Source organism: Oxyura jamaicensis, chromosome 13 (genome assembly GCF_011077185.1).
Source record: "Oxyura jamaicensis isolate SHBP4307 breed ruddy duck chromosome 13, BPBGC_Ojam_1.0, whole genome shotgun sequence".
Taxonomy (NCBI): Eukaryota; Metazoa; Chordata; class Aves; order Anseriformes; family Anatidae; genus Oxyura; species Oxyura jamaicensis.
The window spans coordinates 11,627,574-11,693,997 of record NC_048905.1 but is presented as its reverse complement, the minus strand read 5'-3'; the positions used below and the strand labels follow the sequence as shown (position 1 = coordinate 11,693,997).

Below are 66,424 nucleotides of genomic sequence, written 5' to 3'. Positions count from 1 at the left end.
AATGTAACCGCAGCAGCTGAAGTTCTGCCTACCTGTCTGCCCAGTCCATCTGCCAAAGCCTGCCTTTCCTGCAGCAGGGCTTGGGGGCTGTACCAGTGCCCACGCCCCAGCTGCACACACTGCACCTGGGAACACGAACCTGAAAGCAGCAGAGCTGGCACACAGAGATCTGCCGTATAAATGGGACAAACCTGTTCCATTTAGCCGTGCCTCCTGGAAGAGAGCAGGGAGGAGTATTTTGGGTACCTGAGCACTGCCAAACGTGACTGCAGTATCAGTTTGTAGACTGATGTGAAGGAAAGCAAGTGACATGAATTTAATGTGGAAATAGCATTCTTCCATCCAATAGCCAGACATGAAGCAAACACAAAGAATAGCATAGAGGAATAATGTCTGGTTGTGCTGTCACTAACCCTGAGCCTGGTCTGTGAGTTCACCTAGATCTAGCCCAAGAATTTAGAGGTATTTGAGTTACATCCAAGGTGGAATTAACACAACATATAGCTAACAGGACAAATGAATTGAGTATCTCAATTCAAGTCCTTAAAGCTTCTTGCTTGGCTATACTAATGCCTCCTCATCTGTTTATCAGAGCATCCATTAGCTAGCATAAACTTGGAGGAGCTTCCTTGCTTGGGAAGATATTAGTATTCAGCAATGTGCTCTTACTTCTGGCTTCTAGCTGCAAAGCAGAACTCGGGCCAAATTTGTGAATTTTCGGTCCTATGATAAAATTATACAGCACAAACAATTTGAGGAAGATTGACTTTGAGGGTAATGTACAAGGCCAGAGTGCGTAGACCAATTCCACATAAGCCATTTAGTACCTCTCTCTGTCTACAGCTCTAGTCTGGGACTTCTTAGGAGATACTCCCTAACACACACTAGAACAATACAAGGAAGTTTCAAATAACGTGAATAGCGAACCCCTTCCTAGTTCTACTAAAGTATCTATGATATTAGGAGGGGGAACATTTACAGCATTTCATAAGGTTGAACACAAACCCCTTCAGTTTGCAACACACTTGAGCATTATGTACTGCCGAAGCTGTTTGTTTAAAAGGTTCAGTCAAAATCATAGAAAAATAGAATCTGAGGAGGAGAAGAAATAAAAGAAAGCTTATGTGGCATCACTAGAAGATGCCTGTAGCAGTTATCGTTTGCTGAAGCCTTGCATTGAATGAGCTTTGAGACGTATATAAAGAGACAATCTGCTTCCCACCATGTCTAATTTAAAAGGCTTTTATATTGGTGTCCTGAATGAAATGTCCAGCTGGAACTTGTTCTACAATGTGCTAACTGACCAGGCTAAAGAAACCTACACTTACCAAGATTATAAAAGGCATAATTCCCGATAACATGGAAGTTGACCTTCCACTGTAAGCAGGAGGTCTGTCAGACCATATAATTTTAGTTGTCAGTTGCAAACCATCAAGGAGAGACTTTAAGCCTATACACCACACACACACAAAAGAAAAGGCAAGCACTCTTATAAACCTGAGCTGTTATTTATAAAAATTCATGTGTGCTTTTATGTGTAGGTCTACACTTCCATTTTCTGTATGAACATTGGTACTTCTGCACTGAATGAAGCTTTGATATACTATTCAGCTATATGAAACAACAGCATTTCATTATTTCCTGTGGAGGTTTCTAAGTGAAACTGGTTGATGATCATCACAATTCAACACACTGCTGTTCTTCAGTGTTAGGTTAGCACTGTGTTATGTTAATGGCTGAACAACTCAGTCGGGACTTACAAGCGGTTGTAAGCAAATGCTCTTGCCAGCATCAGTTTTGTAGGCTCTGCTCTGTAAAGTAATCTGCTAGTGAAAGATGCAAAACTTCATTAAATCAGAGGATACACCAGCCAGTGTACACCTTGCTGAGTAAACACTGGATGGAAGATCCCAAGTCTAAGGGCAGGGAGGAGAGGAAGAGGTGAGACACTGATGTCCTAGATAGCTGAGATGCCTTTTTTTTCAGAGGACACCAGAGAAGAAATCTCAATGTTTGAGGTCCAAATGAGCTGCCTTTAAGCTGCCTAGAGATATTCACGCTGATACTTTGTGTATACTGTGGAAGGCCACCTCTGAATGGATTATCTAGATTTTGGCAAGCTTACAGCAGTTGCCTTGACTGCATATAAAACAGTTAGATTTTTGCTCTGGACAAATCAGCCCAGTTCCCTCCAAGACATTATAACTTAACTCTCCAGAGATCTGAAATAAAGTTTGGAGAATAAAGTTCATATCAGCTTGGCCTATCAGAGAATAATCACAAAGTTAGTCATTTAAACTTGGTAATAGATGCTTCCAGATGTTTTGAGAAAAGAAAAATCAAAGCCAAGAACAGTTTTGTTATTCTTATTTGAATTTTAGCTGGGAAAATATAAAGGGAATTTTTAAAATCAATTTCCATCCTCTGTAGTTAGTGCCTAGGGAACAGATTTTCAGCAAATATTCATAGTAATGAAACATTTAGAGGCATGCTGGTTAGGTTTACCTGCAGATTTTCTAGCCATGTTCCAGAACTAGCATCCAGGTGTCATTAGTCAAATCTGAAAAGCTATGGCCTACACATCTTTAGTATTCCATAGAAAACTATATCTAATGATATAGCAGACGTGGTAGAAATGTATATTGACTAAATTTCCTGCAATAAATGAACATTTATAACCAAGATCACAATTTATATTTGTAAAATTCCTTTTGGCTTCAGAGAAGACTGAATTTGGATCCTTGAAGCATTAGAACAGAAAAGAGTATTCACGCAAATGAGCATCTCTGTGGGCAGAAGACTTATAAAGCTAACCTTTTCAGTGTCTGGTTCAGAAGAAAAACACAGGTGAACATCCTTCTGACTTTTAAAATGTATGTATCAGAACCAATCTGTCATCTATGCGTCTTGCTTTATCTAACCAGTCTCTCTATTAGCACTCATCACCATGGTATCTGAACTTCTTCTGCTGGAGGTGTTATTCCAATTACTTTGGTGTAGTTGCTGACATGTAACTGAGAGCAAAATGTGAGTTTCTGTTAAGAAAATAATGCTTCAATTAGTTGTTCCTTCTTTGTCTAACGATTTACAAAGTCACACTGTGAAGGATTATTTCCAGAGCTTGCTCTCCGTGGTAGTTTCTCCTCCCTTCTTTTTTATTGTTGCCACTGAGATGTTGACACAGAAGTTTGGCAGTCTCCCATCTGAATCACACATTGGAGCTCAAGCTACTCATAATAGTCAATACAAATCAAATACCTCCCATGTACATTAGCTGTCTTCACTGCTTCTCCTGTGCTGACCCAAATCTTTGTAGGAGGCAGATAAAGCATTTTTCATATGTTTCCTGACTCTTAATTGAAAGAGGCAAATTCCTGATGGGGAAAGCTGTAAATATAGAGTCTGAATAAGCTGCTGCTCTGTGATATCTGCAAATTTCTCCTTTCTCAGAAATTCTCTGGGATATAGAATAGAATCAGAATCATTAAGGTTAGAAAAACCTCCAAGATCATCTCGTCCATCCTTCCACCAACAAATCAATATTGCCCAATAAATCATGTCCCTAAGAACCCCATCTACCCTTTCCTTAAACACTTCCAGGGACAGTGGCTCCACCACATCCCTGGGTAACATATTTCAACGTCAAACCACTCTTCTGAGAAGAAATTTCTGAGAAAAAAAAAAAAAAAAAGTAAATAATTTTAAGAAACATGCTATATAGAGGTTCTTAGAACATGGACTTCAATCTCAGTTCAGCCAACAAGAGCACCTTGCCTGGACATTGGTATTGACTGGTATTGACTTCCAGAACCATGTTAATACTGAGGAAATTTCATTGAATTCTCAGGCCTAATAAACAGCATCTTTCCCAGGACTGTAGGGTTTTTCTGTTCAGACTGTCATGGCTCTATGCATACATCAGCCACCATTTGGCTTACTGAAGGAAGGTGTTTGTTCTATCAATGGAGTTGATACCTTAACAATTTCTAACACACAAAGGTCACAGATCTATCTGAGCATAGGCATGAAGCTTCTCAGGTTAACAACGAGCAGGAAAAAGTGGCAAAGTCTACTACTATGAAATCAAAGTAAAGGAGCGATGGTTTTGCTGATCAGAGTCTTTTTCAACAGCCTCCTTTTTGGTTAAAAGTAAGTGTGACTGACCTTGAATCCCTTCCTAAGAAATTATTCTTTGAGAAGTCACCTTCAAATTGGCAAGTGCTGAAGCTTTAGTGTTCTCTAGTAACACCCCCACCCCCACTCCCCCAACGTAATTAAATTCAGATTAAGGCTTTAAACGGCTGAAAATGAAAGCATATACTTTGGCTTGTTTCTACAATTCCTTTGGCAGCTCTGAACATGTGGGATGATTTAGTATTTAAACTATTAAGATTTAAGTTTTTCCCCAAATAGGGAGAATTATGATTCTAACAGCACTGCAAGCTTGCAATGAGTCCAGTGTCACCACAGGTATGTGGCTACAAGTGGAACAGGTACACTAATGCTTCTAAACATACTTATTCTTTCAATTAGTTAAAAAATAAAAATAATTTTTAAAAAAATCATTAACATGAGATCTGAATGAAGGAACTGAGGGACTGTTAGTTGTGCCCGACATCTCCTTATATCTTTTATCAGTCATATTTCATTTTTCCATCTCCTTGTGCAGACTTTGTGGTTACCTTCATGTCTTATTTCCCAGGGAGGCAGTGAGCTCCCACTTCCCCTCGGCTGCACAGTTCACACTGCAACCAAAGGAGCACTGCTCCCAGCACAGAGAGCCAGCTCTTCTCGTTAATAAGCAGAAAACCCCAGACCCTGCTCTATTTTATGTCTGATTATATGCTATGGAAAGTCGATTTACTCTTGCAGAGCGCAGAGCCTGCCACTGCACCTTTCTTTTAAGCTGAGAACCGAGGAAATAAGAAACTTTTCTTTGGGGTAAGTTGTGGGTGTTTTTCTGACAGCCTCTCTGTCTTGTACACTTGTACCATAGTTAATGTAGATAAAAGTACAAATATTTTGCATAATTACATGGATGCTAACATTCATAGTGCCTGTGGCATCAGTTCTAATTTAGCAAAGTGAATCAGTTCCCCTTCCTAACAATTCATCAGCGCAGTACCAGAGAGGCTGTGTCGTGCGTGGCTGTTACCACACTTGAGCATTAGCAATGCTAATTGAAAAACTCTTTTAAGTGTTACTCTACTGGAAACATCAACTTTTAAAAATATATAACTAGGAAAATTTTCTTAGTCCCCAGATGCAACCCAGGTATTCGCATACAACTTTCCACCAAGGATGGGGAGAGAAAGGCCCATTCTCTACAAACTGTTGTGGTAATACTTTAAAGAGAGCGTTCAGGGAGGGCATTGCAGGGAGAGGAAATGGGATTAAGTCTCTTGAAAAAAATATAGCCAATTCGTTGTTTGCACTATTACTGCTATTTTGTCACCTTAGCAAGCAGCATGCATGCTGTGGAAGAATCAAGTAATAATCATTGCTCTGTTAAGGGGTAAGAGTTGCCTTATTTTCCTCTCACATCATTGCCCTGTCTCATTGGGCTGTTTTAGCTGGTCATGTATAGTCTGTACTGTTAAACTGGACACCATTACCACAGCAAGGAGATGTTAGCAGAGCAGAAAGTTGCTCACAGAATTTTTTTTCACAGAAAGTGAATTGAGGCACTGGAGCAAATTCCTAGAAAGTAGTAGAAGAATGTCTGGAAAGTAGTGGGTGACATCCTCAAAAGCAGTCAGTGAAATTCTAGAAAGCACAGGGCAAATTCCCTCAAAGCACTACCTGAGTTCCTGGAGAGCAACTGATAAAGTTCTTGAATGCAGCAGAATTCATAGAAAGCAATGGGGAGTTCCTGGAAGGTTTGCTGTAAATTCCTACAAATCCAACAGTAAATGCCTGGAAAGCATCAGGTGAATTCTTAGAAAGCAGTGAGCAAATTCCCAGACTGCAGTGAGCAAATTTCTAAAATGCACCAGTACAATTTCTAGAAAATAACAGATAAATTATTTCCTATGGAAAATAAATAAATAGATAAATGAAAAACAGCAAGTAAATTCCTAGAAGAAATTGTTCCTAGAAAGAAACAGAAAAATTCCTAGAAAAGAGCAGGGCAATTCCTAGAAAGCACAGAAAGCAGTCACAAAAAGCAACAGAAATACTCCTAGAAAGCACAAGCTGAAAGGCTGAGATAAAATTGCCTAAAAAGACAAAAAAAAAAAAAAATGCCTAGAAAGCACCAGGAAAATTCCCAGACAGATCCTAGCCCAAGGAATTGTTGGACAGCACTAGGTCTGTAGCTTGAGGATTTGCTGAAAAACTAAAGAAGTTCCCCCAAACCTTTTTGCTCAAGGATTCCTTGAAATATACTGCTACATTCCTAGGGAGCCACGGGGAGTTCCTAGGTAGGTTATGGATGGAAGGATTCCTGGAGAGCTGTGCAAAATTCCTAGAAACTATGTAGATGGAAGCATGCTGAAAACATGCTGGAGCCTGAGAAAGGTTCAAGATTGGGCTGTTCCTCAAAAGCCTAGGTAATCCCTACTCTGCTTTCCTTGGACATAATTTCTTTAGGCATAGCACACACAGCCTTGTTCCCTGAGCACTAAGAGCCAGCCACCTTCTCCAGCAGGGAAGCAGCCGGCAGAGTGTGCCGGCTCCCTGGGGAACAGCAACAACTGCCTGCTGCACGGTAACAGTCCTAGGGGAGGAGCAAAGAGCTGCTGCAGGCCTTGGTGTCATCTATAAAATATATGCAGCTTTTGTGTTGAAAAACACAGGGTAGGGCAGTGGAATCCTTATAAACAGCCATTTGGGGAAGGAGAGCTCAGAGGTGTCTGAGAGGCTTTTGTTGCTGCCTATATTAAATTAATTCAAGAAGCCCTTACGGTAGCTCAAGCAGAAGAGAAAAGACCCACTCATCAGAACTTATCCTTTATGGAGAGCTGGTCTTATCCCTAATGAGGTTTCACTGTGTGGTGCAGCTAAACAAATTCCAAAGAAGCCTTGGCTGAGGAGCAACCCAGCATGAGCATGAGCTCCCCCGCCAGGGTGCCTGCTAGCTGCACGACCTGATTATGCCAATAATTAAAAAAACAACACTGGGCACAGCTGGGCATCCTGGGAGTCAGACAGGTTGCTGCTGTGGGTGCAGAAAATTTTAATCTCTTCCCTCTTTCCTCTACTCCTCTCTGTGCTGTGCTGTTCTTCTTCCCTCCCTCTCTCCCTTTCCTTTCTCGCCTTTATTTTTTTAAGCATGCTGAAGCCTTTGGGTGAAATGCATGCATGACAGGGTGGTAATGGAGGCTTTACGGCACCAGTGTGCCTGAAGTCACACAGGATCTGATTTGAGCCTGGTGCAATTTAGAACAATCTTGAAATAGCCTCCAAGGGTCATCCGAGCAGCTGGGAGCTGTTAGGAAGCAGCCACGCTCTGGTCGCACCAGCTTTGCCTCCGAATTGCCTTCTGTCACGGGGGTGGCATCTGGCCATTGCAATCAACTCCTTAACCTTGATGATTTCTCTGCTTCTAGCAGAACATCCAAGATGCTGATGAAGAAAGTGCTAGAGACTGCACAAAAAGACCAAAGACTTGTGCCTGCCAGCTCCTGAGCAAGCCTGATGCCCACTGCTGAAGGAGGGGAAGGAGGGAGGTGCTGATCCCATCACGCCACCAGGCAGTCCCGGCCCTCTGCCACCTCTCTACCTCTATTTCTCCAGCTCAAGTGCTGCACATCACTTTGATTTTATGTTTCCCATGGTATAACCCATGGCTAGGTGTTTGGTTTATGCAAGGGGGAATTGTGTCTATATTCACATATAAATTGAGAATGTATTAAAGCTGTCAGTTATCCCATTTTATGTACATATTTTATTTCTGCTTCATATTCAGCTCTTTCACAGCCACAATATTTTGTGTTCTTTATATGAAAATTAATAAAAAATTGGATCATCATGAAAGACTTCATTTCCTTAAGCTAGCAGTGGTGAGAAAAAATTCCATCTGCTTTATGTCACCTCAGTTTCAATCAGTCGAAAGTAAATTTCTGCCAACTCAGTCCATATACTTTTCCTCTCTGTTTACTCTTCCTGTACTGCATGGAATCAAACTAAACTGCAGGAAGATTTTTATTTTTTTTTTTGTTTGTTTGTTTGTTTGTTTTTTAGATTAGTGCACACGGTGTTGCACACAGGCAAGCGTACATCTCACTCATACCCTCCTGTTACCTGCCCTGGGTCCAGTTTGGATTTATCTAGCTTCAATTTACAGCCTTTGAGATTTACTTATACTCTGTTCCTCAGATTAAAAACCTATCCTGCCTGCTGTTGTTACAGGCTGCGACCAGGTCATCTCTTAACCTTCTCTTGGATAAATAATAATAATAATAATAATAAGCTTCTTATCTTGTTCAACGCCTCACATGTAAGTTTTCTGGTTATCTTCTGGACCCTTTGTGACCTGATGGACAATTGTGGGCAGGTAGACCTGGCCCAAACACAGTATTCTGTTGCTGATTTCTTTGGGATGAGCTCCCATCACCTCCCTCCTCCTGCCTGAACACCACCTGGCAATTGCATTTATTCCAGGAACTGTTAGCCATGTCCTCCCCACCACCACCCCAACACAGTTCACAAGGGAAAGCAAAGCTTTATCTGGATTTTAAGAAATGGAATGAAACACTTTGCAGACTGACTGCCCTGATTCTGCTAGGAAAATCTGACCTTGCCCATTCTATAGACATCACCCACATGACGGGTCCTAAAGATCTGCATCGTGCCTCCAGCACATCCGCCTGGAGAAGAGGGAACATTGCCATGGTGCATGGAGGGCTAATTTTCATTACGTCCTCAGGGAACTTAGGACAAACCTGCTGGCACTTATTATGGGGAACCGGTGCTGCAGAGAGCTGCTACTCCAAGTCAGGGAGAAAAGGGTGAGCATTAAATGCAGAAGGGTGCCCAGCACAGAGCTGCAAGCACCAGGCTGCTGCTGCTCAGTGTCAGCAGCAAGGCCAGTTGGGAAGTCTCAAGCCAGCTGAGTACACACTGTGCTTGTTCAAACATTGTGGAATTCATCTCCTTCTTCCACCGGCAGATCACAGTTTTTGCCAAAGAGACTTTTCTGATTCCTCTCCATGCCTCTACCCCCATAGCCATTACATGAAAGTTATTTGCTCTCTGTAATTGAGAAGGGATGGGCAGGGCAAGCAAGTCACTCACATTTAGTTCAAAATCCTTTTTGTGCCCTTCTGGTTTAGTTAAATTTGGTCAGGCTTTTCTGCTGCCCTTTGGACCATGGCAAATAACTCATCACTTCAGATTTGGGATGGTTAAAAGAAAAGGAACCGTAGTGCCACCTGCAGCAGAAAGACTGAAATGTAGCTCTTACAGCCGGGGGGATCTGGGGCTGCAGGCTGAGCATCAAGCAGGCATTTTTGTTTGGTCCAGATACAGAACTGACTTTCAGGGAAACCACCCTATGCAAAGATAGCAAGCTCAGTGTATTTAAACATGAAAATCTGCATTTCTATTTTATATTTTCAGCACTAGCTGAATCAAGGCAGAATAGGATGCTTGCAGCAAATTCAAAGCACGCTCCAGCCAGAAGTGGGCATGCAGATTTTGATTGCACCTTCTTTTCACAGTGTCCCCTTAGGTTTCAGTTGGCTTTTCCCACCAAGCTCTTCTCTTCTCTTTGCCCAACCAGAGAACAGCCAAGATCAAGACCCCATGCTGCTCCTCCCATACTGGCCTGTAGGACTGTAATTCTGCCCAGTATTTTCAGAAGAATAAGCAGAGATGGTACTTGGAGCTGTCACTGCCTTAAAACACTGCTTAATATCAATTTGCTAATGTTAATCTCTCCCATTTAGAGGAAATAGACTTACAGAGTTAGTTACCTTAGTTATGTTTTCAGTCAATCAGCAGGCAATTAATGGACAATCTCCATCACGCTCTGTAGACATAGGCAGGACAGCAAAGAACAGGCACAAGACAGCCACACTGAAAAAAGATGCCAGACAGACCACAGATACACAACTACAGCAGGGAGGATTTTTGTTTTGTTTTGTTTGTTTGTTTTAGTTTTTATGATGTATAACAGTGCAGAGCAGTTCCCATCTGCACAACATGTCCCAGCCAGTCCACTTCCAAAACGCCCAGGCTTTGTAACAAGACATGAGCGCAGAGAGTAAAGCCAGAATGCACAGATGTTAATACACAAGATTTCCACAAGAAGGCACTAGGAAATAGTCTGTGGGGTTCACCCCAGCTCCAGCATCTGATCACAGACCTCCTGCACTGGTTCTCAGGGATGGTTCAACCAGCCCTGAGGCTGCAGCCAGCAGATCTCTGAAGACACAGCTCACGTATTTATAGACACAACTCATGTACTTATAGACACAACTCACGCACATACAGGCTAGCCCAAATCCCACTGCACCTTTGGGGAAAGATCAGAGCTCTCTCAGAGCATCTCCATAGAGCAATAAGCTCCTGGGGATATGGCATAGAGCAGTAGGCAGAGCAATGTTGTCTGGGAGGAAGATGCTGTGATCAAATCACACAGGTAGGATGAAGGGCATAGCATGTACTGCACAAAAAGGGTACTCTGATTATCTGCAAAGAAAAAAGTAATGGGAAGATTCTATAAAACATCTTCTATCAGAAAAATCACATTTTATTAAAGTTCAAACCTTCTGTGGACATTTACTTGCTAATGATTTTTCATTAAAGAAAAAACACAAACCATCTCAGAAACATCTAGGTAACATCTGTTTTCTATTCTGAAAATGTCAAGATAGAGCACTTCAACCGCTTCAGCCGCAGTGTGGTACAACTTTTCACTCCAGTATTTATTTTACATTATGAAAAAGATCAAATATTCCAATGGCCAGACCAAATAATAATTAATTATAATAGTAATAATTAATAATGACTGTAGCTTTGTGAGACATGAGCCTTGCTTTATAAAGTTCATTTTGCAACAGGAACAAGTATTCCAAAAACATAATTTCCCAGGTTTGACAAGCCCACCTAAGCCCATGCTATTGAAGGGGAGTAAAGCCCCTACTGACAGGCAATTAACCAGGATCACCATGTGAGGGAGGACACAGATCTTGTCTAACCACCAGTCCACTTCCGTTTCGTAGAAGCATTGCCCAATAGACACAAGTCCTACAAACTCACTAAGGTCAGTAAGAAAGGCTTACTTCCTCGTATCTGGGAGATCAGGTCAGAAACAGAGCAGGAAGGGAATCCAAAAGTTTTTGTTTGTTTTATTGCAGGATCTAACACACCAGCTTTTCATGGTAATGGTCTAATCTGCTGTCAAAAGCTTCCTTCAGCTCTTTTCAATTAACTTTTAGTTAGAAAGTTTTCTATAACAACCAAACAAACAAACAAAAAAAAACTGCTTCAAATTAAGGTTTTTTTTCTTTCTTTCTCTTTTTTTTTTTTTTCCTTTTCTGCAAGGATCGAAAAAACCCATACAGATTATGGCCCTTTTTTACATACTGAAGGACTCAGGGAATACAGCTGGGTCCCTAGGATGACCTCTTAAATCTTTAACATGCCTTTCATGCCGGCATATGGCTTTAAATGTACCTTCCCCAGAAGCAATTCAAACAGAAAATTGCCTTGCCTGCTTCACGCAGATGCAGAAAGGAAGACAGCAAGAAAATACCTAAAGTGTTGCAAAAAAAGTAAATACAAGTATGCCAATGGAATGAAAAACCAACACCAAAGTCATTGCAGATTAGTGGAGCATATCTGCAAAGCTGATTTTTCTCTAAAAACTTGTAAGCAAGCTCATGAATACTAGCTAGGCTGAAGCGGGTGTGTGAATCCTGTTCCACGCTGGTTCCTCCCAGAGAGGAGGCACTCGGCAGCGGGAGGCTGAAGGCTGGATGAAGGCCACTGCAGTGAGGGCGCTCGCTGCTCTTTTCATATTTCTTGTTCTGGAGTCACAGCACACAGATAGTGTGATGGGAATCTGTGTGAGACCCAATTCCCTCTGCCATGCAAACTTAAACCTGGCATAGAAGAAAGCACAAGACTGTTTTGATCATGTGTTTATGAACAGCACGGAGAGTGGGAAGCTCTTAGCAGATGAGCAAGTGGACATATTCCCAGTGCTGTGAAGAGAACACAATCATCTGCATTGGCTACTCAGTCCCAGTCTGTCACCCTGACTTCCCACATAGCAGGACTTTACTGACTCTGTTGAACCGTTGAACCCTCAAAGCAAGCAGGATCCAGCCCCAGACAGAGAAAACAAGCCAAAAAAAAAAAAAAGGGGGGGGGGGGGGGGACGACAGAAGCATCAGAGTACCCTCCCAGCAGAAATGAAACCTCTGTTCTTCAACTCCTGTCAAGTTTAATTATCTTGAAGGGATGAAGAAAAAGAAACATTGGGAAGGGTTTGGCAGTCCCATGTTGGATTCTGTTCCCTATCCTGTCCTCACTGAGTGTAAATCGCTGCAAGACCAATATTGTTCAGGTGCACGTGGGTGCCCCAGGCTTGCAAACAGTGTCCCAAGCCCTGCATTTCAGCACTCTGAAGCTGATTGCAGCACTGAGCCCTGACTGCCTCCTGAACTCTTTAAAGAGGGTTCCTGGGCCCAAGCATGCTCATGAATTATTCAGAAATATAGGTGGGCTCCAGAGCAAACAAATAGAGGCAGAAATAAGTGACTGCAATCAGGGGCACACCTGGGAAGAGGTCACTGCAGGCTCTGTGGCCCTTATATATGGATATTGAAAAGACCAAAAAAGGAATATATAATGCCTTCTCCACCAGTCTCCTTCACTTATGTTGGCAGTTCTCCTCCCAGTAAAGTACAGTGCAGAACAGGGGCTTTCTATTTGCTGACTGCAGCAACAACAACCAAAATCTTAATCACGAGCAAAAGCCAGGGAATTTTATGTCTACACAACCCATAAGTACCTTTTTTTTAAAAAAAAAAAAAAAAATCTAAAATATAGATTTTGCTTAGTACTAATCTGGTTACTAGCCTGGAACTAAGAGGTAAGCTTGCTACAAATCTTTAAAATGCTCCTGAAAAAAATTAATGTTACTGCTTTTTCCATGTAAGCCATCATTCTCAAGTGAGTCATTATGATGTGGATGTAATCTGAGAAGTCACTGCTGCTCTTTCGAGGGATGGCCAAGCATGAATTTATCTTTTGTTATACTTGTAGAAGAGAGTGAGAAAGTAGGTGGAACAGATTCGCTTATTCAGAAAAGAGCAAACTAGTTTCTCTGACTTTGTGGTTATTCTGTACTGCTTTCAGAGGCTTTGTTTTGACCACAGTCATTAGACAGGTCAGTGGTGCGGCCAGAAATATTAGCAAAATAACTCCCTAATTGTCCCTCTCCTTTTTATTCCTGCATCGTTCTCAGACTCCCTTCCTTTCCGTGGTACTGAAATGTCACCCTCCACACAAATTACATAGTTTCTTCCAGGAGCTGATGGTTGACTTATCTCGCAATACCAACCTAAAGAGATTTAAACCAATCAAAATATATTGGTAGCTATTATTCTGAATGCAAGGGGTTGGGTTCCTGAATTGTCAATCACATTGAAGTGGAGAATCAAATTAATCAGGAATTGGGTGAAGTGGAAGGCTCTTAATCAGATTTTTTTTATTTTTTTATTTTTTATTTTGTTAAGTCCCAATGTGAATTAAACCTGAAGACAGAGGAAACAGTTATACTTGGCCTACACAAAATAAAAGAGTGTCTGACCAGAGTACCTCACAAAAACTTTATCAAATGCCTTTCTTTCCATCACTGGTGACCGAAGGTATGAATTCACACATGCACCTCTTCGCATCTGCAGCCTGCAGACCTGCACCACTGCAATTCCCTCTGCACGCCCTGGGCCAGGAAAGGGGAGCAGGAGATAACAACCACCTGCAGCCTCGGCTGCTGGAAACATAGCGAACGAGTGTCACCTAATGGCCAAACACACACTGCATTTTCAATGCACCACTCTATCCTGCCTTTTCTCTTTTTCATCACTCAAATCATTTGCATGTTGCTGCTCTGGCCCCCTGTTATGTTCTGCACCACAAAAAAACAAAAGACACTGGTTTTGCTTTCACAGACATTTTTTTCTTCCCTGGCAAAGACGGCACCTATACATTTCAAACAAAAACAACCATTATCATATTCTCCTCTGTGTGTGACATGGTCTAAATGTGTACATAACACAAAGCTCAGCTTTCCCTGACACAACCTGCATGGGAGACCTGAGCCAAAACTAAATCCTCAGAGGAGGACGGCCACCAGCCCTTTCCTGGCTGCTATGGGTTAGTGCTCATGGCACAAGTGGTACTCTTGCTGTCATGCAGTGGATCTTCCTCCCCTCTTCACAAGCCCTCTCTAACACATCTGTGGATGGCTGTTGCTGCATGAAAGCCTCCAGACCTGTATGAGCCGATACAGCCACCTCGTCCTCACAGCTGCCAAACGAGGGTGTGACAACAGCCAGGCACTGCCAGGAAAGGCACAAAACCTCAGTTGGCAACCGCTGGACAGCCCTTTTCCAGAGAGGGTTCCTCCTAAACTCCCATAACTAGAAGTGATTTATGCCCACAAAGCAAGACATTGTCCCCTCAGCGTGGAAGAAAAGGCAGACACAAACCCACCTTCCTCATCCCAACAACGTGCTGAATTGCCAGCTCTGCTACTGAGATCTGAAGGGGTTCAGTCACCTGGCATTCCTTGAGCTGATCTGAAAGGGCAATGAAGGTAAACTCTGTGACAAAACCCATATAATGATTTTTCCATTTTCTTGGTGCAGATTTTCCTGCAGGTAGTTTTTGCAGCAATCTAAATATTAAATGTTTCAGCAGCCCATTCCCACATGAAGGTCAGTCCCAGAGGGGAATGGAGACACTGTGAATTCATCCTATCATTATTTTATAACAAATGAAAATCTTGTAAATGTAAGTTCCTTATACAGCTTATGAAACTACAATGCTTTCATTCTTCTGTGTCCAGAAACTATATCTTATTTTTGCAGAAAACAGCTTTAGACAGAAAGGAGCATTTCTTGTCCTTGCTTGGAGGTCACTAAAACCATGAAATTCACTCAGCCATGCTAGCATAATTCAAGAATCTCCCAAACCTCATACGATTTAAGGGATAAACCATGCTACCATCCTAACAGTACTCCGCTCCTATAATCAACTTCTTATTAATCTAGCCTCTGGTACTGACATTTTGGACAAGGAAATTCACTTAGGTTGGAAAACTCACTGGGCAATGGTTGTCTTTTCATTTATATTCATTTGCAGGCCTACAGAATAACAGCATCATCAGGGCTCACTAGCAACACTGTCAGCAATATGGGGAAGAGCATGAAGAAAGAGGGAAGGACAGGAAGTCAAAGAGGCTAAAAAGGGACGATGTGACACCTCTGTATGCACACCAGCCTGTCTGCTGGCTCCCAGCATAGCCCTTCCTATCAGATGCTCCTGTTGTTCCTCTTTCTACCCTTTCCACGTGCTACACCTGAAGAATTTCCCATTTTAATAATTTAGTCCCATTTTCCAGCACATTTATCATTTAATTAACAGTAAATGCCTTTATTAAGTTAAATATGAAATGCAGCACTAATCTGTTCAAATAGGTTTTTAGTGGTACAGGCAGGTTTCCTTTTTCCCTCCTCCAATCTTGTAGCATCCATATTTAAATCAGCCTTCTTGTATATATTCATATAATTGGATGGCCTGTATCTTTAATTAACTGTATTTGTATGGAATCTCAATTTGCTCATAAGTAAGTAATATTTAATGAAGTTTAATGTTCACCTGCCTTTCCATGAAGGAGATGTATGAAATAGCACCTGATTAATTTTTCCATTAGTTCTCTGTTAATTTGAATCATGAAGAGGGGAGAGAGGATATGTATTTAAGTGCCCGATCTGAATGGAAAATCAGTTCCTGAAAGCTCCCTATCCCCCATCACAATTCATCTATTTTGGGTTTCCAGAAAGTGGGCCAAGAACATAAATATTTTCTTCTTCGTGATCTCTGACCTGGACCCTGCTGGACTGCCCTGACCCTCGTTAGGAAAGCTTGCCTTGCAGTGAGAGACCAAAGAGTTCCCTTCATTTCATTTCACCAGGAGAAGGCTCAGAAGTCACTACAATACTCACATGGCTCTCTGTTAAGAAAGAGCTCTTTAATCTAGGAGACAGGGGCAGGATGAGAACCAATGGCTGGAAGCTGAAACTGGATCAATCCAAAATAAGTATGGGGAGTTATTTTTTATTTTATTTTATTTTTTTTAAACAAGGAAATTAATTAACCACGGGAACATCTTCCATTAGCCTGATAGATTTTCTATCACAGGCAGTATTTGAATTAAAGACTGGGGATGTATCCAGCTCAACCACACAGGAGAAAGCAGGAGGAAGGTAAATTTTGCCCCTTGACCATGCCACTGGCGAGACAAACCCAGGATGTTCACTCAACTCTGGTGCCGACGGTATATTTTAAAAGCATATTAAAAAGATTGGATTGAACCGTCTGAAAAAAAAAAAAAAAAAAAAAAAAAAGGCACAAAACAATTTAAGATTTAGAAAAACAACAGGCCACGGGACATTTTAAAGGTCAACTTTGTTTATAAAACAAAAAAAAAAAAAAATGAAGCCAGCCAGTATTGCAAATGACTGTTTCATAGGGAAGAAAGATTGGTGCTAGATGGAAAAAGGCACAGTAAGAAACTACAGCAGTGACCTGGATGCAGTCAAACCAATGAAAAAAACAAAACAGTGAGAGGCCTTGAGCTAACCCTGGTGGAGTTCCCTCATCCCAGATGAGTATCTCCAGCACAGGACCTATTGCATCCCCTGAAGGCAGGTTAGTTGAGATCCCACTCTTCTCTCAGGAGAACTGAGTCAAAGCTCATCTCACCACAGCGGGGACAGGCATTCACCAGTCACCAACAGCACGGGAAACAAGGATGGCATTTGCTGGGAGGCTAGGCCTGGTGTATGAACAGGGGAGGCAGAAATTGTCATTCTGGATAATGTAACCTCACTTCTGTTCTGGTTAGGGATCCCATAAAGCTGAGGCCCAAATGCTTGATTAGCTGGAAAATAAAAGAGGAATTAAAATTCTGAGGATTCTTCGTGCTCCTTGAAAGACCAGCGTGGATTATCTGCAAGACCTCTGCATACATACGTTATCAGTTGTGGGGGAGCCCAGAGAGGTGTTTCTGAGCAAGTTATTTCCAGCAGCCAAACCTCTCCTAAGCCCTGCTCTGATGTCTCTCCAACAGCTGATTCTCTTCTATCTGGCCATGGGATGGGACAGCTGTTGGCACTGTCAGGATCCTGAAGTCCTGCAGTTAAGATATTGCCCTGCCCTCAAAACACGAGAAATGACATTCTGGCTGAGAAGGAAGGTGTTACATGGCACAGCCCAGTTGTCTCTTATTATTGCCATTGTGACTCCAGAGAAAATGAGAGGAACAGCTTCAATTAAGCGAATTCATAGGAATTTCTGTTGATGGAGAGCCATGCCAGAGGTATTGCTGCTGTTGTCCAGGCAGTCCAGCAAAGGAAAACAAAGAGAAATCCCAAGAGAAGACAGTTTCTTTGCATCTGCCATGTGTTTCAGCAGTGCCTGTTCAGATGAGAGGCACCCTGAAGGGATGCAGATGAGAATAAGAAAGAAGCCTGCTGCGGGGGTGGTGGTGCTGCACTGCTTTCCCGGGGGGGAAAATCCAGCCCAGCTGTTACGAGCCCATTTGAAACTAAGCAGAAGTGCTCTGCAGTCCCTTGCAACACTGCTTTTACCAGCCTAGGAACATTGAGGTAAGGTTTTATCGCTGTTGTGGCTGATACATGTTCTCTGGCATTTTAAAATATTAAAAAACCATCACAACTAATAAGAGGCAGCAAGTGGGTCATACCCAGAGAGATGCGGATCGGTTCCTTTTCAGAGGGACCAGTCATTGAGGAAGGCTGGAGATGTGCAAGGAGGACACATCACTCTGCTGCTTCAGTGCCTGTGCTAGCAATGGCAGCTTGTCTCTGCGCTCAGCCTGGGCAGGAGCACAGCACCTGACTTGCTGGGTGCTGCAGCAACTCACTCATGACTAGAAAGCAAGAACCACTTGCTGGTTTGCTCCTGTATTCTTAAAGACAAGTATCTGTGATTTGGTGGGCTTTGGGAAGAGAAAAAAGATTTCCATTTGTATTAAAATAATGCCTAGGAGTTCCAAGAAGAAAATCTGAACCAACCTGCAGGGCACTCCTTAGGGGCAGGGGAATCCCTGATTTGAAATGTTTATTGGAAAATACATAGCCTAACAGAGCAAACAGACAGGAGTCTGGCCCTAGTACATTGTGTCTGTGTGGGACTCAGTCTATCTAGATATTCTCTTGTTAAGCTCCCTACATATACTTCACACCAGAGACAAAATGGCAGCATAGGAAAACGTGAGAGCAGAGCAGAGCTCCCTGCTCACCACTTTTCTGTGTGAATCCACATGGGACACCACCACAAATGGGGTTTGTATCAGATGGAAAGTCCAAGGAGACAATAGCAGTTCCTGATGACATTTTGCAGACAGTCAGATTGAAAGAAAAGAGAAGGCACAAAAGAGTTAGCTTTGGGTCTAGGCAGAATATGACCAGCTAATGGGCCAGTAGGATGGTTATTAACCAAAATAAATAAATAAATAAATAAACCATTAAATGGGGTCAGACAGAGAAGGGTCAGCTATGCTAACAGATGCCACCAAACACCAAAGAGAGTCAGGAGACAGGTAGATAATGTATTGTAATATCAGACACACACTGGTGACCAGCATGAAATGGAAATGAATCAATACAAAGTAATGAGAGAGAATAATACATGGATTGGTGAGGACAGAGATGGATTTCTGATCCAGGATTCCCCCCAGAAGACTGCTCTGTGCTCTAAGAACTATAAATCTTTAATCAGTTCATCAAGGAGCTCACTTATTCCAGTGCGCAAAAACTCAGGGTTGGATGAAAGTGCCTTCTGCATCTGAAATTTAGGCAGGGCAATTTCTGGGACTGAGTAAAGGTGCTCGGCTATGGGCATGGGTCCAGGTCCCAGAGTGAAGAGCCTGGACAAGGGGCACTGCACAGGGATTAGCGGCTGCCTTGGAAATGAGCCAGCCAGAGCTGAAGCAGCCAGAGGGATGATCCACCTGCAATCTTCTTAACAAGCAAAATGGGCAGGGGGTTTACGTGGGTATAAGCTACTTGCTAAGTCATTCACAGAGAGGGAAGAGGACTTTGTTCATGGTCCAAAGGCTTATGTATCTGGCCAAAGATACATAAATTTGGTTTTGGAGGAGTTCAAAGATGGTGCAGCAGGAGAAAAGCAGCTGAGTCTGTTAAGACTGGGGATTTATTAACCCACAAGGAGAACTGCTGAGAAGTACAAATTTCTAGCAGTTGGAGGAATTTAATGTGGAAAAACAGCACTGGTGGAGTTTGGTGTCAGGTGGTAGCTTGTGTGAGGATGAGGCACAGAAAACTTTGGATTTCAGTTTCTAGCTTGCCTTGGCTACATTTGTGCCTCAGATGAGGGCTTTTTAGAAAAGCTCTGTGAAGTCAGGAGATTTATATCTTATTTCCAGATAGAACAGACTTTGCTGAAAATGGCATGGATTTTACCAGGTCAATACAATTTATGAGTAAATAGGGGATGTTTAAATTTAGTTCTACAAAAACAGCGCTAGCAGTAAAGTAGTGGAGCCTGCTAAAAAATAAAAAAATAAAATAAATAAAATAAAAATAAAAAAGTAATCAATTTTTAATGAATCTCCATCAGAAAATGTAGCATCAGCCAAAGAGATCTTAAATCCTTCCTGCAGAGGCTAGACAAAGGAACCCACTGCACACACCAGCATACATATGGGCAGACTCCCTAGCTATGCTCTTTTCTAAAACAATTCATATCAACCTATCCAAAACCGAGGTTCACATTTGGGTTTACTAATCACTGGTTTCAGTGCCAATATTATAGACAGTTAAGAGATCACAGTTTGAAATGTGACCTTCCAAATTACAAAACAGCTGAGCACATCTGACAACTGCGAATGCCGCAGCCACTGCTTGAGAGGTGGCAGAAGGCAACAGGCCGGGGCAGCAGCTGGCTCCCTGCCACATGTGGCACCTCTAATCCAGACTGAGGAGGGAGATCTGCTGTGACAGCAGTCTGGGTAACAGTTCAGTACACATACATTTGTAGGTATAGAGGACACTCTGACAAGCAATGGGGCAAAGCCCCACTGGGCTTTCACCATGAGCGCCTTGCACTCTCGCTCTGTGCTATAGCAGGAGCTGTATCACTCATTACCAAGTGGTTTATGAGCATTCAACAGTCCTCAGATCTCTATCCTTCAACCTTGTACCTCTTTCAGGGGAAATGGAAGAAACTAGCTTAAACCTGGGCTTTATTACCTTGAGCCAAGATTCACATGATATGCTCACCTTTTAACAACCTTTTCTTCCCTGGTTTTCAGTTAACTGCTCTACCCCAATGATTGCAATGAGTGCCAATTAATGCAAAGAGCAAATCTGTTCCTAGACCTTTCAAAACCAGGCTCTCAGGCTTCCTGACTGCAGAAGTATTTGAACAAACTGTTTGCAGAGAGAGGAAAAAGAAAACCAAGTGAATCGGCAGTTGCAATCGGCAGTATTTCTCCCAGTCTACCTGCTTTGCTGTTGCTACAAGAAAGAGGAGCTGTCACATCACAGTGGACAGTTTCCAAAGCACATCATCAGTTTTCTGATTTCATCATATTTCTTTCTGGGTAGATGAAGATTTCTCTAGAGCAAAAGCATCTCTGTAATTAGGTAGGTATCTTTCCATCATATGCAAACTGAAAGAGATGAGGCTTTACAAGGAGATACTACAAAATTTCTCTGAATTGTTTCAGGGCAATAAGATTCTGAAAGTGAGGAGAAGGGAATTTGAAATGCTTTTGTAAAATCTGATACTGATCATCTCTCAAGTGATAACCAAATGGAAGTGAGATGCTTGATTTTCCAGGAAAGTCTTTGAAAACTAGAGGTTGCCATATTCCAGTAACTGAGACTTCCAAACAGTTGCAGAGAAACATGGGTTTTAAAGAGAATCCACAATTCTGGGTACATGAGATGAGCTAAGGTAAATCAGAAACCCTTTCAAAATTGGATAAATTGTTCAAGTGTCCTCCTGTAGACTGATTATGTTAGCAATTTGCTAGAACCTGAAAGACAGTAGCTGAACATTGGGATTTCTTTTTTTACCCCCGCCCCCCGCACGCTATGGGGGGGGGGTTGTTGTCATTGTTTTGTTGTTGTTTACTTTTTTATATTTTAAAAATTATGTACATGCATATATACACTCACATATATATATAGCACATGGCCTTCCAAACATGACATTCTAGATTAATTTTTAATTCCCTCAGAAAGCAGCAAATTAGAATAAATAATGGCTGGGGAAGCAAAGGAAAGTACATCTGCCATCACCATTGCCTCTGGAAAAAATTAATAAATATATATATATATATATATATATATATAAATATATATATATTTAAATATATATATATATATAAATAATCTATAGAACAATCTTCCAAGCTCAAAACAAAAAGTCACGTTTACCATGGATCATAAAGCCCTGTGTTCTACTCCAGCTTTCCATGCTGAATGTCCCTTTAAGAACTCAAACTCAAAGCGTTCTCCACTTGAATTTTGCATTAATATCATGCTCAGAGCTCCAGAGGTTAGAAATACTGTCTCAGGGGCAAAATGCCATGAAACAAGATCACACTGCCAGACACAGCTTATAAACAAAAGATCTGGGTTCTCAGTAAAGCCTTGGATTTTTAAGGCACCTATGGACATTGTGGAAGCCTACACAAATTTGATGCTCTGCTCCTAGAAACATTTCTGCTAATTAAATGAAATAAAATTAGAAATTTCTCTGAAAAAGACAGAACAGAATAAGGAAAAGAAAGTCATTGTCCCATCAGCACCAGCAGAGGCCAAGGAAGTGGGACAGACATAGGTGTACATATACATGTATAAATACATATACATCAATCACTGTTTCACCACAGTTTGTCCCCTCCTCAGGACGTTTCCCTTCCCAGCAGGAGGGGAAGGAGCCCTGCCATTTCCTCCCTCACTCCTCTGGCACCATGGCTGTAACCTGCCAAAAACTGTTGGCTGCATCTTACATAACTTTATTGGTCTGACTTTCCAACCGGTTAACAGCCCTTATCAGCAAATAAAAGCCTCCAGAAGCAGATGAGTGAGGTGATTGAGAAAGCCATAAAAACTGTAAGGAGAAAGCTGTCTGTAGTTAAAAAAAGCCTCATCTCTTTCTCCCCAGCAAACTCCCCCAGCATACACAGAGAACTAGCAGGTTTATTATCCTCCCCTTGATTGTATGTCATTATTATAGCATTGTTTTCCCACATACCAATTCCTTCTTAGCTCCCACTTGCAATAAAACACACGGATTTGGGTTCTTTTAAAGATTAATAGACACAGCTACCCTCGTACTCCAAACTCATGAAGTGGCTGAATATCACTCTTGAAATTCCAAATTCAAGACCCTGACAGTTATCTGCTGGGGCTGGATGTCTGCTAAACTGTGGATTACAGTAGGGTTTTGTAGAGGGAAAGGGCTGGCAATGGACCAGTAGCAATGTGGCTGCACAGAAATGAGCCCTTTTGGAGGAAAATTTTTCAGAAAGAAAACACAGAGCTAGCTACAATTTTTGATGAAGAATTGGAAGAAAACATTATTTTAAAAGTTAAAATAATTTCATTAGAAGATTTCAAAAAGAGAAATGAGCTGAATGCCTTGAGAGGGTGGGGAGCCACATGCCCTACACTTCACATGGGTCAGCACAGGAGGTGCAGGGATGGGCCAGTTTCCAGCTAGAGGAGCCAATGAGGGAGAAAAAAAAGTTAATTTGGCTGGGAAAAAATAAGCAGTAAAAAGAAGAAACTTGTTTGCTTTCTTTTGTTGGCGTGAGACAGTTTGTAAACAAATCTTTGCAAGCAAGGGTTGACTTCTGGTCAGAGGTTGCTGGGGGCTCTCCCAAGTGTGGGGATGTTGGTGAGTGCCCTGGTCCCTCAAGGAACCTGTTGTCTCTGCACAACATCCATGCAGAGACCTGCTGCAGAGCTGCAAGGAGCCCAGACCTGCTCCCTGGTCCAGAAGGATGTCCCTCAACTGGCAGGCTGGACACAGGCTAGCAACTGATGAAGAAAGACAACTTGCTGCAGCAAGCCCTGCTGTCTGCAAGGCTCAATGGGGACAAGTAGGTAACCATGCCAGGGAGGCCCCTCTCAGTCCCAGGGGAATGCTGACAGGCTGGTGGGAAGGTGCAGCAGGGCAGCCCAGGGCACCCTCCTGTTCCCAGAGCTGGTGGCTGGTACCAGTGCTGGCCTTGAGCCTGGCCTAGTCACGGGGCAGCGCAAGCTGGGGTCTTCTTAAAAGGGGGCTCCTCGCTGGCACCATTTGGGGCAGGAGGGACAAGTGGCAGTAAGTCTAATGTGAACTTCGCTGCAAGCCAGAGTGGGCTTTCAGGAAGCAAAAGAAACACACACAGAGCAACAGCAAGTCCACAGGCTCTCGGAACTCCTTTGCCAATGTAGAAATGCTTCACTTTAGCTCTAGTTATGATGTGCATTTAGTATTCATTACTAATGTCACTGATCCTCATGAATTCCTCCCATGTGCATGTGCATCTCTCATCCGTTTCTATCAGTATTCTACTGTAATTTATTATTAGTTAAGAATTAATAGACACTTGGAAATATAATGTTACATTTTTCTCTTATCTTCTGGTGCTCAGAAGCATTTCATGGAGCAGATCAAGCATTAAATCTGTCATGTAAACACATTATTTTGTCATGTAATGCATTATGATTGCACACTACCAGGAAAATGAAAAGCACTTAATGGTTTGTGTTTGATGTGTACTGTCAACAAAACTCAGGAAGAATTTATAAGGCGTTGTAGTTTAATGAGTACCTATTTAATAGGGTTTGCCGTATCATTCAAAAACGTGGCTATACAGGAGACATGTGATACAATGATTTTTGATGTGAATTATAAAGCCCAATCTAGATCTCCAGGCTTCTACACAGCAAAGATAATAAGATCCAGAGAGCTGTTTATAAGCAATAAATCATGACCTTTCCTCATTTTCTCCCAGAATATTCCTCTCTCCTTCATCAGAATTTGTGAAGCTGCAGGCATCATGTCTGAAAGCACCATCTAGTATCCTTGTATTATAAAATTCATTTATTTTGTAGAATAACTCAGTTGAAGACAGGCAATGAATGAACTAGAGAAGCAAGAAGAACAAGCTGATAAATGAGAACTCTACCAAACACCTAGCCTGTCAGCATTAGAAAAAGAGAGAAAGGAGAGAGAGAGAAAGAGAGAATTTAACGGCATGGGAAAGCTTCAGTGAGTGGATATTGTGGGGTAATCTCACCCCACCAGATCCTTAACAAAAGGCTCCCACACCTATGCAGAGATATCATAACAGTGCAAAAAGGACAAAAATCTGAATGCAGCTGGAATTTCTCCTCTCATTCCTGCCTGGGAAGCTGCTGAGGGCACCTCTCACACAGTTTAGCAAGTGCAGTGGGATGTAACATGATGTCACTAATCCCAGGGAGAAGCCTGAAGACAAATCCCATCCCAATCCCTGTCATTACCCCACAGAAGAACCAGCTGAGCTGGGTTTATGCTGCAGAGAGGGATTCCCTGTAGCTTCCCAGCATCTTGCCTTCAGTATCAATTTTGGTTTAAACTATTCCTGTGACAGCGAATCACAAGACCTCCCTGGGCTTCATAATCCATGCATCCATTTTGGGCATCTCTCAACAGGCTTAATAATCTAGCTCCATTTCTCATCACCACTGGAGGGTTTTTGTTCCCCATGAAGTCTGTCTGAAGGAAGCACCCACAGGAGAGCAGGCTCCAGGGGAAAGCAGTCTCTGAAACATCACCTATCTGTATCTCCAGCTCACTCAGCTGTGGCCTTTGCACTCATCCTTCCTCCGTGTTTTACGTGCATCCTAACTGCATCTCAAACATGGGTATGGTGAGCTCATTCCCCAGGTTTGTAAACTAAGTGACCTAGAGAAAGGAGGAGGCATCAGGTTGCTCAGGAAGCAGCACTGAAATTCACTGTCAATGGCCCCTCACTGCAGTTTTATGACTGATTCATTTAACATGCTTCTGAAAATTTTAAATCCTCTGCAGGCTCCATTTCTCTACCATTTCCTCTGTGCTGTGATACAGCAACCACAGAGCCCATAGATATGTTCACATCAGTGATGCTGGTGGTGTTCAGAGTAAGTCCATTCACACCAGAGCCCTGCCATGGGCCATGCCTGTCAGAAATGTTGGTAGACCGAGAAAACTGGTATGAATCAGCAGGTTGATGACATCCTTGCCCACAGCTGATAATCACAGAATCACAGAACTGTAGGGGTTGGAAGGGACCTTGAAAGATCATCGGGTCCAACCCCCCTGCAAAGCAGGATCCTTAGAGCAGGCTGCCCAGGTAGGCGTCCAGACGGGCCTTGAATATCTCCGGAGAAGGAGACTCCACAACCTCTCTAGGCAGCCTGTTCCAGTGCTCCATCACCCTCACCGTGAAGAAGTTCTTTCGCATGTCGGTGCAGAACTTCCTGTGTTCGCGGCCATTGCCCCTTGTCCTATCCCCACAAACCACTGAGAAGAGGTTAGCTACATTAGCTAGCTTTCTACAGCAACAATGTGATGCACTTTATGAGGGTCCCTCACTTGATAGCCTACTGTATACTAATAACTATTAATAACAAAATTGGTATAAAATTTTACTTTTACTTTTAATTTGGTCCAGCTAGGGCAAGGCCTGCATTTCTAACAAGGGAAAGATGTTTTATATGCCGGGGACATTTTCTCCCAACAGTGCTATTTAACCTAACTGTACTGTCAAAGACCCACAACAGACACAAAGCTTATACTGTAAGTCCCTACAACATGGGTCCAGGTCTTGCACATAGTTATCAATGCCCAGCTGAAGCTATCCCACAAAAGGGAGAGGTCATCTTACCTTGGGTGGGCTGGGACACCTAGACCAGTGCCATCCTTCCTCTCTTGACTATGGAAACAGCCAAGTGTAACCACACACCAAGCAGAGCCAAGTGAAGAGCTCCCCTTGACCTCATGGTACACAGTTCACAGGGCAAAGTCTTAAAAATCTCTCTTCAGAGGGCTTTGGTTAGAATTCATCCAGACCTGATGCAATTAAAAGCTCTAAGTTATTAATATTAACAAGATTTACTGCTGCTCATTTACAAATGATTTGCATTTTTATGCATTCTTTTAGCACAGATCATCATGAATTTCTTTGGTATTCATGAGGTTGCAATTTGTGTATTTCCATAATTACCTCATCATATTCTTCATTAGATAATGGACCAAGGGCATAAAACACCAAGTAAAATTCAAAAGAAGCATCGTCTCACCTCTCTATTGAGAGACTGATTTCCCCTTGTCCTTGAAGCAGAGCTCAGAGGTCTGTAGGAGTTTCCCCACTCCCCACACTAAGGTCCATCGAGAAGTTCTCTGAGCAGCTCCCTGGGGCTCAAGAGAACTGTGCCATGTACATTACAAGCTAAGAAATACCAATCATTTCCATCCACAGTTTTTAAACTGGGAAATAACCAAGTGCTGAAGGGCTCATACAAACACATTCTGCACTGCAGGTCCAAAACTGGCTTGGACACACAGGCCCCCCAGGCCAGGTCACTGCTGCTGCCTCCCCTGAGGGAAAGTTTGGCTGCATCCAAAACCAGCGTAACCCAAACTTCATGGATAATTCACTGCACTAGAGAGACAGGGAAGAAGAACGAGAGATGAATTTCATGTACAAAAAATCCTTTTTGTGTACTTAGGAATGGATATGAACAGATTTGAAATTAACTGGCTTAGTTCACCACTGGGCAAGTGATCTAAAATGTTCAATAAATAATTCATCCCAGCAACATACATCACCATGAAGCTTGGTCTGTGACACAGACCATGTCAGGGGGGTCTCACTTTGTGAAAGAGAGACAACTTAATTCAGTGCAAAGTGAATAATCCAAAATCCCATAAATGATTCATCACTGGATTAAAAGCTATAGATTTCTCCATAGAAATTATCTGCCCTGCATTAAATATGCAGATGATTGTGTGATGTGTATTAACTACTGGATGGCTTAGTTAAGAATGACACCGGCTCTGGCAGTTGAGAGTAAATTTGAAGCCATGAATCTTCATTATATGTAAATCTAAGCATGAAAAGGAGTTATCTTCAAGGATTCAAGATGCACTAACATCAGTACAACAACACTGAGCACACAGCAGTACATGAGGGAGGAGAGCCAAGCCTTTGAACTTTTTGATTTAGAAAGCTTATCTATAGACAGGACTTATTCACTGGTTTGGATTACCCACCCTACTCCCCTTTTCCTATAAATTTATAAAAATAAAAAGTAAATAAATAAACTCCCCTTTCCTGCATACAAAAACATGTTTCCTGTATATAAAAAGAATTATTTATTTATTTTTGAAGCTACAAAAGAACATGCAGCTTCTTTCCCTCTTAAAAGAAAAAAAAAAAAAATGCCATTTTGGGAAGTGAGGGGTTTCCCTACCCCTTGGAGAATGCTCAGCATTTCAAAGACTAAAGAAAGTCAATGAGCTGATACCAGAGATCACTTCCCAACACCTTCTTCCCCAATCCCTCCAATTCTTTTAGCTCATTTCAGTTTGGATCCATTTTCCTTGTGCCTCATACCTCAGCTTCAAACCAGTGGGAGCTCTTAAGCTGAGGCTGTCAGAGGGTAAGGAGATGAGCCTTCCTTCCAAAGCATTCTCTGCAGGAGAACCCCCTCTGAACTCAGTTTCTCTCGGCTATGAGCACTCCCAGATCTGACCATTTGGAGCCCCTTGGAAAGATCATCACCTTTTCTCACGAGCTTCACAGCAGGAGGGAAGGGATGCTGAGATAATGTATGGGGTGGCGAGAGGCTGACATCCTTTTTGCTGGGTCACTGCTGCCATGGTGTGATTGCAAGAAAAGCTAACTCTTGGGTTTTATGTTTTAAATTAGCAAGAGAAACCAAAGCCGCACTGCTCCCAGCTGGAAGAAACCAAGAAGTGCGTGGCCAGCGTGTTCTCAGGAGCACAAGGAAGCCAGGACGTTCCTGAGACCTGCAGGAAATTGGCTTCCTAGAAGATGCATGAGACAGTGTGGGCCAGGAGGCGAGCTCCTGGCTGGTTGCAGCCAGTCTGCATCACCCTTAGAGCCACTCCTGATCTCTTCAGCTGTTTCTCTGCAGCTCAACTTTGCCATCTGCTGCCACGTCTGCAGCAGCACGTCCTGCTTACTCTTTTTACCACGCTAAAATTTTCCACTTTTTCATGCATTCACCTCACACTATGTGGTTATCTTTGCTCTTTCCCCAAGTCCCATGATGCTATTTATTCTTATTTCTAATTTCCTATGTACTCAGCCACATTCTTCCCTTCTGCTTGCTCTTTCTTAAGCTCCAATTAGATTTCACCTTTGGAACCCAGAGATTTATTTATATTAACCTTAAAAATGCCTAGAAAAGCAAATTAAGACTAAGAAACAAACCTTGAGACATAATGAAATGTACTGCTGAGATGGAAAGGGGCCATCAGAGCAGTCAGTTCCAGTAAAGTCTATTAAGAGAGTCTCTTATTAATCTCAGAATGATATTTAATTCATTCCTCAGGTTTCTCTTTAAAGGATTTGTATTTGTATTCCTAACTCAGTGTCTGCCTATTTTTTTTTCAGTATTTCTTCACGTTGTTTTTTTTTTTTTTCCTCCATTAGCCAATCCCATGTCCAAAACATTCAAATTCCCCCTTTTGAATTTATTTTCTGTACCTGCTCCATACTAATCAGGCAGTTCAGTCATTATCTCTTCATGTCAGACCTCCTTCACTCAATTTAATCAGTCATTTTGATAGAGACAATTGTCCACAAAGTGCCAGGGGCCAGTGAAAATTATTACTCAGACCAAAAGCTAAATCCTTCATTAATTAACCATCTTGCTCCATGGAGCAGAGCCAGACTCCCCAGATATAACACCATTCAGGCTTGACACTGACTCTGAACAAATTAAAACCCACTCTCGTCTAGCCAGAGGCTCCTGGTGCAAGCCCGTACTCACTGCAATAATTCCAGCAGCTAAGAGCACAGGGGGGAGGCGTTAAAGCCGGGTGATTTCAGGTCCTGGTTCTTTGCAGTTTGAGAGGAAGCAAGATTTGGGAGAACTGGAGTTTTGTGGAGATGCACTGCAGTATTAAAGGAAATGCCTTTGCTTTTTGGCAGCTCTCCATGAGGTTTAAGTCAGGGTGAAGGTGGGTGCATGGGCAGACCTGGCAGGGAGACCAGCATTGGTGAGTTCAGCAGGTACCACCATCTGTAGCAAAACAGCTCTCGAGAAAAGTTGCACCCCACAGCACAACCGCATGAGCCCAGCAGCAGCTGCCAGCTTGCTTTTTTCGAAGTTTTGCCAGCCTGAAGCACTGGTCACCACTGGGCTCTGCAGCTTATTCTCTGGGTCTTGTTTCAAGCTGCTTACAAGGAGGGTTTTCTTGGCTGCAGTGCTTTATGTTTATGGAAGTGCATTTTTTTGCCTTCCAAGGTGAAGATTTCAAAAAATAAAGACTAACATTTCCTGATGCTAGTGACATTCCCTCTGACAGCCTTTTCTTTTTTAAAAAACTGCTGCTTTCATGCAGTTTTTCTTCACTAGCCCCAGAAATGCATTCTGGGCTTTCTGTTACTTTTGGAAGACTATGTTTGTTTGTTTTTTTCCTCCAGCTACATTTCAAAAAGGCTCCCTTCAACCTTTCACTGAATATATTGACAACCAGGGTCAGTTCCTCAGAAATTACTTCAATGTATTTTCATTTAAATGTAACCCTTCCAAGATTCCTTGCTTGCAATTGCCACTCCAAACCCAAACCTCAGTCTCAAGTAATTGGGGTAGATAAAAAGATAAATAAAAGTGCCCGGCAACATAAGTTACACTTAAAGCCTCCCTACAGCATCTCTGGGCTGCATTTCCACATGGCTGATCAGATCAAACTCACTTTGTTGGCTCCTATTTCTTCTGCCCTTGTGCAGCTCCCCAGAACAGGGCCTCCAAGTCCAGCCAGCACCACAGCAAATGTGCAGGAGCCTTCCCCAGCAAGAGCCAAACACAGAAGTCTTTAGTGCAGAGCTAATTAATACCCACCAAAAAAAAAAAAAAAAAAGGCCATTCCTGCTAATTGGAAGTTGCAAAGAAGAGCTTGCTGGCTTAATTAAAAAAAAAAAAAAAAAGAGAGAGAGAGAGAGAGAGAAGGCTGTTTTGTTTTGTTTGTATTCTCTTAAAGGAATATCTCTTAAAGGAATACATGAAAACTGTGGATTTTTCTCCCCTTTTATCCCTTACAGATTTGTACAGGATTTGTTCAGGGAGTCTCTTCTCTCTCCCCCAACCAGGGTGCCCAGCAGGGTGCCAAAACCATGCAAGACAGAGCAGGACCCCAGAGAGGAAACTCCTCTCCTTCCCCAAAACTCCTGCTGTGCAAGCCACTGCACGGACCAGAAGACACCATGGAGACAAAAAGTCTCACCGCAGCCCTGAACATGACAGATGGGGAAGTCCAGGTCTGCCACATGCTGCTCAAGTGCTGTTTCTGCAGCATGCTCTTGGTTCAAGTTGTCTTGGCCTGGCGTGGCTGTCGCAGGGATCTGTGAACTCCAGGCAATGGAGGCAACGAATGGTGTTGTAGGTTTGAACCATCTCCCATGCTGTTCCCACAGTCACTGGCACAAAGCTGGTGCAGACCCCAGTGAAATAATGAAAGCTCTGCAGTGTATCCCGTAAGACATCCCTCCTAAGCATGCCCCTAGAATCAGTCCCATTGCACTGACCCCACCAGGCAGGCCACCAGCACACTGCTGGGGGAGATGGGGATTTACAAACAAGTGGTATGCAGGGGCTTTGGTAACAGGAGAGAAAAATTTCCCCGGGGTTGGACTTCTGGGCCATTTTCCACCTCTGGAAATGCCACAGTCCTTCTTTGGAGAGCTGAGATAGCACATCAGTTATTTCAGTGCCTGGGGAATAACTAACTCCTGTTTAAATGCCTTAGGATATGGCAGAAAGAATGCAATTTCTAGTGGTAAATTACAAAGTTTGTTAATGTAGTCTCCAAGGGTCATTCAAACATGCTGAATCACAGGTAGCGTCAGTAACCCTCAGGTCATCTGCATTTTTTATTTATACTCACAACTTTCCTGTGGCTTAATTTTCTCTTGATTATATAAAAGCAAGAAGAAGCTTTGCACTTGCTAATTTTTTATTTATTTATTTGCAGTTCAAAATTAAGCAGCATTCATTGTTATTTCTCTGCTCTTCTGTTCCTCACAGAATAGGATGTATTCCAGGAAGAGCATTAGTAAAACACACAGAGAAACAAATTTAATTCTGTAATGTGGTGTTAGTAAGAATACAGATCCCAGAAACACCATTGAGTAATGCATAAAACACCTCTGAAATAAGCTTCTTTATACAGTGAGCTTTAAAGGTGACATGGCAAAGGGTTTAAATTTTCACATTGAAGCCTTGGCCCCTGGTTAACAGCCACTGATATTTTGAGGGCTCACAAGCATCCCTCAGTGCAGCTTGAAACAAGCCCTTTTTATTTTCAGTGCAGCCATCCTTTTTTTCCACGGTGTCTACAGACGACGCAGGAGCTCTTCACAGGACAAACATGTTGTTTTCTCCTTCAGCACCACTGAAAACTTTCTCAAGATCTTCAGCTGGTCTAAGGCTGCAGTGAGAAGCATAGGTCACTACGGATGGAGTGAAAGCACTTTGATGCTTCGGAGCACCCTTTCGCATTTGTAACATTGGCAAATTCCCATTGAAACAGAGACCATAAGCTACTGAGTCCACTGACTTCAAAGGTACAATGCCTACTTATTTACAGCAGTGAAGTATTTATCTTGCTTGCATTAGTCTAACAGATAGGAAAGGCCTGTTCAGATCTTATAATGACAGATGTTAGATAACCACTATGGGATTCAGAAAAGATCCCCTCTTTGGCCTCCGATCCTTATCTCCTCGATGGGGTATGCAGTGGTGGGGGCGGGGGGCATCTGTTATTAAAATAGTATCAGTTATTGACAAAGGGGGCAATACTTCACTGGGCTAACCTGTGGTCAGTCTAGAGAAAATCCTGCTCTCCAGGAGAGCCAGAAGACCTGAGCTTATTAGGAATACCTGCACCAGGTGATTCATCATACTTACATATTTCTTATCTCCATCGAAATGGTCACCTTGTTATCACTGTGTATAATTCTGTGTGACCCAAGGAGGATGTGACAGGGTGCAGTAGCCCCACAAGGGCTGCAAGATTTATGCGCTGGTGAAAGTTTTGGTTTCTCACACTGCTGCAGCGTGCCCTTCCTTGGGCCCTTCTGTGTGTGTGTATTGGCATGAATTGCCACTCCACCAAGGACTGTCCATAACCCTGTTCTCTTTCTGATCAATCACAAGCAGATGAGAAAAGTCTGACTTTACAATCCACACAACCATTTAACTCTTCATTGCTTCAAATCAACTCCACTAGACTCATGTCCTGGTATGATCAAAGAATAATGCAGGTTAGGTATTTCCATAAGCTGGGGTCACTACATTGCAAAAAGCGTCAGTTGCTAAAGTTCTCCAGTTTTCTGGATGTCTGTTCCTCACTACATAGAAGCAGTTTCCAGGAATCACTGTTTAATTTTCTGGAGTGAAGCTGTCTGAAGTTTGCTCGAACCACAGCTTTGGTAATCAGCACTACAAGCAGTACCACTCCCGCTACAGTTACCAGCAAATACCTTCTGCCTCTAAGAAAAAATACTTTGGAACTTTTAATAGGAAATGACAAAATGGATTACCTTTTCAATATAAGCTTCCTTGTGTGTTTACCTAGAAGCAAAATAATATTGTCACAATGGCAGAAAGATACCTATAGTTCTATTGAATCAGTCAAATGTTTTCATAAGCAAAGATAGCAAGTTACAAAAATTCTGTGGGCTAAGCAGGCAAGATAGGACCTCGTTCTGTTCTCAGTTGCACCAATGTCAAACAAGAGCTACTCCATGAAACTATGGGACCACACTACTAAAAAGCAAGGGCCTGCAAGATGGGTCAGGACTGTGACCAGTGAACAGGTTCTTTGCACAGGTTTCCTCCTGCTGCCTCCCCACCATCTCCTTCCTCATCCTTGTGGTGACAGTCCTGGAGCATGGACAACAACTCCCCTAAAGTTAACTGAGTGCTGTCACAGGGTCCATGGCAGATCTACCAGAGGATTAATCAGAGATACAGAAGGACATATGCATTAGGCCAGCATTAGAAACATTAAAATTCAGGTGATGAAAGATACTTACGTTTCCAAAACAATGATGTCAGCATCGATATCAAAAGAATGGACACCGCTAAGAGAGATACGCTGAGAATGACAGAGATGGATAACTGGAAAGGAGAAGAGGAAAAACTGAAAAGGCTTTGAAAACATGTCTACTACAGACCTATTTGTGCAGGAATAGATTGCTGTAATGGCTAAGAGCTCTGAAATACCTGCATTGGGTGGCAGTTTGCAACACTTTTCTGAGCTTGCCTGTACAAATTATGGAGAAAATGCATCACGATGATCATGATAAACAACATTAATTGCTTGCTAAATATTTAATCAATCTGTCTCTGAAGCATTTCAGCCTAGATTCATCCCACATAACATGAACTTCTTACTAAGGTATCTAAACTAGCAGCTTAGTCACCTTCACCTTTCTCTTAGCTAGAGACAGGGAAGCATAAAAACCATCCCAAGTGCCTGGTCACGGCCTGAGGACACTACCTCTGCCTCTCATACAGGGGTGTGAGGGGGATGAAGTTTTTTTTGAAGCGTGCAATACAAGTGGAATGGTCACAGGCTTTGGCTCTATCCAAGACAAGAGGAAGATGAATCTTGAGCTTCTAAGCAACAGTTCAAGGTACTAGTTTGCAAACACTGTCCATTTAGCATGAATGCACTGAAAATCACTAGCACATCCTGCTGTCCTTCTGGCTTCTAATTAGTCAAACACTCTTGAAACTTACTGGAAGTTTTACATCAACTTTCTGAGGATTGCTGTCTGAACTTGTGGAAGTCTCTGAAAACAAAAGAGATGGAAATCATTACTGGCACAGTCATCTGAAGGAGTGAGGGGCACTGTGGTTGTCATTGATTTAATCCAGGATTAATGAGCTCTCAGGGAATCAGGAGGGCAAAATTTGGCCCTGTGTTTAGAAAAAAAGCACCTTGCAACCAGAGGTGAACAATCTGTTTCAGCCACAAACTGCCTATCAGGCATTCACTGAGAAACATAGGTCTTCATCAAGGAAAGAGAAGGCTTCCAGAGATAGCCATGAAGTAAGTCAGAAGAAACTTATCTCTTGTGATGGAGTTTGAAATTCAGTGAGCACAACAAGATGTAGCAGAAAGCATAGGTAGTAAACATGGTACAAGCCTAACTGGAGGAATTGCTGAGGTTTAATTGTGGTCAGAATAATATGTAATTGCTTTTGACAGCTGCATTAGTACAAGAAACCACAGGAAATATATTTATATTCAGATAACTTACCATATATTTAACATAGGTCTTTGAAAATTATGTTGTTTTTCTTTTATTTTCTTTCATTTTTTTTAAAAAAAAAAAACTTAACAAATTAAAAAGAATTCAGTTCTGTTTTTTCTAAGCTATGGATGTAGGGATGAATTAAATGAATGTTCAAGAAATCTTGCAGCAAACTTTGCTGCTGCTGCTGTGCTATGATCCTATCACCTTAACTTTGGCTAGTGAATTTAAAGTCACAAAAAGATTAATCTTGGCTTGGGCCTTGTCTCATTGTGACATGCTATGAAATACAGAAGTATTTAAGTATTTGGAGCTCTTGATCCAATGCTTAACAGCTTCTTAAAAACAGGAGTTGCTCAGCTTAATGAATCAAAACCACAGCTCACATCTTATGACAGGAAAGTTTCTGTGCATTAGGGCATACCCTAACGTATAGAAAGACTGTGATGAGTAGTACTTTCAAGGGTACTTTCAAAACAACAGAACTACCAGGGAGCCCCCATGTTAGCAAAATGTAATGGGGACCAGATGAGTCATTTGCCAGGGCATGTATATGTAGCATGCGTATGTCCTCCAAGACCACAGAAAAGGAAATGCTGTATGTATGAAGGCTGCCAGAATATCACATGGCAGTGAGGGTGATCAGATGGTCACAGATAATCCCGTTAGAAGAAATTTGGTGCATTGTCTTTTTTTAAATCTCTACAAATTTAAGCAAATGTTTCTCGTTTTGTTTTGTTTCAGTGAATAACCTAATCTCCCCCAAATTTTTCAGTTCTGATCAGTTTCCTTATGACAGCTGAGCTGATTTGTTTCCATGTACCAAATAATGTGTTTGAATGTTATCAAAGACATGGAGAGGGCACAGGTAGCCTATACACATGCAATAAAAATTTGTGTTCGAGTAGAAAAGCGATTCTGGCTGACAATAAATACAGCTGATAAAATCCTAGCAAGTTCTGAAAATCCCAGGGAGATGCCAACATTGTACTTTGCATTATGCCTGTCTTACAACATCCAGCTTTCTCTTACTTTCTCCATTTGATACAAAATAAATATTTTTTTTTAAAAAGAGTAAAAAGAGTAGTTTGTTTAGTGGGAATACCCCCAAATACACAAGAAGTGCATATCTCACTCTGACACGCATGCCCCACAGTTCAAAATTAAGCCTTCTGGCAGCATGCTGCAGCCTGGTTGCTGGCAGCAGCTATTGGTGCCTCCTCTCTGTACCTGAAGGACCAAGGGCTGTCTCCTGTGTCTGGAGTGCGGTTGGCACTGGCAGGGTTATTGCTGAGGAAAGGCAGGCAAAGACAGAAGAGAAACTAAATGAGAGCCTGGTCAGCAGGAAACAACTACCCCAGAGCTAGGTTTGCCAAACTTTCTGGCAAATACTTATGAGAAAATGTCTGACAAAAAACAGGCAGGATTCTGCCTGGTCTTTACTTAAGCATGCCTCCATCAAACACAAACTGGGCAGCATCCACCTTCTTTTCCAATTCTCAAGCAGCCTTTCCATACCTCTGAAACACTACAATCATACAATCATCATGCAGGAATATGTGATTTTTTTATTAATAGACAGTGCTTAACTATGCTGCACATAGTTTTCACACATTGTGGTGGTTTGGCACTCGGAACTAGCGTGACGCAAGTTATTGCATGTGTGGGAATGTTCATTACTCAGTGAGTGTGATATATTGTCTGCTGTGACTTGTTTTATGGTGACTCTTTCTAGCCCACAGTGACAATTTAAGTTGTCCCCAGAATCCTGGAGGTAAGACGCTTTCCAAAACTCTCAATTTACAACAACAAAATATAGGCATTATCCAGAATTATATCAGAAAGATGAGGAATAAAACAATGCTAAGAAATGCTCACAAATGCTCAAGAGATCAGTTAAGTCACTTTCATGAGCCCTCTCCAGGGGCATTCAGGAATGGTTTCCTAAACTCTCTGCTCTAAGTCTCTAGATCTATCAAAAGAAGACCTGCAAAAACTAAAGTACTGTATTTCTAAGAGCACAGAGACTCTTGGCACTAGTTGAAACCAAACGCTCTCTGTTAACAGGTAAATATGACATATCCTTGATATGTTCTTGAATACGATGTAACTTTGAATATGATATATTCTTGAATTTTAGCTTTCATTTTTTAAAATCCTCATTTGCAGGCATCTGGTGGGCAGGCTGTGACACCTAAATAACATGGGCTATTCTGCATTTATATTTGACTGAGACGTGGCGTGCAACTTCATGCAAGTTTGTTCATTTCTCAGGTATGGTATGATTTCGTATCCCATTTTCTTTTCTCTTGAACAAATGACTGACAGTTGCAGCAACTGTCTGCTGTTTTTTGTCAGTACCAAGGGCATGTGTCGGACACTGGAGAGCTGAGCCTGCAGGCCACATCTGGCCAAATATATTCAGTGAGTTTCAAAGCCAACCACAGTCAAGGAGTATTTGCAATGGAAAGCTCAGTGGATTCACAGTGATGACAAATCAGTTATCTGACAATTCAGCTTGGATGGTGACAAAGAGCAGTTTTTAACTTCACGCAGACCTGAGATACCAAACAGTAGTGAGTGACTCAAAACCTACTTCCTTAAGGGGCCTTGAAAACATGTTTTTCTCATCTGTTGCTTCATCCTGATTTCTGACAATTTCTGAGTGGACCCCAGATACCTATTTCTGCCAGATGCAATAAACAGCTCTCAGTAAATGTTTGTTACTCTCTTAAGAATAGTCAATATTTTTAATGACATCTTCATTTCTCTGAATATGCAACTTCTGACTTTCCAAAGTTATTGTACTCACCTACAGTTGGCACATCTTCCATCACAAGAGAAGCGTTGGCCCTTTCTGTTTTGTCTGCAGTCAGATGTGTACTTGGGAATTCAGTAGTCACTGAAACAAAATACAAATGCTGGTAAAGATCACTGCCTAGGGGTTCTTCATACAGTGTTCAAATAGCTTCTTGCCCATCAGTGTTCTTTGTACCTTCAGGAAGAGGGATGGGCTCTGTTGAACAGAACACATCTTCAGTCCTCACATCATCTGCTTGGAAACCAGTTGAAAAGTCTGGGAGAGCACTGTTTGTAACCATTGCTTCTGGAAAAGTCTCACTTGGTGTCACATCAAACACTGTGGGAACACTTGTCTCCAGCATTTCTACTGCTGAAGGCTCGGTGGTTGCAGTTGCTGCTAGGGCAACATCTGTTGTCAGGAGGACAGCAGCCTCTGTTGTTTCCTGAAAACCAGAGGTTGCTTGAGGAGCAAGAGTTGTTTTTCTGACACGTTTGGGAGAAGTAGGAGTCTTTCTCATTGTTGTTGTCTTCACTGAGTGTGCTGTATGGAAAAATCATAAGAAAGAGCTGGATCAGAGCATTCACAGCTGACTTTGGGAAAAGCCAAAAGAGAAGTGAATGAAAAGTATATACCTAGTAAAGTATTGTGAATGAAAGTGGGAGAATTGCTATTTAAAATGGTTGTCTAATGAGGAGAAAACAAGCCTCAGCCAGAACAACTCCCAATTCCCAGATTTGTAAGGTTTTTTGTTGTTGTTGTTGTTTTTTCCCCAGGTTTCAACCACCCAGTCCCTGACCCTCTTACAGAAACAGAAGGCAGAGCCAAAAAAACTGCAGAAGGGCCCAAAACTCACCTCTGGCCACCACCAGTTTTATGTTCTGTTTGATGTCGTTGAACCAACCTGGGATTTCTATGCGGCAGCAGTATGTACCTGCATCTTCTCCCCTCACTTCCCGTATCATGAGAGACACATCTCCATAGGAAATATAGCCCTGGAGATTGTACCGCTGAGATTTTCTGAACGTCACCCGATTCCCAGTGGTGTGCAAAATTTTGTTGTTGCACTTTGAATTTGGGCATGGGCCTCTGCCCCAGCACATATCAGAGATGTCCTTCTCTCGTGCCACCTGGTAGAAGCAAGGCAATCTGACAGGTTGTCCTATTACTCCTCTAACAACAGTTTCAGATGTGGTGTGCACTGTCAAGGAAGAAGAAGGATGAGTGAGAAATTTTGGTGGTCTCAGATGCAAGACTGCCTATGCAGCACAACTTGGCAGGAAAAGAAACACCACTACCTGCAGGCTGCCCACTTCTTGTGATCCCACAGGCTTTCCCTGGGAGCCTGTAGCAGCTGATGGCCTGGGGCAACATGGGCATCAACCAGGAGCTTGCAAGTGTTGGCTTTCTGTTGCTGCTGGAGGACTGAGCGCTCTGGCCCCAGCCAGCTGCTGTACAAAACACATCTCCCACATCAAATATTTGGTAACCAAAGCTGAGGTCTGTTGCTGATGGCCCAAGTGCAGAGTAGACCTGTGCAAATGGAATTTGGGAATTCTGCTCCCATCCCACCTCCTGTTCTAAGAGACTGTTTGAAAGCTGTTCAGAAACCTGATACGAAACGCATCCGGTTTTCTCAGTCCACCATCAGCTTCTTCAAACAGACAGAAAATGTTGTTGCAGTTGCCTTTCCCTGACAGACTCAATAGCAGGATCCAAAATACCTATTCTTGTGTGAAATTAGTGCCTAATTAAGTTGGCAGAGCAGAGGGATCTGTCTAAGGGAACCTAGTCTCATAAAGTGCACTGCTCTTTCTGTCCCTGAGAAAGCCCCGCAAACTGTCTCAGTTACCTTACAGACCACAGTGTACACAGGAACTTTAACAGCAAGTGTTAAACCACTGTTCAAAGAATAGACACACTTTAATTGTTTTTACTCGTCATGACCAGCTTTACTTTGTGTTTAGAGCCAATACCCACTTTAGCATCTGGTTTGAATCTTTGCTGCCTATTTTTCCTTCTTAACTGTCCATGCAACTCCCAGATTGCCCTAAAAGGGATTTCTTCTTCATGAAAGGCACTGTACAAAAAATGTTTACATACATAAATCTCTTCTGGTTTATATTCATCCTGTCTGTGTTGGTCCTCCTATCGTGCTGCCCTTTTCTCCCGTGTTATTATTTACATACAGTGGAGCAGGAACTGAGGGACCTGGGGAACATCCAGATCTGGTCCTCTGCTGCAGCAATGCGATCATCCCACAGATCTGATATCTCCTGGTCAGTTTGCTCACCCCAAAGAGAGACTTAGAGCAGTTGCTGCTGTTATCAACAGCTTTGGCACTGGTTTGCCAAACATTTCTATTTTGCCAGCTGTTTAAATGTCTTTTCTTTTGGCATGACTCCCAGATAGCAAACAGAGATGCTTCCAATTGAGTCCATGTCTCTCTTGTTTTGTCTTTAATGGACTATTCCCCAGGTGAGGTTTTAGGCTGTGGCAGGCTGCCTCACGACTTGTTATCGGGATGACATTTCAGCTTCATTATTGCTTATCCCATTGGCAAGATAAGCTGACTGGTTCAGGTTTCCACTGCTCCAAATGCTAAAAGAGTAGAAGCAGACAAAACAACATGCAATATGGTTTGAAGGGCAGGAGCTTTTGCAGTGAAATGAATGTAGGATGTGCCAGAAAATGAATTTCCAAGTAAGGCTTAAGGCTTTGCAAGATGGCCGCTTGTTTTACTTGTGGAAAGGGTAGGTTCATTTGCCTAGTTACAGCAAAACAAACAGAGAAATAGTCTCTTTATGTGACAACAGAACAAAATAATTCATCCAGTTGTCCTTGAATGTATCCAAAGAGGAGCAGAGAGTTAGTTTCTGGAACACATATTTTCAAGTCACCACAACGTGTATAAAACCAAGACCAGCTTGAACTATTCTTGGAGTTAACATCACCGCTGTCTGAGGAGGAAGGGGCTTATCTTCTGCTCTCATTTCATCTCAGTTCTGCACAGTGCCAAAGCAGCTTAATTAAGCAAGTATTTAACAAATGAAAATCTGCCAGCCCTTCTGTGTAAAAGAATAAAAGGCCTGAACTTACTTAAAAAAAAAAAAAAAAAAAAAAAAAAAGGAAGAAAGGAAGACACAAGGCACCAGAGTGTCTCCAGGGTAGTTTCCCACCAGTACCAGTGCTAGGAAGTTACTGTTTTTGCAGTTTCAAGTCCTCTTTTAAGAAGCTAACATTCCTAGCATCTGTCTTCACTGCAGGTTAGGAGGGAAAGCTTCAGTACTGCAACAGCCTTGTTTCAACAGTACAAACATCTGCAAAGACTAAGTAATTTCCTTCTCAGCTGCAGCCTCTTCCACAGACACATTTTCCAGAAAAAAAAAATAGTAAGCAGGATTGAATTTAAATGCCTTTGAAATTAAGAAAGAGGTTCCTGAGATTGTTAAATTGTGACACACTAGTCTTACTTTAAGAGGAATCCTGCCCTCGTGCACAGCAATGGCCTGCCTAGGCATCCAGATCTGACCCAAGGCACTCTAAGCATCAGCTGTACCTGGGCAGTCCCACTGAAGTCAGCAAGGTTTGCCACTCTAAATCCTTAATCCAACTGAGAGAGAAATGGACTCCAGATGTTTAATATATCTTCTAAAATCATAAGGTATTCATAACTGCTCAGATCATTTATATATATATACAGATATTTGTATACAGTTTCTCTTGAGACAACCCTCAGTGATTGATAACATTAAGCAGTAACTCCAATAGTTGCTGCTGTAATGGCTTTCTATCCCGTAGACTGGTTATTGGATGGACAAAAACATATATGCCCCAGTCAAGGCAGCTGGTTGAATTTTTTTTTTTTTTTCTTGATCTATTTCAGGAATAGCTTTTTCCATTTTTATCTAGAAGATACTTGACAACTTTTCCCTATCAGTCCCATTTTTTGTATTTCTCCTTAAAGCGTTTGTACTGATGAAGTTGCAAAGAAAATATGTGATAAACAAGAAAGAATCCTAAAGGCTAAAACTGCCAATCTGCTGTTTTCCAGAGTCTTAGGACCACACATTCTTAGCATGGAGCTGGGTTAAAGAGAGGAGAGTAACAAAAAGCCATTCTCACTCTTCAGTAGCTCCCCATACAAGAAAGTTTTTGAAAATAAGAGCAAATGGAGGCCAGTACTTTCCATTTATGTTAAGAATGAAGATATGGCAAAGAAAGAGGCCTCCTGTTTCTTCTGCTGAGTCTGGTAAAAGACTGAAAATATATGGAATTCCCTGGGCTACAGCAGTGGTGGCAAAGCTCCACTTGCGCAGCAGACACCATGGAGGTTGTTACCATGCCTCCATGCAGAACTAATCGCTTCTTGCCCTTCAGTGTCTTTCACCATTAACCAAACCTTTTCAGAGTGACTTAAGAACTCTGCAGCTGCTGTAAATGCTATATTTGTATATTGGATATTCCATCCTGGCAGAGGTTGGCCATTAGTATTTAGTCGTCTAAAATATTTCCTGGAATGCCTCGGTGATTTACAAGCACATCTCTCACTAGGAGCTCACGTCCCACTGAAAGTTGGTGACCTGACATTTCATGAGCCACATTCGGCAATTTGGATGCTGCATTTCTGAAGCCTAAATATTCATGCAGAAGTGCAGCTGATATCAACCACACTTGCAGGAGTCAGTCTCCCGGGTTACTCTTCTTTGACAGATATTTATTTTAGGATTCTTTTAGATCCTAAATGGGTGAGCACTGAAAATTTGAGTTTAGAAGGAGAGGAATCTCCAGCCATGCTTTTCCATGACAGTACGCAGTTCAAGCAGCATACAGCCCTCAGAGTTTCAGAAAATCCTTTCTTTATCATGTATATGCATTCATTATTCTGTTAATATTTCAATTCCCTGGTTCAGGCTGTGTCAGGCTTGTACATAGTGTAGAGACATATGGATAAGCAAAACCAGCAGTATTTGGCAGTAGTAAATAAATTGATAATTTAGGGGAATAGAAGAAACTTACCAAGCTTATAGACAGAAGAAACCACAATTTTTTTTTTTTTTAAAAAAAAAAAAAGCAAAATCTCATTAAATTAAACTTTTGAAATTCTGTATACAATTACAACCTTTTTCACTGTAATGCATACATACACAGGAAAAACAAGTGCTGCTGTTTTTAATATTACAAATTTTTTGTTTTCTGAGCAAGCACACAAACAAGTGGGTAAAGACTCACCTATAAAGATTTGTATCATAATCCAGCGAAACAACATGAAACGGAACATTTTGGCTGATGGAGACTCTGGGTCAATGAGCGGAAGGAAAGAAAACTAGATCTTATAACTTCCAGAGATGCTGAGTGAGCCCCACTGAAGTATCATTTCTCCATTTCCAGATTTTATGTATTGCAATTGCTTCTTCCTGTCTTCTGGATAAGTGCCTTTTTCTCTGCCCTTCCAAGACACTCAGCATGGTACCACCACCAGAGATTTCAATATATATATATATATATATATATATATTGCCCTTGTATGAATCTCTTAAGGTCCATTACTGCTCTGTGGTGCTGAGCAGCAAGCACAAGTTCTATGCTTTTACAGTCCTAAACATTTGGCTTAATCTCCACCTGTCTTCTCCTAAATTTTCCTAACCCATTCACTGCCCTTGGTTCTGCCCTCTGCTTGAAGACCCCTCTATTTCTTTCCCCAGCTTCAGATTTTCTATTTGCAAAGACAGACTTGAAAGGACTCTAAAGATCTGCCACACCATCTCCAACAAATATTTTTTACCTTTTTTTTTTTTTTAAAAAAAAAAAAAAAAAAAAAAAAAAAAACCTCCCTGACCAATTTATATTCTCTGGAAGTTCTACTTGAAAAGATTAGAGTAATAGAGTGGGAATAATTCAAGGCATTCAGGACTGGACAAGGCATGAAAGAAAGGAAAAGAATGGAATAGTGCTGTTGGAAGGGACCTACAAAGCCACTTTGAGCCAATGCTCAGCTGATGTCACTGCAGGGAGCAGCTGAATCCCATCTAATTTGGATATTTATCCAGCTACCAATTGCCATGACATTTTTCAAAACAGAATTGGCCAGCATGTTCCAGGTGACTAGGGAAGGAAGAGGGTGAACGTGGCATTATGTCAGCTTTGTTTCTTTAGTGAAACTGGGCTTGAAAAAGGCCGCCCAAAATCCAGCTGATCCAAGTATGCTGGGAAGAACTAGTAAAATCTGCCTCACTTTTTGCATCTGTACTGCTATCTAGTGGCCTCCTGCAGGCAGAGAAAGTGAGGCAGAGTGCTCTCCCTGCAGCTCATTAGCCTTATCAGGGTCAATAGGCTGCCAGTTTGTGTGCAGCTGGATAATCTCTTAACGGGTGAACAGGCTTCAAGTGCCACCTGTACATCTCTGGGGCTTGTTTTGAAATACCTATTCCAAGATCCACTGACATGATTGGAAATAATTAAAAAGCAAAGAGAGCTTCTGCCCACATATATGTATCATATTGCTTATCTACAGTGAAGTTCTTGCTGTGCACAATCTTTGGTTACTCTGTAAACAGGCTGCAGACAGCAGCAGGAAGGAAACTTTATTTAAAGTTATGGTTATAAAATAGTCTATAAGTTTATTTTGCATAAGAATTTTCTTATACAAGAATTAGCCTGAATCTGTCTGCAATACTAAGAAAAAAATTCCTCATGGGCAAGCAGCTTTCATGATTAGCAGTCCTCAGGCTCCTTCAAAGCATGAGCGGTTGGAAAGAAATGCTTTTGGAAACCCCACACTTTTTGTCTAACTAAATCCCAGTGGAGATGACTTATTAGGTCAAAGTTGCAGGAAGCAGAAACTGTTAAGCAAGTTTTCTGAGATCTGTTTCAGAGATCAGGTGAGACTTCCTCCAGCTCTAGTCATGGGCTAGAGCCCACAGCCGTGACATATGCTCAGCTAGACAGTAGGAAAACAACATCTGCAGTGGGGACAATAATTCTTGTTTGGTAGTTGTTGCTAATAGTCCAACAACAACAACAAAACCCTAAAACTAATAGATCCTTTCAAGTTTCGGTACTATCTTACACAAGGCAACACGTGACATGAAGACAGCTAATGGCAGAGTTGCCTTTCCTGCCCAATGGGGTTGGTAATTACCTAGTACTGTGATGAAGAGCTCCCACACTGAGCTCTTTAGTTAACCACAAATTCACCTCTGCACTTTGAACCTTTTCGGTTCAAAATACATCCCAACTTGGCCATTTTCATTACTTCTTTCCTCAGCAGGATGAGGAGATTTTCCCCCCTCTGTGAGCCTCTGCAAGCACACTCACCTGCAATATCCCACCTTAGCCAGGCCCTCCAGGACTGCAGGGGAAAGCCCTCCCAGCTCTACCAGCTGGGGGATGGAGGGAGGGGTAACTGCTCCATTGACCTCAGCTCCCCACAAAAGCACAACCAGACCGTGGCCTAAAGTGTCTCAGCTGTGAACATAAATACCTACTGATTTTATTATTGCTCCTTTATGCCTCAATGGCTAACACAGCTTTGTTCTTTTCTCTGTTCCCTTGAAAATGATCTCAACAATAGGAAGTTGTCTGTGAGTCAGCCAACCTGACTCACAGCAGGTTGCAGGTTGTTTCCCTGTGGCAGCAATGTCTGCTTTAGGTATTCCACGCTGCTGCCTGGGCTGAGCTTCAGGGTGAAATTTGCACTGGCCACTATTTGGCTGGAAGCTGGCTTCTCTCCTGCCTGTACCACTTTTCTGCTCTTTCAGGAAGTCCCCAGCATCTGTTTAAAAAATGTGTTCTTAAGAACAGTCGTGGAAAATTGTCCTTCCAGTGAATGCTGATCTGAGTGGGCTGTGTCTGCATAAGCACTGCATGAGGAGTTGATTCATCCCCACAGGGCTCCCTCCATCTCTCAAATAAGCCAAAGTTCAGTGTTACAGAGAATAAAAGTCTAAATGGGGAGCAATACAGGAAAGGTAGTAGGCCACAGATACTCACCATTTATCAGCTAAGAGCCATCAAAGAAATTAAGCATAAAACGTTAGAGTTGTGTGGAACCCACAGAGGTGTAAAAGCAGAACTAACTTTCAGCCAAGATTTTGTGCAATGTCTCTGACTTCTCCACAAATTAAGAGAAGAAATAATTTTTAAATTGATTCTGCATAGTTACATTTTGTCTAGTTCCTTTAGAGGCCTGGAGGTGAGACTTTCCACCCTGAGACTTCTCAGGGCATATACAAGCCTGAGGAGAAAGCCACAGCAAGGAAGTGACATGTTTTGCAGAGGAAAATGTACCTAGTGATGGTTCCCTGCAAAGAAGCAGCGAATACTCCATAGGCTCCAAGGAGCCATGAGGGGATGAGCTTCTCCAGCTTTTACTGGGGGTAGGCAGGAATTAGTACATTGCACAACTGAGTTGTTACCAGGAGTGAGCATACCCAACTTTAACAAAAATTCAATGAAATGTATTTTGACATCCTAATACTACCAAGTTTTTCCACCTGTCAACTTTGTCATGGCAGCTACGAGATTGCTCCTCCCCTCAGATGGCACGGATCGTTTTGTAGCTGGCAGCTACAATATGTGGCAAAGACAAATTTCAAAAATATTTGGGTTGTTTTCCTTTTGTGATTGAGTAGCCATCCCAGCACCTCCTCTTTTTCCAGAAAGGAAGAGGGAATTTGAAGAAGATAATATCTGGTAAAATTTTTATTGTTTCTGGAAATTTCCATTCAAGCCACTAGGATTCCCATCTTTGCAACAGGCTGATAAAGGTTTTAATTAGAATTGTAGCTTTTATTTGCAGTATTAGAATGATGTGAATGATGCTTCAGAAGCCCTGTCACATTTAACTGCAGAGCAGAGGGAGCAGCTAACATTTTGCATTTTTTTTTTAATGTCCCAGTGATGACAAAGGCACACATGCATCCAGTCCTTAGTGTATTGTATAAATGTTTTCCTCTGCATGGATCTCAACTTCCAGGGCACTTCGGTTCTCTGCAGGTTTTGGTTTCCAAAATGCAACAGAGCTGCACAAAAGAGTGAAAACAATGCTGTTAAACAATAGACAATAGAAAAACAAAAGACCAGTTAGTTAAATCAACCATCTCACTGGAAAAAATGTAATATATACAAAAACACTTACTTAAATGTGACTGATGATGAATCATTTTTCCATTTCTGAGAACCCATGCTTGAAGTTTGCCTACTCCCTAATGCAATGAATTGGCAGTTACACTCATTTTTGTTTATTAACTAATGATGAATAGCAGGATTTATTAATTCATTTTGCAATGTTTTGCATTAACTTGAGATTTTAAAAGGAAACAAATTTAATGTATGTACAGTCAGCATGCATCTAGGAGGAATCACAGTTATTTCCTTCTGGGACCTAGTTTGTCCTATTAGCTGAAGCAGAAACAGTACTTACCTTGCAAAGTTATTCATCTTCTTCATATTGTGTAAATATCCTAAGGATCATACAGAATGAAAAGGAAGAAAAACAAAGTTCTTTAAAACATCAGGAACAAGTAAAGTAGCAGGTTCAGCGAGGAAAACAAAATGCAAGAAACTGAATTAGGGAACTTCAAGCAGAGGCTTTCGGTATAGGAAATCCCCACAATTTCCCTGAGGTCAAATTCATATGGCTTGTTCTGACCAAAAGCCTCCAAGGAGAACGTCTGGCACATGGAAGAATATTGGATATAGTTCCATGAAACCAGTGCATCTTCCCTCGTCACTGGGAAGGACCAGGACAATGTGGCAGCTGAGGGATGGGTAGTACCCATGAGGAAATGAGCAGCGCAGGGGACGTGGGCTTGTATCGCACATCTCCTCACCAGACCCCAGGTCAGCTGGTCGCTGTGGAGTCTGAGATGGTGAGACCACGCTTGCACCTTCCAGTTCTCTGCCCTGGGTACTGGGCAGGAGACCCAGGCAGGCAGCTGCAGCACAGCCATGCAGAGACATTAGCTTGCCCCCAAGACACAGAAGAGATGTAGGGCATCTGCCATGGCTGTAATTTGACATACCCAGCCCATCATTGAATAACCACCTCCAAGAAGTACTTACGTCTACTGAGCAACAGACCCAATACAAGGATGACTAGAAATACCACACACACTCCAGCGCTGATATAAACTACCCCTTCTGAATGCTGCTGACTATGAACTGGTATGGATGCATTCTGTCAGACAAAACAGATTAGTATCAGTGGGACTAAGAGCAAAAAGCCCGTACGTGACCCAAAGGCCATTTTGCAGCCCTGCAGTAAAAATACACTTGAAAGCAAGAGCCTAATTTGAGATATGGGACTAGTTTTCAGGAGCCACCATGCAACAGTTGTGTGAACCATGCTGTTAAATATATTTCTTCTTAAGATTGTCAATATGTCTGAAGTTATGGCCAAACCCATTTGTTCAGATTCAATACTATTTGGTGAATATTTTTATTTAAACTTAGGATTAAAATATCTCCTGGTGCATTCCCTACACACATACACACCTCCCTTTTTTTTTTTTTTTTTTTTTTTTTTTTTTTTGTCAGCTTATTCAGCAGCTATTCAAAGCTTTATCCTTGTAAGTGAACATGCCTTCACCTTGTGTTGGACTTCACTTAGGCAAAACTTCTCTCCGAAGCCAGCCATTAGGTATCTAGCCTCTTAAAAAGGCTTCCCCTTAAAAGCTGGGAAGATGTTGAAAGGCAGTGTGGTCCCTGAACTTCCACACATGCAGCAATATGAATGCCCACAGTACATACTAGCTCATAGTACATAATATCAGGACTTCCCAAAGGCTGTCTTTTCCTGACAAAATTTGGGTGATGTTACTGCCTGTTATCATGAAGGCTGGAGGACTCAGCAGGGCAGACAAAGTGGTCTATTTGAAACCCACCCCATGGGCAGTGCAGGTGAATCCCTGTGCTGTCAGATAGCCCTTTTTTTTTTATGTCCTGCCGTACCTGCAGGCTTGAGGTTACTTCTGAGTAGTCTGATGTGCTCGAGTGGGGACCAGGGGCCTGAAAGGCAATGCAGATGTTGCTAAATATCTTCCCACATTAGTAGGAAGGAAATACTTTATGCAAGCAAAGTGTTTTTCCCCCTTTAATAATGATCACATAAGTATTCTTTTGTAAGCAGTAAATGTGCAGACTACAAAAAAAAAGTATTATTTTGCAATCAAAACAAAGCACTACAAGTGAACTTCATGGCTAACCGCTTAATCTCGATATGCTATAGCACAACAGAAATGCTTACAGTCTCAGGAGTTTCTGAAGCAGAAACTGATGGCCATGTTTCCACAGTAAAGGATGCTTCACTGGCACTCCCAGGAGCTGAGCAAAAGCAAGACAAACCAACACATCACTGTCACAGAAAGCTATTCTGCCTAGACAGAGAGGAATTCATACTGCTGACCTGGGACCATCAAACCTAAGTACCTCTTTCAGGAGTCTTGGCTCTGCATATCATAAAGAGGTTTGTGTCTTCAGAAGGTAGCACAAAGCTCCTGATACTGGAGCCTCTACTGCCCTTTTCATAGCTTTGAACTCCTTCCAGGAAATGCTGCTACCTCAACAGAGCCTAGAAAGTTGGAGTTACCAAGGTGGGCTTCAGTTTTCATAGCCTAGAAGGGGCAGTGGATGCTTAATGCAAAATTAGATTATCTGATCAAAACTGGTTAACACCAGCTCAGGGCCTTGAAAGAGTAAGTGGTGTGGGGCTGCAGAAAGCAAGTGATACTTTCGAAATCCCAGATCACAGCTATGCAAGAAACAGCCTGACTGAAGTGTGATATGTTTCCATAATGACATGCAGCAGATTTTGAGGTAATTTCCCAGAGTAGTTTTCAATATTTAAAACAGAGCTATGAATGGCTGTCTTCCACAACATCCATCTCAGTTTCTGCACATGGTCTGACGATATGGACCTTCCTGAAAACAAAAGCTCCTGTTCAATTTATGACAACCCCAGGTGGTTCCTTTGATGTTTTAAATGGTTGACCTTATCCCAAAAGCTTTATTTTGAAGAGTGCAGGATCATCTGCTTCACTGTCCGCTTTTTTGAGGGAGATGCTGGAATATTCCTACATTAGAGGAATACGGCCACCTGCCTTTTCAAGTCTTCCTCTGCACAAATGTGCACATATTAACTTGTATTCTCAAAGCACAAAAAATTGTTCCACAACTTGTTTCACAACAGCTAAGATGTCAAATGGTTAAGAAAACCCGTGAGCACTGAGACTGGAAGACAGATTATTTGCAACTAGAATAAAAATGGTCTGAGAAAGTTTTCACTTCTTCTTCCAAAAAGGAAATGCAGCTGTTGTAATATATTAGTGTTGCTTAACTAAAAATAAAAACATCTGAGATTAAGGAATAAATACAGAGTATCCCTGATTTATTTTTTTTTCAAAATCCTAAGAATAAGCTATCATTAGACTACGAACTCTCCCGCATGCAGTGAAAATTAAAGTTGGCTTTTACAGACTGAAAAGGATACAGCTCACTGGGTATATGACAGAAGTGGAACAAAGAATCAGGGTAAGGAATAGTCGTTCCAACACAATGAAGGGCCTCACCTAAGACTATTAAATATACATGTATTACAGAGGATACAGCCACCCTCTGAGACAGGTTAGAGCTGGGTAAAACAATACTTTGGTTCTGTATCGTAAAATTCCTGCCCTGTTTCTGCAGTCCGCCTTGATAATCTACTGTTGATAGGTAATGGAGATGGGATCCTGAATTAGCCCAATAACACAGTTCTATGTTATATTACACTGAGCAGCAAATAATTTTTTTAAACAGTGAGCAGACATGCAACTCCTAAAACCTTGGATTTCATTGTTGATGGGATGCGTTATCAGATGATAATGTGAAAACAGCATTCATTTTTTACTTTTATATATATATAATATATAACATACATTAATATATTCTATATAATGTAATTCATTTGTAAGTATATGTGATGATTTTATAATATATTTTTATTATTTATTTATTTACTTACTTATTTTTTCTCATACCACAAAGAAAACACATGCTGAAAAAACAGCCACAAGGAAAGCACACTTGCAGCAGCAATGTAAGGTCTACTTCACCCTAAAAACTGGAAACAAAGTTCCTCTCACATGTACAGGTTCCTTCTGCTGGGCCTTCTATAAAATGCCTGGTAGAATTTACAAGCCAAATTCTGATCTCAAGTTCTATGGTAACATTCAGTAAATTTTAGCCAGGGCATTTCTATCATCTTGTTTCTTTCTTAAGATCTCCATTTGCAATAGAGCTTATATATGCTATTGAGATTAATATTTGGAAAAAAAAGTTACCTGAGGTCTGTGTAGAGGTGTAAGTGTGAGGGCTTGCAGTAGAGATCCTAGCTGATGTGGCAAAATAAGATAGAATAAAATAAAATAAAATAGCAAAAAGTCAATAAACATTATAATTAATTTAGTGTGCATTCATGCAGTGAAACAAGTACATCTGTGAGCCACTTATTCCATATATTAGCGTGCTTTTTATAAGTAGAGAAAAAATAAAATCAAAGGAGCACTTGACTTTAGAAAACCTTGTTATGTACATGTGTGTCCCTGGGCTTTACTCCAGAATCCAGCAGAAAAGGATGGAGCACTGTCTTCTGCGAACACCGCCCTTTCTCTTGAATTCTACACATAGTGCTTCTAAGAAAACTCAGTAGCACTGTACATCATGAAACAAAGCAGCATGTTTGTTTTATTTTGTTTTATTTTTTAATTGCAGTGACTGTACTGGGATTACAACATGAAAGACAACTTAATTTAAACAGCACTCATGGCAGATCTGCCAGTCATCCTATGGATGACCACAGAAACCACCACAAGCCTCAAAATCCAGACTTTACCAAAATAGCACTCGCACAGGAGAGCTCATCCGCACTCACCTTTCCTGATCACAACCTGAAGATTTGTTAGCTTATCGTTGAACAACCCCGGGATCTCCACGCGGCAGCAGTAGGCCCCGCTGTCTGCTTCCTCGGCATTTATGATCGTGAGGGACACGTCGCCCCTGTGCAGGTTCCCCCTCAGCACGTACCTGCTGTGGTACTGATCTGTCACTTTCCAGCCATCTGTCCAGATAATAGGCTGGTCGCATTTGGAAGCCGGGCAGGGGCCACGACCCCAGCACATCGATGTGATGCTGCTTTTCACCCTAACTGTGTAAAAGCAGGGCACGGTGATGTTCTGTCCAACCTCTCCTGTCACGAGTGATCCTGACACTGCGGGGCCTGCGGGCAAAAGCACACATGTAGTCATCGAGCAAAGCACGTGCAAGAGGAATTTTCTAATACATCTCGTGTGATAAATGAATCCATCCTGACAACAACACCAGGATCAGCTTTTTAACAAAAAGATGTGAAACCCAGCAGGACTGCTGCATGGTGAGGAATAACATTCTGGCCAGTGTTTTTGTCCAGAATGTGTCTGTAGCCAGAAGAACAAGAAAAGTGTTTTCTGCAGTCTCTGTTGGCAGGCAGAAAGGTGAAGCCAGTAGAGAGTTTGGATCTGCACAGCTCTGTGGCTTCTCTTTAGCCGTGCCCAGTTTGATAGTTCTTTATTTGTCCCTTAGTTCAGATTTAATCCAAGCCAGGCATAGGGGAACAGAAAGACATTGACTTTCATTAAAACCACTGCAGGAAACGTTTTCTCCCTTTCAATGAAAGGTCACTGGCAGGTTTCATCAGAATTACAGCTGTTTTCTTTCTTTCCATGATAACAGATTTGGTCAGATTTTTCATAGCTTTCCTGATAAATTTTTTACCTTCTTTTTCCACTAGTTTATTTTTTCCCTGCAATCTTAACAAGTTTCTAAGTTGTTCAGTTCCCATTAGAGGTCATTTTGGGGTTTCCAGAAAGCTATTTCACACTATTCAAGTCAAAAGACAGAGATACAGCAAGCCATAGCCCATTCATCACAGAGAGATTATTTCTTTTGCTGTAGTTAAACCACTTTGGTCAGTATTCCATTTCAGACAGTTTTAATAAAAGCTCTGTTAAGTGTCAGCCAAAATCACATGTGCTCTGGTGATCCAGACTGTCATAGCCATCCTGTAACTTTCTTTTAACAGGTCACACAGGAGGGCTCCTGAGGTGTACATTCAGCCTCCTTGTAGTAGAAGGAAAATTTACTACTACGTTTTCCTTATCAAGTCCATTAGCATTGAATCAACTGTGTAGAGAGGTTGATCTACCCACATTAGTATTTCAGGGATAGAATTCTCCTCAGCAAATATAGAAGTAGTTAATATTTTAGCAACTAATTATCTCTATTAAAAGTCTAACCCTGCATATCACTGAGAAGGAAGGGCTCTCCCCTAGGCAGGTCAGCCAACATGTGCCAGTGGATCCCGAGCACCCTATGGCTTGACTACAGTTGTTCCTTGTGAACAAGCTGTCTTGCCCAGCTCATCTCATTCATTTTTCTCTAAACTAAGCTATTATGCTTATCGTGCAAAAACTTTGCCACAACAACATACTATAAACTATCTGTATAATCTCTATGATCTATAATCTGTATACTAATGTATTTTATTTAATATAAAAAAGTAATCTCTAAAATAATCTAATCATAAAGGGCTTTAGAAAGAACTAGAAGAAACAATGTCCAAAGCCTGTTGAAGTGGAACATCCATTTTACATCTTTCCTAAAATGATTTTAAGACCTCTGCTAGTCTCAGAACATCATTCTCTAAAAAAAGAAAAGCAAAAGATCATTCACAATAAGTCTAGCAGACAGCCCATGAGGCAGTGTCTTTAAAGCCACCATAGCCCCAACACAATTGTTTTAAAAAGGAGATAAGAACTTCAGAAGACTATTGAGCCACTGTGATGAAGTTATATTTTAGTGCAAAACAATGGTTTCTGTGCCATGTAACCCTCAGAAGCATCGCTGCATGTTACCTCCATCCACTCCCAGCTATTTTTTATGCCCACTTAGTTACCTGTAAGCAAGGTCAGAAGAATCCAGCTCAGGAAGAAATGAAGAGACATTGTGGCTGACGATGAGGGATACTCGTGTTCACCCTTTGTGCACCTACATTCAAGAAAGCCTGTCTTTTTCATAAACTTCTGGTTTTACTTCTCAGTATTAGCACGTCAGCTTCAGACAGGATGATGCCCTTTAGTCTGATCAGGATTGCCTTTCCTGTGGTTAGTCTGTTAGTCTCTAACGTTGCTGTTGGTGATACACACAGCTGAATGCTTGCTGACTGTGGTTTGACTAATAGGCTAAAATACTTAGCAGTACTTCAAAAATCTACTTCTGTTTTTTGTTTTGTTTTGTTTTTTTCTTCCCAAATCTGCTCAATTATAGTAGGTGAAACTGTTGTCAGCTCCACCAAGCTGAGAGCTATCAATAATAAAATGCCCCGTATTGCTTCCCATACCTTTTTCTTGCCATGGCATATGGAATTAGGGGGAAAATTAGTCCAGGCAATGGACCGTCATAAACAGAAAGTGTTTGACAAAATAACAGACTCCTTGTAACTATTGATCTACCATTTAATAATAAACTTCTGGCTCTAATACTTAAAGGAACTCAGAGCTTCTTTGAGTAAATGTGATTTTTCTTTGCAGGCTGTAATTTGGTAACATTGGAAACTTCCCTGCTGCTTGAGAGTTGTAGCCTAAGCAGAGTTGCCGTCGGTCATCATCTGACTCTTAAATGTCCTGTGTATATCTAGGCTTTTACAGGATAAAGTAACACAACAGAGAAGTCACTTAAAAAGTGGGGTGGAAACCGTGTCATCCCAGGCTCGATGCTCACTTTGATAAAGCATTATTGAAATGCATCTTTTGAAATATGGTGTTGCCTGCCCACTTTCCCTGTCCCTGGATTCCCTAACTCGTCTTGAGGACATATATTATTTTAACATTGGACTAGCACTGCAGCTGTGACCAAGTGTGTTTGATCTCCAGCCAACAAACGTTATTTGCTGAAGCAGATAATCTGCCTCACACCCTTTTATACAGACAAAAGTAAGTTGTAAGGAATTACTTTTTATAAATTGCAATCAGCAGAAGTGCTTCTGAAAACAAACCCTCACAATAAGGCTAGGCCTTATCAGAACCAACACAGCCATCTGGGACTGACTACCTTACATGAGAGCAGTCACTTAAGTTAAAAGTTTATTTCAGTAAAAAGGAGGAAAAACAAAGAACAAAAGTAGTCAAGGGCAGAGAAACACCAGCAGCAAACCTGAGAGAGAAAGCTTAGAAAAAAGAGGGAGAAAGGGTGATTTTTGTTACTGAGGGGGTAGAAGCAGATTTAGGTCTCTGTGTAAAAAAATGCTTCCTCTTTGCTCTTCCTTTTTTTTTTTTTTCTTGGGAAATAGAATGCTGCAGTCAGCTGTAACAGGAATTGTTGTGATCATTACCAGCAGTATCCTGAAACTGCTCTGCAAGGGTGGAAAAGGCAGGGCGACCTGACCCTGGTAGAAGGCTGGGGACTGAGCTCACGCCAGCCCTGTCAGGACAGGGTCCAGCACCAGCTGAACTCCTCCTGGTGGCTCAGCATGCAACCAACATCAACCAAGAGCAGAGCGCAAGTCCCCTCTGCCAGCTACCTCTAATAGTGAGGGGATCATGGCATTTAAAACACTTTGGGTTGTTTTCACTTTCCAAGAAGCGTTCACAAACATGATCCCCAGTTACCTCAATGTTTTCACAGAAAAAAAAAAAAAAAAAAAAAAACTCATTACAATTGTTAATTACTGCTAGGACCCAGCTTGTAGCATAGACCCAGGTACCGTATGACTTGGTTTAAAAAAAAAAAAAAAAGATATTGAGCATCTGACAGCTTTTTGAATGGCAGAGTTGAAACACCTGTGTTAAGCTAGTTCCACAGCACAAGACCAGTTATCCAGGATGCACTGAACCTATTACTTCCTTCCACTTCAAAAAAGAATTGCAAAGTAGGCACCCAAGTAATTCCTCTGATTTGTGATTGTTTTAGCTACCTACAAACAACATAATTTAGATCTAGTCCAGGGAGAAGGAAGGAAAGAGTAGTGTTTGTATAGAGGACAGATGAGTTAACTTTGTAAAGTTATACATTTCTGAAAAAACATACTTCCATTTCTCATTACTCATATTACATGTACTTAAATTAGCAGGTGAGATCCTCCAGTGAGTCACATATTTGCATCAGTTCATTCCATCTTCATCTGCGCTGAGTTCAGTTCCTACCACCTAACAGCTAAGTTTTGCCTGCCCATTTGAATAAATACACATTTCTAAAAATAACCGAATTATCCAATAAAAGAGACAGAGATTGCAAGATTACTGTGTAAAACTGAGTTTGAATGAATTTCCTCACCCATGAAATCTACCCATTTTCTTTTTTAGCTATATACAGTGGAAAACATAGATACTACGTTGTTGCATGGCAAAAAGACAAAAGTAGGATTTCCCCAACAGAAGGGGCTGGGTAAAGAAGCCACTTCCTCATTACAAAATGCTCCTTTCCCTTAAATAAACTACAGTTTTAATTAAACATGGATGATACAGCTTCCTCTTGACAGAATATTTCAAGAGTCTTTCAAACTTAAAGTTCTCAATTACTGTAAAGGCTAATTACCCAATCAGACTCTCATTCAAGAACAGTGCTCAGCTGGGCATACAGTCCACCTGAAAGGCAGATGCAAAGCATCCATGCTGCAAAATTACTTACTTCATATGTGTTTATCAGCTATACAGGAAACAAAAAGTTAGTCTAAGCATCAACAGAAAGTAGGCATTTCTGTACTTTCAAGACTGATTATAATTTCCAACAAAATTAAAAAAAAAAAAAAAAAACAAAAACAAAAAACATTTAATTGTTTAGGTTCCTGACAGCATCTCTATAAGAGAAATTACACTGCATTACAAATGTAATAAAGGAATTCTTAAGTTGTCTTTAATACAGTTATATACTAGAAAGCTAGAAAAGAATGTATTTCTCAGATTTGCCACTGATTTAATTTTTAATATTGAATTATGCATCCCTGAAAAGACCCACTGAGAGCATAAACCACCACCATGTATTTGGAATGGTGGAATTGTCACTTCCATTTTCTGTCAGTCAGATCCCTTGCTTCCACAGCTTAAAGAGATTAAAAAAATGAAGCACAAACAAAGAAGCTGCAAACAACAAATGGATATAAGTCAGAAAAAAATAACTTTAATGTGGCTTTCACCTCACATGAATCATTTAACAAAAAGCACACATTTTTAACAATACACACACAGTTCAGAAAATATTAAACATTTTCATCTGCTTAGTCACTCACAACCTGCCCCCAACAGGTGCACTATAAATGCTTTGACTGCTTGTATAACAGGAAAACAAGACATAACATAGACCCTCAGAATCCATTCTGCTTCTCCATGTAGTAAGCTAATGTAAGATGTTTTTTCATGTCATTTCATCAATAATGCTACACATAGCTGCATCTTTGTCTAAAACCTGGTCTCTCTTGCAACCAGCACGCTCTCTCTGTTTTTCACTCTGTCCAATGCAGTTGTTGCCATCATCAGTATCCATTGGTTCTGTTTTTACTCGCAGTCCTCCCTCTGAGTGAGGCAGATCATCAGGCAAAGAAGCCAGGCAGTTCTGAATCATCTCTACAACTCGCTCTAAATGCTTCTGAAATCGTTCTGCAGTTTCCAAACGCTGACGTTTCTGCACTTCCATCATGACTCGCAAGGTCTCCCTAGCTTGGTGAGGACGGTACTCATTTATAAGATGATGGACATGAACAAAAAGCAGTTTCAAGTCCTCCAGTTTCTCTTCTCGCTTTATACTCCCTGGACTCCTTATCAAGATATCCAAGAGATCCAGAAAGTTGACCAGGATAGACATATTAAGCTTTCTTAATTCCTTCTTGTGATCAAACTGCATAGGATGCAAGCGTTCAATACCCTGACTTTCCAAGGGTCGGATAATTAGATCATCACACTGGAACTGATTACCAAACATCATGTAACTGTCTTTCACAGGCGGAGGTGGCTTTGGTGCCAGGCCTTTACGGATATTTTCATCAGTATATTCTTTTATATATTGCATTGGAGGCGGAGGAAGAGCACTCACTTGCTGGGGCTCACCCATTTTTGCCAGATGAAAGTACCTAGGGAACGCCAAAGAAATACACGTTATACAGCCTGTGTAACAAACCTGTAACATAAACAGAGGTTCTGTGTGGGCTACGTTGAGGCAATGCACCAAGCAGAAGCTGTCTCAGTGTGGATAACACAGGAAACTCCCCAGTAAACCCACGTTAGCTCTTCACTGAGATATACTCCCACCACAACTACCCTCACGAGAGGCACATTCAGCAGTCGCTTCTCAGCCCGCGCAGAGCCAGCCTGCACACAGCGCAGCCACAGGAAGAGGGGGGAAAGCCCTTCCCTACCCAAGGCTCCACCAAGGCAGGCGGGGAGCAGCTGTAAACCACCGCCGGGAGACAGGCCCGGCCCGCAGGGCAGGGGGCGGCCTCCACGCCGCAGCCCCGCGGCTCCGGCCGGGCCCTGACAGGACCCGATGCGGCGGCAGGACGGAGATGCCCGGCCACCTACCCTCACCTGAGCGCCGCGCTCCCCTCAGCCTTCCGCCAGCACCCCGCTTCCGCCGGCACCCCCTTTTGTTCCTCCTCCCAATTGGCTTGCCGAGCGAGGGCTGGGAGAGCGGCGCGCTCTGATTGGTTCTTCCGAACGCCGGTCCGGAGTTTGCTCCACTCAGAGACAGCGCTCTCTCGGGAGGCGGTGCCGATCGGTGCCTGGGGCGGGGCGTCGCCATGGAGGGGGCGCCATGTTGGGGCTCATAAGGCTTTTGTAGGCCTGAGGCCCCCTCGGACCTTACTCTCGCACCCACTGGTGCTTGGGGTCTGCCACCCCAAAGCAGCCGGGACTGCTTGCAAGGAAAATACTTAGAGTGGGATCCCCAACAAGATTCTTACACTTTAACCACTAAACGATGTGGTTATACATAGTGTTTTCGCACATCAGTAACTGTGTTAAGGTGTTATCCCTGGTCACAAAATAAAAGCGTTTGCCTGGAAAGTGTGTGCCGTGTTCTTCAGCTGAACATCCAGGCCTGAGTACATAAAGGCTGTCACATATGGGCTCCAGTGGTTTTCTTTCATTTTTGTTCCACGAAGAGCTGAAGAAAAAAAAAAAAAAAAAAAAAATGGATGTATGGTTTCCACTTTGTGGATCTTGGGCAGCGGGGCTTGCTGGCATTGCCTCTGCAGGAATTTCTCCCTGAAACGGCCAACTGAAAACGGGGTTTTTGACACTTGGGCATTTATGTTCTGTTCCTTGGCTTCCTCAGCAGGTGGCAGTAATAGCTTGGTTTTGCTGGAACCCGTTGTGTATACATGCAGTATCACTTACAGAGTTTCTTTTCAAGATCACTTTGGGAAAAAAATAAAAAAATATATTTTATTACTACTTTGGATCCTGCCAATTATTTATAAAACAATGCAAAGAAGCTTCAGAATTGTTAATTTGACTAGAAAACCTGAAAACATTTGCTGCTTACATTTTACTGAATATCTGAATGTTGAAATACTCCGAACCAAAAAGCACTCTGCAGCTGAGGCAGGCCTGATGATGAGTGCAACCCCTTGGCATCAAAAGAGTCTGGCAAAGTATATTCTGACAGAAATGAACCCCTTTGTGACATTCATGATTCAGCGGGAAGGACAGTGCCTCACGTAGGAAGGAAGGGTGGCCTTCAGCGAACTTACTGAAGAAATCTCTCCCATTATGAAGGTTGATGCCCTTATTCATTGGAAGTGCTGTATTAGTATTTACACATATTCAAGGATAATCGCTGATGACTTCAGTTACCTAGTCAAGTATCTGTTCATTACTCAATCTGAGTTTAAAGGTTTGTTCCTTGACTTTTTTCTGTATTCACACTGATGTCATCAGTGTGGTTATAGTTTAGTGTTTATCTACACGGATATACGTATGGATATGGCCTATGTCATGTTTACAGATATAAACCCAAGGATTTCTTGTGTAACTGGGCCTCAATTTAGGTGTGTTGTCCAAAGAAGGATATTCTTGCCATTTGGAAATGACTTAGAGTTTTGATTTAAGAAAAACTGAAGCTAAGTTGGTTTGGGCACAATCTGTATTTGTCAATAATCTTTAGACTTCCAGATCTGATGTTGTCTAATACCTGAAGCAATGTCTTTACACTTTCTACCCTGGATGTCAATACTTCAGCTTAAAATGTGAAACAAAGCTCTTTACATTAAAGATTTTGTGGTGCCTCAAGACGTGAATTAATCTAGTGTTCTTTTCAGGAACAGATCCATAATGACTGAAATGTGATGAGCACTGAGTAGTGTAAGCTCTGAATGGATTGTTCAGACTCAGGGGTTTGAGTACAGAAAGCTCTTATTCTTTGTGCATAAATATCCTAAAGGCCAGCCATGTTGGGCAACACAATGCAGAAGGAACAAAACAGTATGACATGGTTTGGCCATGTTGCTTTCTGTTTTCAGCATTTCAGCACTGTATCTTGGGAAACCAACCTTCTGAAATGTATGTGTTGTGTTAGTACATAACTTGTTAGGAAAAGCCACCTTTAAGAAAACTGGTCATTTGGTTCCCAAATAAATATTTACTAAAAAAAAAATAATAATAATAATAAAGAATGAAGAAGTTTAAAAAGTTGCCACCATTCACCACTTTCCTATCATAGCTATGGAACTTATGGCCTCCACAGACTGAAGGGATTATTTGGATGTAATGCTTTGAGCTGGAACTCTGGTAGTCTCTCATGCCACAAACTTGCTCTTTGGCATACACCAGTCATTCAAACTTTCCATATTAAGCCACAAGGTCCTTTGGGCTTAGCAGGAAGATTTAAGAGACCTTTAATCTTCATTCATAAAATCAAAATACTTTACCGCATTACTTCTTTCATCAGTTTGTGATCTTGTCAGTTGAGAAGCTAAACAGTTCAGAGCAGAAAATCACGTACTATCAGCAAGGGGGGATCCAAGATGACTTATCTTTTTGATTTTGTTTTTGTTTCTGTTTTTATGTTTTGTTGTTTGTTGTTCTCATATGGTGGTGGTTTCTAAATACTACTTCAATGCATACAAATAAAAATTTTGAAGAAGGGAAAGTGTTCCAGGATGAAGATACAGATCTAACCAAGACACATAAATATGGAACTGAGAACATGGTTTCAGATACAGGCAAGGGTGTGGTTCCATGCTGCAACTAAACAGTTTGCTGATTTGGAAAGAGGAGTTCTCATTTCTTCACCTTTCATCTTGGTCCTGCTTTCCTTTCTTCCTTCACTGCTCCTCCAGTCTCCATTTCTGGCTGTACAACATTTTCTTCTCATTGTTGGAATGAGACAGGAATGAGACAATGAGACAATGTTTTCATCAGTGGAAGACATTGGATTGCAAAGTAAACTGATGCAACTCCAAACCCCACAGAAAAAATGACTGTAATTTTTCTGGATTATGTTTTCTGCTCTTCTCTTGAGTTAAGTAGGCTCACTGTGCTATCCAGTATCAGTGCAAGCTTTTAAGTGAGGAGAAAACATGGGCAGAAGGAAGGGAGGAGGTCAATGAGATGGTGAGGGGAAGGGTTCTCCTCTCTGTGGCAGCAGCTGTTAGCTTGTCAGATCATCTTGGTACTACAGACAAGGAATAAAAAAGTACCACCTCCAGAGAGGCACGAGAAAACCCAGTAGTAGGAGGTACTAACCTGCCTCTGGTTTTGTTGGACTTTCCGTAGTTTGATTTCACATTCTTCTAACAAGAGCTGAACTTGATTCTCGGCTGCCTTGCACTCTGTGAACTGTACAGCAAGGCTGTAAAATTCAGTGACTTCAAATAGTGGAAGATAGTGGGGAGCCAAGCACTTGTTTTTCACATGATCTTGATCATCTTGAGTCATTTTCCCAGTCTGCATGTATCAGCCAACAAATGAAAGAAGAAAAAAGGTTTTGATTCTCATTCTTGGTAGCATGGCTAATTCTCAGAAGGCCCATGAATGACCCTTTCCAGCATATGGGGAGCTGCTAAAATTTCCTCTGTAGTGCTTCCAAATGAGAAATTAAGAACAATGGTGGTCGTCATGCACCCACCATAGCACTCTACAATTTGCTTTCTACTGCATTTCAGCTGTTTTTAAAATGAGGATGCTGTTCAGTACAAGTCCACCACTGATAATACACCTCAATTACTACAGCATCTCCATATTGTAAATTGTAGGAATGAACGTGGACGCTGCTTCAAGAGGTGGTGAATCAGTTCAGGGATGTTATCTGCCTCAAAGACAGAAGATCTTGATTTATTGCTATAGTTAAGTTTATTTTGGTTTTCTTCGTAACTAATTTTAGGTCTAATTGGCATGTTTCATTATCTGCCATTCCCATTCTTTTAATTCAGCAGCAGTGTGTAAAGTGTGTGCCACTGAAGCATGCTAAGTTATCTTAGCAGAATTTCAGGTCCAAGCAGTGGATGAGCACAGTGAATACAAACCCCATTTTCATGCATGGTCTTATAACAACTCTGTTCCCTTCTGTGATGGAACTTATTTCTTCAATTTTTGATTACTACTGCAGTTTAAGTAGCAAATAAAAGGGTTTTGTGTGTGTATTTGTTTTCTAAGTAGTCTGAAAAATAACCCCAAATGAAACTGAGTTCCAATTGCTTGTTTTGTTTAGGTTGTGTTGCGTCTTATAGCTTAGTTAAGCAACGAGCTCAGGAATTTCCTTTTTTGGTGATTGTTACAGGCTTTGTTGCAGGATATACCAGGGAGGAGGGGAAGAGAAAGGGAAACAGTTGGGGGTGAAGGGAACTTAAGCTTTATATCTCCATCTGCTGTGGTTAATTCCCATCTCCACATGTCCTGCTGTGGCTTTGGGAATAAATGAATTTGCAATGCAGTGCTGTGCTGCCTTTTCTTTCTGACTCCTCAGAATAAAACATCAGCTGCAGCCTATGCATGCACTTATAAATGTAGGAGAGAAGTTTAGTGTTCCTCTCATGTAGAAACTGGGACACACCATTCTTCAATTCACATGAGTCAAACTCAGGTATCTGAATAGATTCAAACCTCAGCAGAGAGTCTGAACAGTTATTTAACCATGAAACAAATATCTCACTGCTTGTTCATAAATTGACATGATTCAAAATCTAGGCATATTGTGTTGGAATTAGCCAGCATTTTTTCCTGTGCTCATACTCATTATGTTGTTTCTTGAAACAATCCTCTTACCTGATAATTAAGCCAGACATTAATGCTGGGTCTTTACATGGTTACAAGTCAGTGGTGACTGCCTATTCTACCTTGCAAATGAAAATATCTCCAAAACTGTGTATGGCATAAAGAAGTACATCCCATACAGCCATCAGCAGCCTGGGTAGCTGCAAACAGGTCATGCTGTCAGAATAAACCGCAGGGCTTGAAGTACTGCAGATTTGGCAGCAGTGTAAGTCTTGCCTTTGTCTTCAGAAGAAAATAGTAAGGGACAGCAACCCCAATAGGCAGGCACTAACAAAAGGGCCTGAAGCAAATTCCCAGTTTGGATAACATGCTGTGCGACTGGGTTTTTCTTTCTGCATTTTTGCCTAAGAGAGACAGTTGAGCAAAGAATCTTTTGTACTTATATCACAGAAGAACCTGTCCTAGCCCTGTGCAAGATCACTGGTATAAAACATGTTCTCTGTGTTCCTGCCAACATCAGTAAGTCCGGGAGTGATTTGCTCCAGGCATTCAATTCATGGATAGCTCACTACATCCTCCTAGCAGATGCTCAGAACAAGGCATCTACTTTCCAAGGGCTCCTGAACGGTGAACAAAAGAATCTTGCTCTAGCTCTACCAGAACAACTCTCTTGGTCACTGAGAGCAGTGTGAGCATATTCAAAGATACAGTTGTAAGACCCAGGAGAAAGCTAGATGCATCTGGCTCGTAAAGACCAGGCTAATTCTTTCCTTTTTTCTTCAGCTTTCTGTCTGGTTCTTTGGGTCTACTGGAGACATCTTTGTTGGGGGAATAATGAACTGCCAAAGAAGCAAGACAGCTGAGCAACCTAAATAGAGTTTCTCACGCTCACTAAAAAAACTAAGTAGAAAAATGGACAGAATTCTGGAAGCTTCGAAGTTGAGTGATAATCATCATATTGAACAGCTAGTGAAAAGGAAGAGCTGGCACCCAGACAGAAAGTCTGTCCCAGATATTACACGTTAAAAGTATACAGGTTGTCATGTGAGAGTGAAGATGTAGTTGCTGCTTTCCGCTCTGTTTTTTTACAAAAACAAAAACTATCTATATTTAACTTTATAAATTTCTCTGCCGCCTGTAGGACATAAGCATTGGTATCAGAGCAGGATGTGCGGGTGGGGAGATTTCCACAGTCTACAGTAATAAAAGTGTGAACTGCATAATCTGGGTAAATCCCCTAAGAAAAATCCAATCCCTAAAATAACATTTTTTAGAGCAGAAATAGAGCAGTTGCAGGAGGTAGCAAGGGATGAACAAAGGTGATTAAAAGGAAAAAAAGAAAAAAAAAAGAAAAAAAAAAAAAGGAGGCCACTGAAGCCACAGTTGATAAGAATAACTTTGTCGGTAACCTCAATTTGCCAAGCAAAGAGAATTATTTAATGCACGCAACAGATCAAATCGAATTAAAAATGAAAATATTTCCTTTTTTTCTTGCATATGAATGAAATGTGTGAAAGGGGGCATGTTAGCAGACTTTATAAAGTACATACATAGAGAAGGTACCTAAAAAAATAATTAGGTTGTCTCCTCATTTACAGAATATACTACAGTGGTTTTAAGATACTTAGGACAGTCCTATTTAATTCCATTCCATTAAATATACAAAATTTCCATGCCATGCAATATACAGTGGAGCAAAAAGCCTTGAGCAAAAGGAGTGTGCTCATACTATCAATGTATTCCTGCACCGACATGCAAGACCAGGATCCAACAGTGAGATATCTGCATTAGTGGGGCATTTCAGCTGACCCACAGAGTCCTTTCAGGAAGCTGTCTAGTTTGTATCTAGAGTCTACAGACTTATCTGCGCTTCTTCCATCTCTGAAACCAACTTGGTCCTAGCCAAGTTGGGTATATCTACCTAACTATACATATCTTCTGCTCCACTGTAGGTGGGTCCTGAATCCCTTAAATGACTGAGTCTTTGCTTAAATGAAGATAAATCTTTAGCGATAAACCTTTCGGTCACCAGGAGGATGATGACATATGGTTTACATCTACACTTCATGTCTTGCAAGCAACAAAGACTTTTCTAAAAAATGTACAAGGCATCATAGTCTTTGAAATTAAATACAATTCAAATACACATAAACAGGTTAATGTCTTGTAAATGTGTAACTAAATATAAGTCTTAGGCTGTGTATTTTTGTATATACATGTCAACCTGGCCTTAAAATCATTAGACTTAAAGTGCATTCATATTCTGGTCTTGGCTTGCTACACTAAAAGGTTTGCACAATTACCACACATGGTTTTGGGGATTGAAGTGAAAAAGGAACATGCAGGTGTAGGTCTGTAGCAAGAGTGGATACAAAAATACCTCAGTCCCTACCTCCTTCCCCAATTCAACAGAGAAGAGCTACCAGTTGACACACTGCAAAAAAAGTAACAGCTCTCATTGATATCAACTCTCATTGATATCAATGAGAGTAACAGCTCTCATTGATAACAGCTCTCATTGATATCAACTACTGTATCTATGTCAATGACATACAAATCTGTATGTGTTGACTTGTTTGCTTCTTTCCATTCATTCATTTATTTTTATTTTTTTTCCCCTTTGTCTCATATCTCAATTGAGCATCCTCAGCTTGAATTCACCAAGGAAAACTCAGGATGGCTAATCTCACCTGCTAAAGCCTGCCAGTTATGCTGACATAGCTAGGACATACTCTGTCTCTCTAGGCCAAAGTTTGTGATTATTTTCTTATAACAGTTTATTTCTTCCTACACATGTGTTGTATCAGATCTGCAATGTCATTTCTAGAGGTCAGCCTGTCCAGTTCTTCCACATTCAGAGCCAAATCTCATTTGGGCCTTCGTTGTCCCTTGGCTTGACCTGCAGGACCTTCCCGTCAGACCTCCTCCAACATATTGCCTCATACCATGCTTACACCAAATAAACGTAGTTGCCAAGGCCTGTTATCTGAACATTTGATCAAATCGCTCCCCTCTTCATACCCCTCTACTAACTCATTTCTTATCTCGTGAAGAAATCAAGCTGTCTGCCACTGTGTTCAAAGAATTACGTAGCTCTGCCCCCACTACATGCCACCCCTGCTGAATCTGTTCTCCCCCCACATCCTCTTGCCTCCAGCACCGTTGCTCCCCTGAGGCCTACTTGCTGGCTTCTCACTTCTTTGCTGTCCTGTAGGCCTTGCTTCTTCTGTAGAGCTGCAAGGTCACACCCTTGAATTGCTATTTATATTCAATTTTTCTGAAAATACAACATGTAAGTCTTTGCTAACAGACTGCAAACCTATTTGGCACAAACGAGGAAAGCTTTTCAGAAAGTCCTTAACACGCTGCAGACAATGAAACTAGGAAGAGTACTATCGCCCTAAAGAAGTGCTCATAGCTACAAATGCAATGGCATTACAAAGTATGGTTATAAAACCATTTGCATTGGCACAAAGCAAGAAATGCCATTGAAATCCATTCCTTTTTTGGCTTTCACTGATGCTAGCAGACTAAAGCCTATACAGTTTATCAGGGTACTACTCCACAGCCAATGTTTTTATCAGTTATAAAAAAGGATCTCTGCAAATTTGCAAGGACAAGGAAAGTTATGCGCAC

The 66,424-nt window shown here is 41.7% G+C and overlaps 3 protein-coding genes across 7 annotated transcripts; all 3 read right to left on the bottom strand.

Annotated features, from left to right (window-relative positions):
- Positions 1 to 31,368: 31,368 nt before the first annotated feature.
- On the bottom strand, positions 31,369 to 42,957 carry LOC118173854 (T-cell immunoglobulin and mucin domain-containing protein 4-like). The gene is made up of 9 exons (XM_035338780.1): positions 42,807 to 42,957; positions 38,431 to 38,775; positions 37,770 to 38,117; positions 37,587 to 37,676; positions 36,005 to 36,064; positions 34,257 to 34,309; positions 33,548 to 33,632; positions 33,053 to 33,083; positions 31,369 to 31,938 (listed from the first exon to the last, which is right to left on the bottom strand). Exons 1-9 carry the CDS (start codon positions 42,853 to 42,855, stop codon positions 31,866 to 31,868), a joined length of 1,134 nt encoding a protein of 377 aa, XP_035194671.1. The 5' UTR covers positions 42,856 to 42,957; the 3' UTR covers positions 31,369 to 31,865.
- Positions 42,958 to 46,262: 3,305 nt separating this feature from the next.
- Positions 46,263 to 53,839, bottom strand: LOC118173855 (hepatitis A virus cellular receptor 1 homolog). 4 transcript variants are annotated; one of them, XM_035338781.1, is made up of 8 exons: positions 53,545 to 53,839; positions 51,487 to 51,831; positions 50,897 to 50,947; positions 48,823 to 48,899; positions 48,528 to 48,584; positions 47,640 to 47,754; positions 46,999 to 47,038; positions 46,263 to 46,597 (listed from the first exon to the last, which is right to left on the bottom strand). In XM_035338781.1, exons 1-8 carry the CDS (start codon positions 53,663 to 53,665, stop codon positions 46,504 to 46,506), a joined length of 900 nt encoding a protein of 299 aa, XP_035194672.1. In that variant the 5' UTR covers positions 53,666 to 53,839; the 3' UTR covers positions 46,263 to 46,503. The 4 variants fall into 4 exon arrangements, with proteins under 4 accessions (XP_035194672.1, XP_035194674.1, XP_035194673.1 ...); XM_035338783.1 differs by lacking the exon at positions 48,528 to 48,584; XM_035338782.1 differs by lacking the exon at positions 50,897 to 50,947.
- A 2,901-nt stretch (positions 53,840 to 56,740) lies between these two features.
- On the bottom strand, positions 56,741 to 58,301 carry MED7 (mediator complex subunit 7). Of its 2 annotated transcripts, none has more exons than XM_035338786.1 (2): positions 58,163 to 58,301; positions 56,741 to 57,708 (listed from the first exon to the last, which is right to left on the bottom strand). In XM_035338786.1, the coding sequence occupies exon 2, from the start codon at positions 57,687 to 57,689 to the stop codon at positions 56,997 to 56,999; it is 693 nt and encodes a 230-aa protein (XP_035194677.1). In that variant the 5' UTR covers positions 57,690 to 57,708; positions 58,163 to 58,301; the 3' UTR covers positions 56,741 to 56,996. The 2 variants fall into 2 exon arrangements, with proteins under 2 accessions (XP_035194677.1, XP_035194678.1); XM_035338787.1 differs by lacking the exon at positions 58,163 to 58,301 and adding an exon at positions 57,953 to 58,156.
- Between the last annotated feature and the right edge of the window lie 8,123 nt (positions 58,302 to 66,424).

Excerpts from the sequence above, each read along its gene's own strand:
- MED7 (XM_035338786.1), bottom strand. The coding sequence starts at position 57,689 with ATGGGTGAGCCCCAGCAAGTGAGTGCTCTTCCTCCGCCTCCAATGCAA.
- LOC118173854 (XM_035338780.1), bottom strand. The coding sequence starts at position 42,855 with ATGTTCCGTTTCATGTTGTTTCGCTGGATTATGATACAAATCTTTATA. Across the intron at positions 36,065-37,586 it reads GGAAGATGTGCCAACTGTAG|CAATAACCCTGCCAGTGCCA; the intron begins GTGAGTACAATA and ends GCCTTTCCTCAG. Across the intron at positions 31,939-33,052 it reads AGGAAGCTTATATTGAAAAG|CCTTAGACCAGCTGAAGATC; the intron begins GTAATCCATTTT and ends TTCTCACTGCAG.
- LOC118173855 (XM_035338781.1), bottom strand. The coding sequence starts at position 53,665 with ATGAAAAAGACAGGCTTTCTTGAATGTAGGTGCACAAAGGGTGAACAC. Across the intron at positions 51,832-53,544 it reads TCTTCTGACCTTGCTTACAG|GCCCCGCAGTGTCAGGATCA; the intron begins GTAACTAAGTGG and ends TTTTGCCCGCAG. Across the intron at positions 50,948-51,486 it reads TCAGGTTGTGATCAGGAAAG|CTAGGATCTCTACTGCAAGC; the intron begins GTGAGTGCGGAT and ends TTGCCACATCAG.